The 72,089-nt window shown below is 41.0% G+C and overlaps 1 protein-coding gene across 1 annotated transcript; it reads right to left on the bottom strand.

Moving 5' to 3' along the window:
• Positions 1-44,802: 44,802 nt before the first annotated feature.
• Positions 44,803-53,633, bottom strand: LOC145445286 (carbonic anhydrase 2-like). The gene is made up of 8 exons (XM_080323467.1): positions 53,521-53,633; positions 52,763-52,816; positions 52,532-52,702; positions 50,885-51,042; positions 50,487-50,646; positions 50,065-50,222; positions 48,905-49,070; positions 44,803-45,024 (listed from the first exon to the last, which is right to left on the bottom strand). The coding sequence occupies exons 1-8, from the start codon at positions 53,561-53,563 to the stop codon at positions 44,867-44,869; spliced, it is 1,068 nt and encodes a 355-aa protein (XP_080179593.1). The 5' UTR covers positions 53,564-53,633; the 3' UTR covers positions 44,803-44,866.
• Between the last annotated feature and the right edge of the window lie 18,456 nt (positions 53,634-72,089).

The following is a 72,089-nucleotide window of genomic DNA, read 5'->3' as shown; positions in this document are numbered from 1 at the left end:
AGTGAAAAGTAGGTTGGTGTACAAACCGCAGTGGTTTCGAGCTTCTTCGTGGCAATATCAACTTTTTATTATTATGTTCCTAATGATGAATATTAGTATAAAAATATATATGGTTTTCCAATGAGGAGACTTTACGCAATGTACTCGAACATATGATATATTCATTGAATTTATATGACAAGATATATAGTTTGTTACAGTATATGGAGTACGCTGATTGGACTGGTTGGAGTTCCATAGAAGTCACTGACAAGTTGTTGTTGTTGTTGGTATATTCATGGCGTTTGCCGACTACTATGTTCATTTACGCTATGCAAATTTTTTTCATCGTTATTTTGTAGCTGCCAACTTTCAGCAAATCCCACTTCTATACTTTTATGTCGAGGAGGAGCATTCCCGCCTCAGTGACTAAATATCCTTCGATATCTTTTCTAGAAAACTATTTTCCTTCTTGGAATATGGCGACGAAGTCACAGATTTGGTAATATTAGTGTTAGAGCTCAATCGCAACTTTGAATTCAGACGGTTATAATGTGGCATAGTCGACAATCGCTAACTTGAGGGATTGTTTACGTTAAGGTATTTCTTAGACTTCATCGCCTCTCATTTGCGAAGTTCATAATGCTTCGCACTGGAAACTTTTTGATAACAAGGCAGGGACTGAAGTCCCATAGCATAAAGGATGATCAATAAATAGCCCATTAATATCACAGTCGTTCGCAACTTCGGCTAAACGCGAGAAGGAATCACGATGTTTTTTAGACAGCGATTTTTGTTAGTGTAATTATGAAGCGCCAGGTCTACCGTCGTTGCTAAATGACTTCCTACACCCAAAACAATAGTAAAAAGAAGCGACATGGGTGCAATAATGCCTCAAGATATTGCCGAGCACCTATAGAATTCGGTTAATAAAGTCTATCACCGTGCGTATGTACATCAGTGTAGAGACGGGTCCCGGGTGTTAACAAGTATGGATAAGTTTACTTCAATTCATTTCCGATTAAGATACTCTCTGGCTGCAAATACGTTGTCGTGTCGCCATTCAAATCATCTTTTTTACTTCTATAACAAATTATAAAAGGATTTATGATAACAAGGGCTATTGCCAGTTGCACGATTGAAGAAAAAAAATATTGTATTTTGTTTCTTATTAGAATCTACCGATACTCATGTTGATCATCTTGTGGCTTGCAATAGCTGCCAATGCAGTCATTATAGTTTCTTTTAATTCTTGATATTCGTTCTTTAACTCAGGTATATGATATTGTGATCGGTCCCAGAATATGCCTGGCGGTTGATGGATCACATTATTGTCCTGTATTGATCAAACGCCATCTGCAATAAATCTGCCGCACGCAACTTCAGCAGTTAATGAATTATTTGAGATTGGCCACATTAATTTATCATTTGTCCTATACGACCTATACGTACTCAAACTCGACGACGTTATTTACCAGCTGTTTTACCTGGGTCAACGTGTGATGCATTCAATACAGACACTATGCAAGCGGTTCGTAACAGGTGTTCCATGGAACACTTGGGGTTGCGCCAGCCAGTTTCAGCGGTTCTGTCAAGATCAGGAGTCACTCAACTAGATTTGTGATTAACTGATTATACGTCCGTCTTGTAGCTCGGGGGTTCCAGGTAATTGGGCCCGATTAGTAGTGGTTCAATTTTTGCTGTTGTCGAGGTACGTTGTGTGCAGTAGGGGTGTTCAAAAATGACCTTTTCTTTCAAATTGTACTGGCTAATTGATATAATTGTTAATCTACCTAAAAAACGCGGCACACCAATTTTGGCTTAATTCCAACCTATTGTGGCACTGCTATAAAAAAGTTCTTGATATATGTAATAAAAATAAATATAGTTTTTTTCAAATTTTACTGGCTACCCCATGAAATTGTTAGATTGCGTCAAAAACGATGCACAACGAATTTGACTCAACTCGAACTATTAGGAACTAAGTTATTGATGTTCAGAATTTGAGATTTTCAATCGTAGTATTTAAGTGGGCAGCCCAATAAAAAATACACCATGTAACAAAATTTTGCAAAAGCTTTAGCTGGCTAAAAATCTTTATGTTTTGTGTTTTAGTATTCAAACCTCATTACCAAAATACGAAAATTTTTCCTGAAGTGTCCCAAATTTTGCAGAAATGTCAATTTCTCGAATTTTTGATATTACGCATAATTGCTCCGTATTAATCACAATAATTCTTTATTGGAGGTATTAAAACGCCAGTGAAAATAATAATATGTACAAATATAGCTTACTCATGCACCAAGCAAGATTGCAAACACAACTGTTAGCGTGACTTGCGTTTGTGAAATGAGAGATCTTCCTTTACTGTGGACCACAGATAGTACAATGTAGCAAAATTTTGAAACCTTTTTAATTGTGTAGAAATTATTATGCGCTGTGTTTCGCTATTCCAAACCAATCACTAAAATACCAAAATATCTTTTGAAGTGTCCCTAGTCCATGAGAAATGTCACTTTTTCTGATTTCTCGTTTTACTCAAAATTACCCTGCAATAATTCGCTTAATTCCTTCTTGGACGCACAAACACCCTCACAAAAAGAAGGAATATGCACAAATGTTGGCTACCATAGATTATAAAAGGATGGAAACAATTCAAAAAATTTCAGAAGTGGTTTTCTTTGCATGATTTGTGTCTATAAACTGAGAAATCTGCTGATAGTATGAACCGCAAATAATCCCCCATCATGATGCAACTCCACCACCCTTAGTATCTTCTTTCCAAATCATACATATCCTGCTGAAACACGTCACTATATGTTCTTCGCTTACATCGTCCATATTTGAACTACCCGTAATTTTCCATGTATCATGCGCAAAATTTTCACGATTTTTTGCCCTAAAATCGGGGGGTGCGTATTATACATGGGAACAATGCGATTTTAAAAACCTCCCTCGATGAAAAACTTGAAATAACACCTTTCTTCATGTTTGTTTCCAATCGAGCCATCGTGCCCGTAATTCGTATTATAGAGTATAACGCGCTGCCAAATAGAGATGCGTGTTGCCAATTAACGGAAAGCGTGTTGCCAATTAACTAGAATCGTCTGCAAAGCACGCCATCTCTTGCTGAGTTAGTTCACCGTTTGCAGGGCCGTAATAGCACTTCGTCAGCCCCCCCAAAAAACGTTGGCCTTGGGCCGCCCATGGGGTTATAAACCTAATTTCTGGGGGCCTTCGCCCCCCAGACCCCCCTTTGCCTATCTGCTTTTTTACGCTATTTGACATCTCCACTGAGTGTCCGTTTGGTGAGACAGCTTTTTCCGCCTAGACGCGCGAAGCGCGAAAAATTTCAGTCATTCAAGAATGTAATCGGACAATATGATCGGGAATTACATAGATATTGCTATCAATTTTGATCCTCTCTCTGCTCATGTAATCGGATTTACCGGTAGAGCTGAGCGAGGTCTGTTTTAAAACGTAGGACCGCCCAATATTAATTAGACATCTTCGGGCGTATACCCGTTAGCAGGAACGAAACAGCACTTCGTCAGTACCGCCCCCCCCCACACACACAAAAACTTGGGTATTGGGTTCTCATCGGGTGATAAACAGACCCCTCATCACAGTGTTCGCTTTTGCCAAGAAATTGGCTGCACTGTTTAGTGAGCCAGCTCGAAGCGCGAAAATTGTCGATAATTCATTATACAATCGGCCAATAAGATCGGGAATTGCACATATATTGCTATCAATATCTTGTCTTCTCTGCTCACGTTATCAGATTCACCGGAAACTGTAGGGCCCGTAAATAATAATTAAACATCTTCGGGCGGCCGGACCCGTTGGTATGACTTCGTTACATGATTTTATTTCGTGACCTCCTGTCTGCTATATCAAAAATATAGAATCGCTCAAACGTACTAACTAAACTAAAAGACGCACACGATTTCAAATTGGTATTTCTTCACTGGCATATATTTTTTTCCTGCTGGATGGTATTTGTCTTCTGAGGTTCAGATTGCCAAAACAGGAACATATGGCGCCAGTCAGTTAGGCGCCTATGGACAATTAAACCTATTATTTTGCATATATAACGACGTTTTCGGTCTGCGTAAGGGCAGTCCGTTTCGGCCAAGCTTTTCGCGCTGCCGATCGTTCTGGCACACTTTTTGGAGTCGCGTGTAATAAGTCCTAAATCATTATATATCTTGGTGCGTAGTGGCGTGTTAATGGCCAACGCCGATATGTCCATGTCTCTAAATCTTGCGTTTTTTTCTTGTGGGAAGAGTACCAAATAATGAAGATATTTGGCAACTTTAAATCGCGCGCGGCGCGAAAAATTTTGGAAAAAATTGCATAAATTTTCAAAAAATACTCTATAATTTATGCTAATTCACGAAATAATTTGGGGCCCCCTTCGAGCTCGGGCCCCCCCAATGGGGGGGTGTGGGGTGCGGCAGTTACGGTGCTGGCCGTTTGTACGCGAGCGAAATTAGGTCGCTGATTGCTACAAGCATGCGCGGCAATCCTGGCTTTTTCATCGCGTCTACGACAAGTCGACAATCGCATACGCAAGAGGCCATGTGCACAAGATATAATCACTTGCGTAATCAGTCGCATCTCCAACAGCACTGGAGCGCCCGACATAACCGTTGGCTAGAGCAATCACATCTGTAATTGTAATAGGCCTCGTGCGCAAGATGTCGTGTGTCGCTAGCCTGAAAACTGTCGCGTCGCCAGCCTCGCAGGCTTTGGCTACTATCTACTCTCGTTCAGAGACAATACACTTATAGTATTATGATTAGCGATGGTTATGTCATGATTGTTGAACAGTGACATCGCAAAACAGACAACATCATATATTAAAACACAGCTATTCATGTAGCCTACTGCGAATGCAGGGTGCGTACTATACACGGGTACAGGCTTTTTTACAGAAATTACCTGCTATTTTAAGGGTGCGTATTATACATGGGGGCGTACTATACTTGGAAAATTACGGTAATAAAATCACGGTGAAAGTGCAGGTAATGCCCAACTTCATTTTTTCATATGTTTCGATCGTATTGTTTACCATAGGTTCACATTTATTGTTTCGTTTATTTCCAAGAAAATTTTCAACTACATCACGAAATGCCTTTAATGCTTCTGCTTCACTCGCAGTAATTTTATTGTCAAATGCTTTAAAAAGGATGGCCAACATTCCTACATTAGCAAGGATAACCTGTCACAGTTATTCTGAAACTTGGAATGTCACCCATACAGATATAACAGTCATCTATAAAGTTTCGAGTAGCAAATGACATTGAATGCCGATCTTCCCTTAGCCATCCATCCATATTTTATCGCCACGTTTCGCAGAATACATGAAATGCGCAGTTTTTATCTTAGTCTCCAATTTTCATGCCAAAGAAAAGTTAATTAGTATAAAAAACCTTACTTATTTCTATATTTTGCACTTAACTTGTTTCAAACTGATGTACAGACCACATATATAGCACAAACAGCTAGCAGGCAGATTACATTTGTGATGTTGACATTATTGATGAGATGATACTAACCAGATCCACAATCAATGCATTAACAGAACAAAGCAAAAATGAATTTGAGATTACTTGCTGTAGCTAATACTGACTAACTGAGACTGAGAAGATGATTGTTACTAATAACCAACTATTATGAATTGAATGATGGATCAATGTGACGTCACAGTCAATGGGAAATTCAATAAAGGGGCTTAAATACATGGTGCGGGAAGTTTAGAAAGCTCAAAATGACAATTTTAAACGACACTTGCAACAAAAATGCCGGAAACATGTTTTATCAATGAATATGGTATACGAAATATAAAACAATCGGCTCAATTAAATTTTTGTTACATGGTGTAATTAGGGAATTTGCCACAGTAAATACTATTTTATTCAAATCCAATTTTTTCAACTACAATAACTCCGCTTCCACAGGTTGGAATTGTGCCAAAATTTATGAGCATCGTTTCAATAGACAATCTAACCATTTCATCGGGTGAAGAGAACATTTTTAAATTTTTAAATTTTCAAATTTTTTATATTATAAATAAATCACTTTCATCTCTTGTAGCAATGCGACTTCTGGTTGGAATTCAGGCAAATTAGTTAACCTAACACTTTAATCAAGTAGCCAGTACAATTTGAGAAATTTGAAGAGCTTCTTGGAGGTACAGAACTTCAATATACAATTATATAGTATATTCATATTGAAATGAACCCGAATATTTTCGGCTGACAGTCGTCAGGGGTAATCGTCAGCAACTAGTAGAGAATTGGAAAGAACATTGTATATCAACAATCGTATCACAAAATATGACGTCACCAGCATGAAATTTCGAATGAGAGAACGTTCAATGTACTATTTTTAGGTGATACACGAACTCCTTTTGTTGACAGAGTTTTGGTTGGTGTATTTTGATAAAAGTTGATTCCAAGGCACACAAATGTAATTGTGAACGACCTCGACCTACGATTCGAAATCGGTCGTCTCGATAATTATTCGCACAAATCGGATTATCCAACAGATGTTTGCCGATGGCAGAATTAATGGCCTTTGTACATTGAACGTTCTCTCATTCGAAATTTCATGCTGGTGACGTCATATTTTGTGATACGATTGTTGATATACAATGTTCTTTCCAATTCTCTACTAGTTGCTGACGATTACCCCTGACGAGTGTCAGCCGAAAATATTCGGGTTCATTTCAATATGAATATACTATTTAATTTGAGAAATAAATTCTTTTTTGAACACCCCTTGCGTGTAGTGGCGTTCACAGAGGATGGTTACGGTACGAAATCGAAACCCAGTCCTTCTGAAATTACGATTCTATACCTAACACTTGTATGCAATTTGTAAGTGAGCATTTGGTATCACGATGTTGCGTTTCCAGCGAACAATACGAGGCCCTGCATTTTTGAACTAACATTGCACGTCGAATTGCCTACAAGCGGTAGGGTAGGAGATGGGCACTGGAATAATTCGAAGACATAATAGCATTGTTTACGTCAGTGGTTCTTAACGTTGCCTCGGGTTAACCTCGGTCCAAAGCCCGTAGGCGTCTCCGTACGCCCTGGAGTCGTGCCCTGTTAGACTCACGCAGTTTAAAAACTCGACTGTCAAGGTCTCCGACGCCTCTGGGACTCGGCAAGTTCTCCGGACGACCAGCGCCAACCTTCCACGCGCAACCGCCCGCACAGAGGGGTCAGTGGAATTGACCATCTTGACGGCCTGGGAAAGCCTCAACACGTCTGCTTCGCAGCAGAGGTTGGGGATTCCCAGACCACCACTCGTCAGCCCAGCGTGAAAGAAGGGCTGACACGCTCTGTTAGGGAGGCGGAATTCCGCCTTCACCAACGTGCGGATACGCGCATCCAGGCGACGCAGATCGCTACGGAAAAACTTGCGGATTCTCAACTGAAAAAGGATTCTTGGAATAACGAACCTCTTCTCTTCAGTGCGAGCAGCTTCTGAGAGGAGGTAAGATGTGACAGAAAAAGCCTGTCACAATAGGCCTCGAAAGTTTCAAGGGCCTTTCCACCTTTCTCGGTTGCCTGGTACCCCATGTTCTTGCCCAGGTATCGCCAGAAAGAGTCACGATCGAGGACCCGGACCTCGCCACCATCAAGGCGGAACGGGGCCGAGTCCACGATCGATCGGCTTCCCTTGAACCCCAAGGCAAGAACACGACACTTGGCGGGTTTGAACTTCATACCAGACCACCGAGAAAATTCATCGCACAGATCTAATTGTGCTTGAAGCTGGACGCGTGCAAATTAGTGTGTTCAATTCAGGCCGGTCGCCAACATAGTGTTGCATGGAATAATGGAATAGGACCTCAGTTGTATTTTGTTGGTTTACGGAAGCGACGTAATGATTGATACCTAAAAATGATTTACTTAACGACATCTCGACTCATGTGGATTAATAATTTTTTTAAATTAAAATATAGTGTATCGGAACTTGATGAATTTTTAGATTAGTTTTACTTTTCAACTAACTTGTTGCCTGTCGTTATATTCATTAGACTCGCTTTCATGCGGCTAATTTGTCACCATCGTTATAACGTTTGGGATCGCGTACTTGCAGCGAAAGTGTTTGTTCAATTATAGCGCCGAAAATCGCACGCCTGCGACTAGTCCGTTGGCATTTTAGTACTGATTTAATTACCCTTATACTCGACATGCAAAAATTATGCAGGCAGAATGAAGTCCCATTCAGTTGTACTGCGAGTTCGTAATAAGTCTTAAAATGTGGAGACCTCGGAAATCGAAACCGCGATCTGTCTGCATTCAAAATTGCATTTTATATTAATTAATTAGTGATGATATTGCTGCCCAATCACTGTGATATATCATCATAAAAACCGTGCCTACTTCAACGTTGATGAGTGTTATCTGAGAGCTCATATTATCTGCGAAGATACAAAGTCCTAAATACACATAATAAAAGAATATCTGGCAAATATAGTCTTGCATAGGCACCATAGTTTTCGAAATTTATGTATAATCTGAATGTTATTTATATCCAGAAAGCAAGTTATTATCAAGTTTCGAAAATTAATCATCTAACGTATATTGAATGTTATTTATTTCTCGTAAGCAAGCTATTTTCAATAGATAGTGCTAAATACACATGAAGAATCGGTATTGAAATTCACACAACAGCCTGGTATGTCAAGTTTTGCGCAATAGTTAGTTCATATCAAACAAAGGTTATGATAATTGGGAAGTTGCATTCGGAGAATTCCACAAAATCATTGTGACTACGTTACTACGGATTAATATTATCAAGTCGCATTAGTCCTAAATACACATAGTAGAATATCTGAGGAAAGCATCATCTTCGAAATTTATGAATAATCTGAATGTTATTTTTCTTTCGAAATAAAGTTATTATCAAAAGTCTCTGAATTCAATCGCTTATACAAAATGTACCCTTAGGCCTTAGGGCATGAAAATGAGCGTGGCGATTAGGATGACGCGGCGTTCTCTGATTGGCCGGTCTATAAAACTGGTGGTATCACTACTCCTGTGGACAGTTTTCGGTCTTACACGATAACGTGACCCGCGGCCACAGTCTGCGCAATCCCACATTAGTTGCGTGGCTTCATTGAATTACGGTGACTGAAGGCAAATACTTGGTTCTTTGTTTTCTAAGTGTTCTTTGATTCTTTGTTTTCGGTTTGGAGTCACTTGACAAGCATGTTATGGTCCGTGATAAAGGACTTTTCCATTTCCTTCAGTCTCGTGCCTTTTCACAAGCCGGAAAGCTAGCAAGTGATGAATAAGCTCATATACAACGTGTTGAGTCATACGACTACTTGGGGTCATGACAAGTATTTGAGCATAAGTCTAGTATATCCAAAAGAAGCTAGTGCGGGTTCGAGTCACATTCCATGTTCCAGAAAACTACTCGAGTCACGTGGTCGCGTCACGAAACAATTTCGTTCATGTAAGACTGATTCTGGATTGAGTCGGTGCAGGCCTGGAATTTACTGGAGTCGATTTCCCCTTAAATCATTTTATTGCATTTCAATAAGAACGGAAATTCCACAGTATCATACCGAGAAGTAGTTATCCGCCTTCTTCGAGCAATACGTCTCAACCCTGTAAACGCAGGATAATGAGATTACATTATTGAGCCGATAATATGGAACCATTTCATTCGAAGTTTTGAAAAATAACGCAAACTCAGTGAGTTACATATCAATTATTTGATGTTTCATCACGTGACTCATCCCCCCAATAAGAAAACTTGAAACCAGGGTCACGCAGAAAATTTTGCCAGGAACCCATTTTATTCTTCTAGATTACTGGAAGTTTACGCGATCCTTCTTGTATGATTGTATGAACTGTGGCAAATTAAAACGACGCAACAGACAGACTTATTGGTTTGAGAATCGTGCTTGCAGTAAATATATCATTCCTATTTTCCCCTCTATTTCTTGATACACTCGCGTTATGACAACGTACAATTGTAAATGTTCATACTTCAATCTGTCTCTATCAGGCCACTGCTTCAACATCATTTGCACTCGGCTAACGCTCGCTGTTTGCTTGTCTCGGTTATATCATTTCTCTCCAGCTACTAATGCATTCGATTAGAAACGTTGTTCTTAAACTTTGTTCCAGCGCCCCGCAGACGGCGTTGTGAATTGATAAGGTGGCGGGAACGGTCAGAGAGCGATATGGGGGAACTGGGCTCAGGGGGCCGTACGGGGTCCGTGAAGAAAAATGCATTCGTAGAAGAGGGCGTAATGGTGTAATGGAAAGTGTCTAAATCAAAAGTTCAATGGAACAACATCAGAATTTGCAGTGCCCGTCGTGTCAACTTCATATGGTCTCCACGTTTTTCGTGGTGTGAAAACAGGATTGTTGTGTCTATATTCTGTTTGTTCAGATTTTCCTTAGGCAACCATCCAGTAATCTTATCATTGGGGCGATTTTTTTGACATTTTAAAAAAAGTCAAAATTCGGTCAAAACTGTAGCGTTAGGTTAAAAAATATCAAAATTGTTTACAAAATTGAAACTTTTTTGCAACCTGCATTTCGTTGGTATCGTAGATTTTGCACTGTCGGTGAGCTTATCATTTCACATTTTCATCATGGGGCTACATTTTGTTAAAATAAAGTTTTCTCATGTAAAAATTTAACAGTTTTTGAGGCAATTTTTTTCAGAAAAAAACGCTTCGTAAGGACAGACAGTTCCAACCAAAAATGAAGATAAGTAGTACAATTCTAACATTATGTGGGAAAACACCTAATTTGCATAAGTTAGGTCAAATGTGGTAAAAAAATGTCAGAATTTTGATTTTTCAGGTAAAAATCTTCCGTTTTTAGGTCAAAAAATCGCTCTACTTATCATAGTTTCCGAAGTAAAAAAACGTATGTCTGTGAAGCCATTATTAAACATTCAATATACCTTACCCTAGGGGAGGTCAATACAAGGGCCACGGTCTGGATACGGCCCACGAAGGGATTTTAAACGGCCCGCAGAGAGTTTCCGGTCATACACAATAATGCGGCCTGAGATCGGAGAAAGGTGTCCATGAAACTATTTGATCTGTTCTGGTCCAAGCACATTGCGAGCAAACATTTGCGACTATGAAAATGAACAGGCAAAGCTGAGTTGCAATCTAACTGATGCTCACGTGCAGTCTTTATCAAGGGTTTCTACATCCAAAATGCCAGCAGAGTTCAGAGAACTTGTCTACAACGCTGATCGATTACAGATATCATTGACTTCAACAGCTATTGATGTATATAACGTTAATAAATTCACTGAATGCTGTTTTGGGCCTCTCTGCTTTCAACTTAAAATCCACATTTTATGTGATTTTATAGGTGTATAAAATATTGTATAGGTCTATGCTAAAACTTGTACAGATGAATAAATACACGATTACTGTATCGATTTAGGAATCTGGCCCGCCAAGTAGGCCTACCTCATTTTCCCATATCCGGTCCGCTTACAGGAGAAGTTGCTCGCCCCTGCTTTACCGGGATAATGTAGCGATATAATTGATTAGCATGTCGTACAATAAAATTACAAACGAAATAAACTGGTTATGAGCTATGGATTACTGACACCAAAATCGGAGTAAATGATACTCACAGATCGCATGAAATATGCGATGATTTGATTCGGTCCTTTTCGTGGGCGTGGGAGGTATAGGTTGTCCCCTAAACGTCAAAATATTATGACCATAAAGAGAAAATTCGAAGTCACAATTTGCTGATGAAATGAACCGTCATCAAATTTGGCTTTGTGGTAATTATTCATAACGCTACGAACTAATGCATGTTATTACCGCAATTCTTGTGGTATGGAACTGTATTGCCAATTAACCGGCTCAGGCTCAGTAAATTTATGTATAAATAAGCAATTAAGATTTGCCTGTTGTGAAATTAATCCTTCATTCTTTGATTTTGTCAATGCTGAATAGATTTTGACGATTTATAATGTAGAACTGTTTACTATAAAATCAATAATATATCTATAGCTGCCAAGACTCACATTCGTAAACTGCAGTCAATGCCGTGATCATTGAGATTGCAAGCATCTTTCCGAAACGGTGACTGGACAACTTTATTCGAACTGCAAATTTTCACAGATCGTCAACATATAATACATGGCACCCCATAAAAGATATACCATCCAGAAATTTCTAATTAAAACAATCGCATCATGCATTTACCAACTTCAAACCTTCAGAAGAACTGTTATTTGTAATTCCGCCGAATATCGCTTTGCCAACAGTGATTATATCCCCAATATGTGCACATCTGGCGCAATAGTAGAGCAATAACTTACTAGGCATGATTAATTCCCACGGAGCTATGTCTCTGGTTTGGCAGGCGGTAAGAGTGTATTTTTAATTCGACGCAGAGTAGTATTTATTGTCCAAGGTAGGAAACGATGGGATATAGTTCGACGTCCTAGAGGAAATGCATAAATTCATTGCGCAACGCTCATCACACACGCAGTACAGTATGGTGCCAACGCGAATGTTTATAGCAAGGGTCGGCAACCTACGGCCCGCCAAGCGAAATCGTCCGGCCCGCGACGAAATAATTAGTTACCACAAGAATACGGCCCGCCGTTTCGTAATGAGTTCCAATCTGCAGTGCAGCACTGTAACGAAAAATGTCAAAATTTATAACGTTTTCTTCCACTTACGGATGATGATTCCGGAACATGTAATTCACGCAACTACGGGGCTCGTTCACTTTCGGACCAAACTCAGTACAGCCTTACGGAGAAAGAGGGTTTTTGGTCCGAAAGTGAACGAGCCCCATGCTGGTCCGGGTTCGTCATATTCCGATTTTAGAATCAGGCTGCGTGAGTCGCAGGACACCACTTTTTAAATGTTAATCACCTTAATAGCTCTCAGAGAAATGCAGAGATACCTCAAATATGTTACTGGCGGCACTGAACTTGAATATTGCTCTCAGAACCACATTCACCGCAGCAGAATCCATCACCTCAAAGATCCCCCGTGTGCCCCCATCAAAGAGTTAACGACACAATAACAAGCACAAAGAGTATCTATGCAATCCTAAAATATTAAATAAAATACCGCTAATTGCCTGTGTTTTGTATGATTCGATTTTCTCTTGTCACTTTGTTATGACTACCGGAGTACCGGTACAGCTGTTAGCGTTCCTTTTGATTATTGCATTGTAACGTCAAATTTTGCCAATTTGGTTTTCGTTTGTCTATCTTTCAGTAAGCTCTTCTTGTGTCGCTAACTCCTGACAAGGCGCACACGAAAAGCCTTCGAGTCAATATGTTCCACTGTAATGAATGCAGACCCAAAAGCAATAGTAAAGATAGGCCTACCCCAATAAGCATTGCTTTGCCACGTATATTTCAAACACAGGAACAACGAAACAAAGAGCACTTCCACTACAAGAAGCTGTTCGGCATTCCAAGCAATATGCGTTCTTCTGAAGTTTTCTGTGTCTTGGGCAAACCCGTCGGTTGCTAGTTTCACTGGCAAAACGGGTACATGCTTTGCACATCTGTAGCATCTTCCTGGTTTGATCCCATGAACTGTGCGATTGAAATTGCTCGAAGTAGCAGCATCAATTAACACCCACTTTTCGGCAAGAAGTTTACTTTCTCCTGACAATTTTCTTCTGTTGACATACGGCTGGGCAAGTTGAAAGGTAGGTTGGGCCTCGATATCCGACCAACTGTTCATCGACAGTTAAGGATGTAGCCATTGCGAATATCATTGTTGGAAGCTTCCCATACCTATCGGATAACAGCTGCTTGCCTGCCATTTGTTGTCTTTCTGGTCGATTGCGATGGATTTTCAAACGCATGCATCGTAGCAGAAATTTGAATCGATTTAGTGGAATAGCCATTCCATAAATGGGCCCACCGTCATGTAAATCAGTGAAGTAATTTGTTCCCAAGCCAGCACGTTTCATGATTACAAGACTTGCCTAAACTTCTTCAATTGTGAAGTTTGTGTGTACCGAATTAGGCATCAGTTTACATTCGTGTCTGACGTTATTTGCTTTTCTGTTCGTTTCACGTACTATATCGGCAGGAAAATTTCAGGCCGGTAAAATATTTGAAAGCATCCTCTCCACCAAGTTCAGGAGCAGCATCAATTCGTGGCTGTTACGTCAATATATTTCCTCTTCTGAGCCTGCTGGAAACAGGATTTTTATAACGAGCTCAACAGCTTTGAAATATAATCTTAGGAGTCATATATATACTCTACTAATAATACAACTCCTGTTCAGACATTGATTCACTGAATGGACATGCAACTTTCTGTTTGGTCCTGGTCGTCACCTTGTGATCATGGCTTTTTACTCCGTAGTGACTTTAAAGTTCAAACTACCATCGTTTCTGACTGTTGACATTTTGTCAACTGTTGTGCCGATAATGGTAAAACGCAAATATCTCATTGTGGAATCAATTTACCATCTGGAAATTTCCACAGTAGACAGCTTCTCAAAAGTTCTCCATCGTCACTGAATATCGCTGAGTTAGTGCATAAGGTACGAAAGCCATGTCAAATAAACAATCGATTTTGTCTTGACAAAATGTCAACGCATGTGCTAATAAGGGTTACGTCGAGATGCTTGCACGAGTGTATGAACTGAGAAATTATTATTATTATTATTGATGAAAAGATGAGTGACGCGTGAACTGAGAAATGAAATAGCCACTTTCCAGCGACTTTCCTTGAAATTACAAACATCGCCTACTCATAATCTTGTCATCAAAATGGGTATGAACAATAGTTTTCAACAATGAAATTCACGAAGACCAAGCTAAAATCACGTATTCCAACGCCCATTCAGAATATGGTCTGATTCTAGCTTCATCTGACTTGTTACCAGAAGTTGAAAACCTTTCACTAAGCAAGCTGCGCCAAGTGTCACATTTATCCTACGTTGTTGAAGCGTAAATACATGTGTTTTGCTCTTTTTCTGATTTTTCTGATAGAGATTGCAGCTTTGTAGGGTAATATACCGACGTGACCGGTAAATATAGTATTAAGAAACATTCCGGCCCGCCAAAATGTTGTGCACCTGAAATTTGGCCCGTGACTAGCAAAAAAATTGCCGACCCCTGGTTTATAGTGTTATAGTGTGATTTGCTCAGAAATTGAAATACCAGCGATAAGTCAGCCGTGTATTAAAACTGATTGTATATCTGAGCCCTATATGGGCGGACCACGTCAATTCGAGCTAAATCAATAATTTTCTTTGCCAATTTCTGTTAACCGGGCTTACCATATTTTGAGCACCCCAAAATAGGTCATTTTGTGCCGCCTAGTAACAAGAAAGTATAATTGTTAGATTTGATTTTGATGATGTTTCGCATTGTTTTGGTCGTGTCAGGCAAACGTTACATGAACAATGTAGAGCGAAAATCCCTAAATCAGACACAAAAACCTGGATTCAAAGTTATTTTTCAGATTCAGTGCATGAATACTTTACGGTTACCTTGACTTTTACCTGTAATTAATGATAATTTTTAACGAGTTCGTGAAATTTTTTACACTACGTTTCATTGAAATTTTATACAACAATCAATATGATCGCAACTGATCTAACTAATACGTCTGTTAACTTGCTCCAGAGAAATTTTAGCATATCCTCACATGTCAAAAGGGCCAGGTGTTATAATGTCAAACATTGTTTGCAATAACTATCAGGAAGGAGGACTAGCAAGGCGATGTGATCCCAAACCTTTGAAAAACTAGCAATTCAGCATGTTCCATGACTAAAGTAATTGTTAAAAATAAATGCAACGTCTCGCCTAAAAGTCTTGTTCAAAGCAACTAATGCAGGTTCTCACGGTGGTCTTCTGCAGTGGTTCTCAACCTTTATGATTTCGCGTTTAACCACTGATGTTATGATACAATACCCTGACTGCACTACAGTTTCGATCTATTTAATGCAGCCGAGTTCAGTCGTAGAATAGTTCACATATTCAAGTGATACGGCTTGGAGGATACCGTTGAGCGCAGGTCGTTACTTAATCAATGGATGTCTGCTCTTCGTTTAATACTGAATGGAATGAAACTGGATTGGTGCGCATACGTTTCCAGTTCGTCTGGCAGCGATCAAGTCTAATAGAAAATAGATGGTTTCCGTTCAAACGGATCGAATGAATTCTGAATGTGTAAAACAGAAAATCAGGTGTTTCATTAATTTTTGACAAGTGGCATTGCATTTACAAAATCAAACGACGTGTATTGGACAGTGCGTTGCGTTAGTCAACTACACACCGAAAAGTAGCTTTTCGCTGCAATACGGCAGTACCTATGCATCAAATGTTCACGGGTTATTAAAAGATAGAAGATAGATGGTTACAAATAGTAATCGACAATGCGCGGATCGTCTCGTGCGGCAACAATTGGTTCAGTCGCTTGAGTCCGCGGGTCGCGGAAATGTTTAGCTAATTACTGCGGCATTTCCTGATTAACATCCGCAAAGCATTCTCGGTGGAACGCAATATTGGAGGTACGGTTACGGGCAGAAAATAATTCCAGTGCTCAGGCATACACAGAAATGATTGGCGTGTGTGACATTTAAAAGTTTGTTTTTGTATTATCCAGAAGTCAGCCCCCTAATATGAAACAATGGTAATCAAACATCTAATGTTATTCACCAAGTCCTGGTTTCATCTCTAGGATGCCTATTCAAGTGCAGTAGATCAGTGGTTCTCAAACAGGGGTCCGCAAAACATTTTCAGGGTGTCCACGAACCCTCTAAATTTTCAAAATAGTTGATAACCTAATTTGTATTTTCTAAATTAGGAAGATCACGAGGCAGTTTCGCTTCTGGATTAGTAACGTCAATCACGGTGACTTTTAAATTATCACTAAAATCCAATTTCCCCTGTTATATAGGCCTACATAACCATTTTTCTGTCATTAATTCTGCAATCGGCAAACATCTGTTAGATAATCCTATTTGTGCGAATAATTATCGGAACGACAGCTTTCGCGTCGCTGGGTTCACACTTTCATTTCTGTACCTTGGAGTCGACTTTTATCAAAATACACCAACCAAAACTCTGTCAACAACAGAGTTCGTGTCTCACCTAAAAATAGTACATTGAACGCTCTCTCGAATTCGAAATTTCATGCTGGTGACGTCATATTTTGTGATACGATTGTTCATATACAATGTTATTTTCAATTCTGTACTAGTTGCTGACGATTACCCCTGACGAGTGTCAGCCGAAAATATTCCGGTTCATTTCAATATGAATATACTATTCAATTGTATATTGAAGTTCTGTACGTTCAAGAAGCTCTTGAACTAATTTTACATAATAACTTCAAGGTGAGCTGCTAGATAGAAATGAACAGGCTTGACGTTATATTTTCAATAAAAATTTGTTTGTCAATTTTGGTCCCATGTTTGTTGCGATCATACCCAAATGTGTCTGTTTTTATAGAATAGTATATGGCACTTATCGCATATTTGGTCATGTGTGCCCCGAACATGAATGTTGTAAAGTTTGTTGGCCTTTTCTACTTTTGTACGCTTCGCGGACGACTTCCAGTCCCGCATGCATTCACCATCCTTCACTCTCTCTTCCGTGCGTCCATTTCAGTATCTGTTGCTGTCGATTATTCAAAGCCCAGATAAACCTCCGATACATAGAAACATGGCAGTCGTCGGAACCGTTATGCGTTATTGTTGCATTCGCCACCTTGTTCTTTGTTTAAATGGATTTTAGCACTCGTTCATATGAAATCGAAGGCGCAGAATTTCAAGATACGACCACGAAGTGCATTTGCAGAATTCGCTTTGAAATAATATAGCCACCTTGTTCTTTGTTTAAATGGATTTTAGCACTCGTTCATATGAAATCGAAGGCGCAGAATTTCAAGATACGACCACGAAGTGCATTTGCAGAATTCGCTTTGAAATAATATAGCCACCTTGTTCTTTGTTTAAATGGATTTTAGCACTCGTTCATATGAAATCGAAGGCGCGGAATTTCAAGATACGACCACTAAATGCATTTGCAGAATTCGCTTTGAAATAATACAAGGCAACACCATTTCTTCATAAATAGTATGATGTTATGTTAAAGAAAAGTCATTCTGTTGCTGTTTACCACTGGCCTACAGTAATCGTTTGCTTTAAGACAGATGATGATTGCACTATAATTGAGCTAAATTTGAACTAAAATTTCAGAGGGTCCGCGGAGGTATGTGACGGTACAAAAAGGGTCCGCGAAGACAAAAAAGTTGAGAACCACTACAGTAGACATTTATAGTCTGTTTAAAGCAGAGGTGTCAAACTCAACTTGCATCAAGGGCCGGATTCACACCTTCATTTGAATACTTCATTATCAAGCCAATACGATGACTGGGTTGTGCAATACAATTGTAAACGGCTAAAACGGAGGCCCTCACGATGAGATCAGTTGTCATATTTCTATGCCCCCTTTGTTTTATTCGTGTACTGGCGTCCGGCGTACTTTGTATCCACTTTTTGGCGTTATCGAAATGGTGTGTCAGCGTGAACGACTTGTTCCAAATGATGACTAAAGTGAAATCACATATCGGATATGGTTATGGCCTATGAACATACTCGCTGGAAGTATTTCTTGCTAAAAACCATAACATTTTCTGCTAGAAATATGCTCAATGACACACGTATTTTTCAATCTACTGAAAACTGCTTCGCGGGCCGGATAAAACCATTAGGCGGGTCGGATGCGGCTCGCGGGCCGGATGTTTGACACCGCTGGTTCAAACACTCGAATATCAAAAAGCGAGCAAAGTTTATTCATAACGTATAGTGGAAGGCAAGTCCAATGGCGTGTGAGATACAACTAACATTTATAAATGAGCTTTTTGGCTAATATATTCGCCAAATTGACAGCGTAGTGTCGTAAAATCAATTTCAAATGTAACTACACAGTACCCTTATTACTTCTACAGCAGGGTTCTCAAACTATAGTAATGTTGCTGAATGCTGTTGTTGGTATCACCAGATTTCGGGACTCCTCAAAGATGAAAAAGTCAACAATCTTGATTCTTCTAGTTTTAAAGACTATAATAAATCCTACCGAAACCATGAAATATCATGCATCGCATCTACCACTACATCTATGCCAATTGTTCTCAGCCTTTCTTTGGCCGTGGCCGATTTTCCGGTTTGAAAATATTCTGTTGCCCAGCTCTTATTAAAGTCGTAGTCCTGTTCAATGCGTGGTAATCGAATCAGCCGATATGCCCATCTTTTTAAAACATGCGCATTTTTCTGTTACTATTGACCATATTTAAATCCAGACCACTAGGGATGCGAAGCGCGACGAAAAATTTCAATTGAATAAATCTCCCCGTAGAAATGACCCACAAATGAGATTCAGGTCCATTCGGGCTCTCCCACTAGGGTGTTTTAGGGGCAGAAGTTCCGGCTCTGGTAGATCGTATAACTCTGCTGTACACGATGACCGTCCCCTGTTCCACTCAGGGCGCAAGACCCAATGAACTAATCCCCACATCCACTGAGTGATTGGGGATTCAATCCCACGATGGTGCGGAATAATATAACCATTCTAGGCCAGCTACAAACCATTCTTTGGTGAATGGGATACTACAGAGCAGTGTTGCAACCAAGTCACAAGGCTCCGAGCTACAAGTCAATCTCACTTTTAGAGTTTTGACTCGACTCATTTTGAAGTCAACACCGCGTCAAGTTGACATATTTTCTTCATACCAACGGCTGACAACTATCTAAAGTTCGTTCTCTGCGTGACTGCGTAATCGCATCGAGCAAGTGCGACGTTGAAGACATCGCGCCATGTAACGGGTTAAGAAAGGGCGAGCATCTGCGACAGCTGGATCGTGAAGGTCCTGTGGAAATTTCAATAAATTTGCAGCTTCATTACGGTGGCGTTCTGAAGGAAATGTTTGCGGGCAATTTTTTCTTCGTTTATCCCTTCAATTTGAGACCGCATCATTTTTAGAGCGCAGTGGCCCTTTATGAATCGAGGAGGCGAGAATATCAAAGGATGCGATAGGGGAGGGCGGGCGAAAATGTTAGAACGTCCAGTGTGATATATTTATTTTACATGTCCGAAAAATGCTCGGGAAGACGGCTTTATTCTGCATGTGACGCGAATGTAATAGGGATGGTGTGAACGTGAGATTCACGTTCGCGTTCGGTTTGTGATCTTTACAAATTTAGAGGTTCGCACTGTGAAAAGGTCCCGTGTATTGCAATTGTTCATGTCAATATAGCATATTTGGTTTAAATTATTTGCATTTCAACTTGGGACCACTTGGCGCTTATATAGAGTTGGCAGTAGGATAAGAAATTCAGCACGAAACGATCATGCACAATGCAAATTTCAAAAATTGTTTGCTCGAAATATTCGGTTTCCCGTTATTAATAGTTATAGTGACTCTCTGGTGTAAGCTTTGCCCGCAATCATATAATAGCAAGAATGAAATACACTGCATGTAGTTAGTCATCGATTCAACAAATCAATTATTTACATCAACGAAATTGATAAAAGAATTCATTAATATAATAATTCCATCAGGCATACGAGATCTATTTTGATTCGATATGTTTCTTGTATCATAAAATCCCAATCCGTCCAATTGGGTAGTTGGCTACTGTATAACTTGTTTTGAGGTAATATCCGTCGCAAGTAGGGGAACCGGTTTTTCACTCCGATCAATGATAATGTAGCAATAGTCTGACTACGCCTTAAACATTTTCCGGTTTAGCCTGGATCGTTAAGGCGTAAATGTACACCCCCTTGCAAGTACTCGTCTGAATTGTTGGCAAGGCGACGGAAGAAATTGGGTTTATAGAATTATTATAGCATTATATTATTCGAGTCACACATTTGATTACGTTGGAAACGTCAGCATGTACTTCATGATTGTTGCGTAATGCGGACAGGGTCGTCGCTAGGTATCGAGCACAGCAATAATAATCACAATATTAATACGGACATGTATGGTTGTAATTAGCAATATGACTTGACGTGATGTCATGGGTTCGTGTTCACGTTCGCGTTTATACGAGCCGGAACCTTCTAGCGGTTTTCACCATCCCTCGAAAGTAGTCCCCAAAGCCGGTGTTCCGAGTACCGTCTCGGAAATGACCTTTATTTCTATAGTCAATCTGTTTATATATACTCTTTCGGATCCGTAAATAAGGGGTGTCAAAATGTTTGTCGAGATTGATAAAGGCGTGATGAATCGACAAAGGTTGGGAACCACTGACTTTGACATTCAGAGCACTGGACAGGGTTTCCTCTTACCAACAACAACAGATAACCTTCACTCACCGGGACTCACTCCAGCGTCTCCCGGCTAAGTTGCGATGCCGAACTGCGCGCCGAAGCGCTAATATCCAGGTCTAGACTCGGGATAGATTTCCGTTACGGCTCGGCCTAGTCGAAGACGAGCAAATCCCCGATCTAAAACTGGCTTCGTATGTGCCTTAGGGTCTACTGACCCATGTTCAACTGCTGTTAATATGACAATCTTCTCCGCTTTGACTTTCTTTCAATCAAATATTTGCTACTGCGACCGAGGGCGAATCATTTGATTTTCGTCCACGAGTGCCGCGTTGATGACTCCCGGTTTAATTAGTCCTCGGCTCACCATTGAAAGTGTTACTTTATTACTCGGCCATGATCTATCTGATAAAGATGGGATTGAATGTTCCCATCATATCTTCTTCATAAACCGCGAACGTTAAATTATGACAATAACCGTAAACCGGACTAATTATAATCCTCTCGTTATAACTGGACTAGACAGACAACAATTGAATATTCTCCGACCTTGTCAGCTAATAATCGCAATAAAAATCTCATAGATCCTTCATACCACGGACTGGAACAAACAACAATTGATTCCATTCCGATCTTATCAGCTAAGATCATATTGAAAATTGAATATGCAATTAGCAATATCTCATTGAGCGCCAAATGAGAGAGAATTTCAAATTCAACAGAAAGTAGAGAAAGTCCGATGATGATTCCAGTGTCAATGTCTTGGAATGGTGTCGATGTGCTCGCATTTACCAAAAAGTTGTCGAGCTGAACGGAGCAAAACGTATACACAAGAGTCAGAATGGAAGGTGTCCTAGTCGCTGCTCATCGCCCACAAGCCTGAGGCACCGATTCACGAAGTGATTAAGCCAGTACTTCGCAAGTGGACAGAAGATAACCCGAAACTGAACGTGACAAGGAAAATGAAATTGTCACTTCTTCGAGTAAATATGGTAAAATGGGTTACTGAAAACGCCGAGGCACCGGCTAAGAAAAAAACGGAAAAGTCCAGCGTCTCTGGTAAGAAAATATCAGAACGCGAAAGGGTGGACGTTAAAAGCATATCAGAAGGGATACTAACAGTAACAGGAAGGCACAAGCCAGAAACGACGTCAAAGAAAGCACTGAACCTTACAAAGTGCGCCGAATCCAGTTGGGAAATATTGACATCTGGACCATCACATAATTCAGTATTGAGATGTGTTGCTCATTAGCCAAGAAAAAGCAAATATCGTCGCTATCTCGCTATGCTGCGTTCAAGCCTGTTGCCGTCAAAGACACGATGCCAGTCGACAAGAAAAGTCTGGCTAAGTCTAGCGGGCACTGTTTCGAAAAATGTATCCGAGAAACACAAAATATTCCGACCTAGGAAAGTACCAGAGGCAAGTATGAAAATCAGGCGGAACCCAATTCCGGCCCACGGATTTTAGTAAAGCTAAATAAACCTGCACCTGAGGAATTCCCGCAGCCTGGACATAGAGTTGAACAAGTCGGTACTACAAAGCTCTACTAAACGTCTCAACAGCGAATCGAAGCGCAAAGATCGTAGAACAAAAAACAATGAATTAGGACTGAAGAAGCCAAACTTTTCCAGTCCCGAAAACGAACCAGGAGAATAAACTTTCGCCGTCTAGTAATACTGCGTTGATGCCTGTAAACGCCATGGACACAGAACCAGTCGACAAGAAAAGATTGGCCAAGTCTAGCGGACATGGTTTCGAAAAATTTGTCCGTGGAACGCAAAGGATATTATTACCTCCACAAGTACGAGAAGCAGGAATGAAACGAAGGCGAAACTCGATTCGGGCACACGATTGCTTGAAACGCAGCACACACCCTCAACAGAGGAGTTCCGCTCCTTAGAAATGAAATCGCACAAGTCTGTTTTACAAAGATCTTAATTCGGGAAAAAAACATCAAGTCCGAGTCGAAAGATATGAAGATCGCTTATCATAGTGAAGAAAACTCTGAAGCAGACTCGAAGATACGCAAAGCAGCGCCGAACATGGACCAAGAAGAATGTGCATCGGAGGAAGTTGATGTCCTGCCCGCATCAGCACTGCCACGTGTTCCCTATGAGTTGTATTTCCGGTTTCGATGGTTGCAGGAAGGGTTGTCTCGGTTTAGCAGCCTCGACACGTGGTTGAAGATATCTAATATTGTGATGAAATCCACCAACAACGCGTTCTCACAATGCACCAATGACACGTTTTCAGGTGGTTTTTTTTATCTTTTGAACTAGATACTGCACCAATAAAACGCATCAAAGACGTGTTAAAATCGTAGAATCTTTCTGCTTAATTTCCGTCATGAAATCAACTCTACCATGTTTTGAAGCCAAATACGCATTTTTTATAATATACCGTCCACTGAATTATGTTAGTTCGAGATTCATAACATTACGACTATATACCCAATTTACAATTCAAATTAGTTAATATCCAATCCCGGCTGATCCACATCCAGTACCGAAAGTAAAGCATGAGTGTCGAACTTCCAACCCATTTTTCATTCTCTACTTTCAAGTTTTTGCAATTGCGGACCCGATACACCGGCGGGATATTCTATGAACCATGACACCTTTATATAATGTTCAAGCTGTTGTCTGCAATGGTGACTGGGTAGTGGGTATTATAGGCTGGGTTGCCATCGACATGGACCGAAAAATAAGGACAGTCGAAAAATGAGATCAGCATGAAAAAGCATTTTTGTACATAGGTTACTTTGTATTTATACGAACCGTGGCACATCACATTCCATAATTTTCACCAGAAACTCCATGTTTTTAGAAAGTGCTTCATGGATCTCACTACAGCTCAGGTCTAGGTTTACCTTTACTCAGGGCCGGAACAGCACTTCATCCCCCCAGGGTGATAAAAAAAACTTCTTCGCCTCGTCATCCTGGATGGGAAAGGCCGTACACCAAGTTTAGACAAAATCAGTTTTGAGCGTATGGAGAAAAAACTCAAGTCTTGGTCCTGTAGTCTTGGTCCTGGCTGAAGGAAAAACTTATTTGCAATGTTGGAATCGGGTAATATTGCTATGAACAATGGCGATGTGCAATCGTTGATGAGGAATGATTGCTGCTGTTTGACGGTATGGAATGCCCAGGTACCCGCTGCAGCAGCTGCCTAGTAGTCTGTGGTCGTTGGTGCTGATCGACTTGTGGAAAAATTATTCATCGACTGGCTCATCATGACACACTTTTGTTTTGGCAATGTGAGTTGAAATTGCGGTCTTTCCTATGGCCTCCAGGTTAATTTCACAATTGCAGATATTGCTATGTGCGAAACACTCGCCCTTCAAGCCTCGTTATAGATACCTTTGAATTCTCTCTCATAATCGTCAGTAAAAACGTTTTTACACCAGTTCATTTGAACTAATCGGATTTGATCTTATTTGAAGGTAAACTAAATGCGCAAGTGCAAGATAATTTAGAAAAAATTATAAATTATTTATAGCTTAACTACTTTTTAACCAATGTGTCGACTGCACTGCGCCTTTTTTCACTACGCAATAAATGCTGCCGTACCAACAGCTTGAGCTTATTCGGCCGTAGACCAAACAGCAGGAACCTGGTACTGCTGTTTACTGCTCTAATGACATGCGCTGCGGTAGCTTGGTACAGGCGAAACTGCTATACCACCACTCACTGCCCTAGCTATCTCCCCACTTAGAAGCCAAATCTCGTGGTGTGTACGTCACGAGACTTCCTTTCATTTATGATGTCATATAATATCGACGAAAAAGCATAATTTTATAATATTATGCAACACAGATACCAGAGGAATACGATCAAAGTTCTGTAGAGGTTGAAAATAAGATAAAATAAGGACGCAAGTCGAAATTAAGGACATTTCTTAGAAATAAGGACAGTTGAGTTTTCTAAGACGTGGCCCTTCAAAATAAGGACAAATCTTAGAAATAAGGACGGTGTGGCAACCCTGATTATAGGGTTGTGCAAAATACGGAAAATTTTACGAATACTCGTGCTTTGTATCTCATTCTATATATTATTGATAAAAAACAACAATAAGCCTGAAAGAAGCTCGCAGAAAAGACGTTAAGATTTCGGGCAATCCGTCTGAAAGTAGCTCCCCAAGAATGGGCGTGCCACCGACCATAGAACAGCGAGTAGACTAGTAATCAAATAACCACGGCTCTTGATTGGCTAATCGGCTATGCTACAATCATCAAGACAGGAGCAGCTTGCTTATTAGGTGGTATTAAAGGTGTCAGCTACCGGCGGGGATTCGGAAAGCGCATTGTTGGTAGGTTGGCAGGTGATTATTTAGGATTAATTCAGGATATGTTGAGGTACGAAATACATGATGAACAAACAACAGCTGCTTCACAAAAACTTTTACAGCATGACTGCTCTACTGTGAAGGAAGCGGCTGTAGCCTACATGCCGTGTTTTCATCGAGGGAAAGCAAAGACGCTTGCGCAAGTGGTTAACGAATTCTCCGTTTCAGAAAGGATACATCATCAGTGAATACAAATATAAAGCTTGACTATGACACTGTCCCGGGTACAACGCAATCAGTCCCTCACAGAAACTGACACAACTCGGCGGCGAGTTGGACTAGAGCAATCTTTGCGAGTAACGACAGACTGATTATAATTGCGAGTAACGACAGACTGATTATAATTAACTGCGAGTAACGACAGACTGATTATAATTAACTGACTGCATATATGTCCGGACACAATAATTCTCCTTTTGTGTGTATTGTAGAATGACGATCAAGAAACCCAAACTATAGCATATCGTTAAAAAATACGCTGGCAAATACTCCAAATGAGATATTACATTAATCAGAGTCAGATTCAGAGCGGCGTGGAGCCCTGTTCACAGCACGACCGCTTTCGGAAAGAATGGTTCGTGATCCAGTTTCTTCTCGCGTGCGACGAGGTGACCCGAGCGTGACCAACCATTGATACTGACAAAACCACCGTGACAGAGACTATACTTTGTGTGATCTTATTGGACCCAAGTTGTAGTATATAATTGAAGTTTTGAATGCTCTAGGGATCGACTGAATCAGCTGGTTCTGCTTGGCAGTTATACTTACACCAAATCAAATTCACTTGCCAGTGTTGTCAAAGTCATTAAAATGACAGGGCTTTGGAGCAGTCGTAAATTTGCATTGCTCCAGCTCCGGATCCGGATCTTTCTTCTCTCATACATTAGCTCCGGCTCCGGTTCTGAAATCTATCGAAGGTGTATGTCTATATCAGGGGTGGGCAACCCGCGGCCTGCGGGCCATATGTGGCCCGCGAGAAGGTTTTCAGTAGCCCGCAAGCTAATTTCCCATTATATTACCGAAATTGAATTGCTCAGATTGTGAACTTGCAAGGCCAACTAAAAATATAGTTAGTATGATCGCGACACTTGGAATGTTGGTGACTAAAATGTTAGTTCCGACGCATTGGCAGATTCAGGGTCCAGCAGTCACATTTTTAGTAAATCGTCGTACAGTACAATAAACCAAAAAAGTAGTAAAATTTTTCTATACGCTTCGCGTGTTCAATTGTCACGCGATTTCTTTCTCTGTAGCCTACTCCCGCCTGAAAATGAAAAAACGCATGATTTAGCCGATTGAGTCTAACTATATTAGCAATTACGAAAGCATGTATATTCGCGTTTGCGCTCGCAGAAAGATCGTCGACGATGAAATGTAGGCACAGAATGATTGTCGTATATTAGCGGAAATCTTCGATATCGATATGTCCAGATGTCGAATAGTCATGTCCTTGCAAATTGAGCCCAGCGGGCGGTATACAGTCAACCCGCAATATACCTAAGCAATATTAATATAAAACTTTGAAAATTTTACGCGCCTGGCGCGGCTAGTGGGCAACGCACTCGTACGTCAATTTCATGTGGCCCTATAGCCGAAAAGGTTGGCCACCTCTGGTCTATATACATTACTAATTTACACGTAGCTAGGTTAGTTATCTATAGTAATCTAGAGTCTGTCAGCCGTCAGTGACATCGGATACAGCAACGAAGACATACGTGCCGCCGTGCCGGCTTGTGACGACATAATGAGTACTTGTCAATTGTCGATAACATCATAGTTGCACTAGAACGCACTATTCTCCGTGCCATTGCTGTGTACAGCATTAAAATTCTGATGCGGCGTTTTAACACTGGCACTGTACTCGTTAACAGCCATACAGCTCAATTCAATCTTTAAATGTGCGATTATTATTCAACTGTAACTGTATTAAGAGCAATATGGGTGGATATAACGACGTGATCAATATAAATTCGATTTGTACCAAATGGCCAATGGTTTGACGTTCAATAGTGGTGCACTCGTTACCAGTCCATCCGGTGTCGATCAAGTTAATCGGAGTATAATATTTTCCCGTTGAAACGAATCGAATAATTGAATTAAGCACTGTGCCATGCACATAACGAATTAAACTATGCAGTATGCACATTGCACCAGTGACGTGCGGTCCAATGAGGCAGGTGAGGCAGTGCCTCACCTGTCGTCAGGGCGAGTACGTGAAAATTGTTAAAACCCTCCACGAGTCGATGAATATTGATATTTTACATCGATGCTCATAATTAACTAAATCTGAACATTTTTTCACACAGCATCATCAGTTTGCATAATTAATATTCAAAAATACAGTACGAAAGGAGAGTTGAGGCACAGGTGAGGCACGGGCGGGTCGTGCCTCACCTGCGACAAAGCATTCCATTACAAATAGCTCGGAATTCATAACAACCGGTATCAATCAAATGCTATCGTCACACTGATTCCAAAAATCCAAATATTACCAATGTCAGGCCACCCGAGCCCCTCAAAATCGCCAAGGAAGGTGACATTCGGCTTTATTACAGACAATGCCATCTCAGAGAAACAATGGTCAGGTGAGGCACAAACGAATCTCCCTCATGAACTATTCGCTAACTATTGGACAATCGCAGCACAGTGAAACGTGCTATCGATTTCGGAATACAACATTCTCGACTGTCTTGTAGGAAATATATGGTAGCGGCGGCCAATACGTAATGCGGAGCAACTACATTTATTTTCTGTTAAATTGTGGTATGTTATAGCTACTTGCATAGGCTGCATTGTCGTTGCTTTATGCTTCGAATAATTTATACCGGTACTTGAAGAGATAGTAATTATTATCCGTCTAAACTTGCCCATTTAGCACAATAGCGACCAGTCCTACATGTATTGTATAATGTGGAATAGCTTCAGCTATCAGTGTGCAAAGAAAATGCTCGCTATACCCGCTGCTGTTGTTATTCACATTTAACATCTCTTTATCAGCTAGGCTACCGTACTTTACGTGTGTGTGTGTGTAGGGGGCGTGCCTCACCAGCCATGAACCTCACCGAACGTCACTGCATTGCACATTTGCAAGTTCACGAAACAGATGATTACAAATTGGAAATCGCGTATCAAATCAGTAATTTGTCTCCAACATAAAATACCATGGGGTTTTGGGCTACTCTTCTGCCATCCCCTATTTACGCTCGAAAATCCGTACTAGAGTGAATGACGATGATGCGCAGTAATGAATTCCAATCAGCATGCATAATTGCATACTCAATAACACCGTCCAATTTCGCAGCCCAATTAAAGAACTATCACGAAAGAACGAGTATTTGCTCATCCGATTCATAGCAACAATGAGATGGAATTTCTCGGCTCGTGCTCGTCATATCGACATGTGCAACGAAATCACGTTTATATCGTATCTCCAATTTCGCGTAATACATGGTGATCAATATTTTCGAACCGTATACAATTAGTCAACAAGGTTGTGCTGATGATGAAATTGCGGGTATGCCGAATACCCACAATATTCACAGGCACATTTCGCATGCCGAGGTTCGGCACTAATGTATGAAAATTGAACATTGAACATACGACTGCTCTGCTGTTAAATCCCCAGGAATATGGTTAGTCGGAAAAGGTGGCGCCAAAATTGAAAATATTCTTAATTTCGCGAAGGCCTGCTGTTGAATTAAGTGAACTCAGCAGATATGGTTGTTGCATATATAATAGCATCTTGTGAAATGCGCCGGAGCCGGAGCTACCTCTCAAATAACTGGCTCCAGATCCGGCTCCGGCTGAATTTTATCTAGAGCTCCGGCTCCGGCTCCAGCTCCGGTAAAAATGCACGGCTCCGGCTCCGGCTTCGGCTCCAAAGCCCTGCTTAATGATGCTGCAGATAGGTGTAAAGTAAGCACAGCTCATGCTGGATATGATATCTAAACTATGCTGGATACTATGGAGCATAGTCTGTGCTTTTCTTTACACCTCTTTTCTGCGCGATCAAAAAGGACTTTGACATACCATATTCAGCATAGCCTGGGCGTACATCCACACCTCTTCGCTGCGTTATCATTAGGGACTTTGACAACACTTACAAGTCAATTCAATGTGATGTAAGCATCTGATAAGTACCAAGCGTAACCCGCTGATCCAGCCAATCCCAAGAGCATTCAAAACGTCACCTATATACAGCTTGAGCCCAATAAGAGATCACACTCGAGTTCGTGAACCCTGGTATATAAGGCAGGTACATTAAGGTAATTACTTGTCATGTCATTGCCAAAGTCTGTATGCGATAATTGTTATTTCTATTTTGATTTTTTCTAATCAGGTCATCGATTAAAGTCCCTGGAATAATTTTGAGTCCAACCTATATTGAGTCCAGCTTGTGCGATCAGTTGCGTCTGTCAGGGAAATCTGGACAGGGAGTCAGCGTTGCTCGACAAGAATAAGATGTAATGCCGTAAATTTATGTTCAAATCCACGTAGTGGAAGTAGTGATGTGAAGAGGGAAGTAGGCCTACTGATTATTGGTCCTGAAGTATTCGTGTAGATAGGAGATTTAAGGTTTCCAAAATTTTAATAGTTAATTAGAGGTGGATACTTTCTTAACTGCAGCGTGCATTTGCGACTATCGGAAAATGGTGCGTTATAGTGGTACTCTGGGTGCAAATTGCAAATATATATCCATATCATACGTTGGAGGGCTATTTTGCTCAATTCATGTCAAAATTTCACTCATAAAAATGATCCACACATATCACACATGTACTTTCTATTTTACCGAATGAAAATCTACGATGTTTGTCGCTCTGTCTCAAAAGTAGAAGTAGAGCTAAACTAAGAATACAAGCACTTGAGGAACTAAGTAAAAATTACTTTAGTACTTCGAATGAGTAAAAGTACTTCAACGATCAGTATTTACCATCTCTGGTCAGATTTCGAACTTGGTTAACCTCATTTACTGGCGGTCACTCATGAAGCGGGCCAGTCGAAAAGCTTCAAGTGGAATAAATTTGCAATATGAACGTATTGTTTGCTGCAATATTGAAGTTCTGTACTCCGAAATGTCTATTTGATGTAAGAGGATACACAGGAATATACACATGCGTATACGAATAGACCTCGAGAAACCTGTCAAAATTGACTGTATACCATTTCTGAACAACTGAGACGAAAGGAGTCACATTTAGATCACTAATAATACTTTTAACACATTTAGATCACTAATAATACTTTTAACTGAGTATACTCAATGCTCTCAATACCATGTGAACAATGTTCCCTCTAAGCTGCGCACGTGTGCAAATGCGCAATACTGTAACGGTCTCTGCGCACATAACCTAAGTTGCGCACAAAAAATCCGAAGTGATGACCTTTTTTTAGTCATTACGCGCTGTTGTCCAAGGGTTTGCGCAGTGAGTTGGTGAGTGTGCGCAGACTCGTCAAAAAATTAGAGGAAACATTGCATGTGAGTACAATTTAATGCAAGGTGGGTCAATTAACTGAAATGCTGCATTATAGCATTGAGTGGAATAAATTTGCATTATGAACGTATTGTTTGCTGCATCTTACATCAAGAGACAAAAATTATTATTTGGTATTCAGGCAAAATCAGACAAATAGAATTGACTCGACTGGACTTGTAGCATTCTGAAAATTTGATTGACTTCAGTCGTGATTGTGGCATACCTTGAAAATAGAGCGAAATACATTTGTCGTTAGAACTGCAGATTGTAGATGCGCATTAACATCATTTTGACATGTCTATTGAACCACTGGTTCGCGACCAATGTGACAAAACGAAATTTTGTGAAGTTAATACTTGTGTAAATATCTTGGTATATATATATGTAGGATCCATCGCTATTCTGCACACTGACACTATTAACGGGGCGCAATGAATCATATATTCTTCGCGAGTCGACTCGCTACTTGAAAGGTATGATTGAAATTTAGAATGTGGTTGAGTTGTATTAGAATGATTGAAATGATTAGGAATACCGAATTGTTTAGGAATAACGAATTGTTGAGGTACAACGTACATGCATCATGAAGTTGAAAACAAATTTACACTATATAGTTAATGCGCCCTCATTTTAATTCTCGACTGTCCATTGACAGGCTACCCTCAATTACTCGGCCATGATCTGATAAAGAGGTAATTGAATGTTCCAATCCTATCTTCTTGATAAACCGCGAACGTCAGATTATGACGATGACAGCACACCCAATTAGTCATAATTAGGGCAAGTTTTTGTTGCAGTTAAATCCGTGGAAAGTTGCATTTATTTTTGAAAAAAGTTGCAGAAGTTGCATTTTGACCACATTTTAATCGGTTGACTAAAAAACGGTCAATTTTCCGGCTCAGCTCCCGAAATACCAGTAAAGCGTTACTTCGGTGCTGATTTACGGTGTTTCAGTCGAATTTTGTCGTGTATTTCACCAACGAAAATACTTTCATGAAAAATCGAGAAAGTTGCAAAATGTGGCAAAAAGTTGCATGAAAATATGGACAAAAGTTGCAAATAGTTGCACTATAAGATTCCTTCAAACAGCTTAAAACTGCATTCTACATATCTTACGAGTATCTAGAAAGCTGCCGGTAGCTGTAAAAAGAAGTTGCAAAAACTTGCCCTAGTCATAATCTTTCGTTATAACTGGACTGGACTGACAACAATTGAAGATTTTCCGACCTTGTCAGATAATGACCGTTAATGACCGAAAAAGCTCATTATAACTTCTTTGTACCACGGACCGGACATACAACAATTGATTCTATTCCGATCGTATCAGCTGCGACCAGATTAATAATTGAACACGCAATTAGCAATATCTCAATGAGCGAGAAATGAAAGTGACGATCAAATCAAACAGATGTAAAGAAATTTCCGATGATAAATGAAGAGTCATCGTCTTGGAATGGTGACCATTTGCTCGCATTGTTGGACGTAGCAAAACGTACGCAAAAGAGTGAGAAAGGAAGCTATCGTCGTCGCTGCTCATCGGCCGAAAATTCGCATCGATAACAAGCCTAAGGGACCGATTCACGAAGTGATCAAGCCAAGAAAGACTTCGCAAGTGGAGAGAAGATAATCCGAAATGGAATGGGACAAGGAAAAGGAAATTATCACCAATTCGAGTGAACATGTTAAATTGGCTTACTCAAAACGCCGAGGCACCAGCTAAGAAGATGTAACTGGGAAGTCGATCGTCTCTGGTGGGAAAATATCAGAACGCAAAACGGTTGACTTTGGAAAGCACACTGAATGCGATATTAATGGGAAAGCACGGCCTGCAACGTGTTCAAAGAAAGATCTGAACCTTGCAAATCGCACCGAATCTAGTTTGGAAATATTGACATTCGAACCACCACATTATACCGTATTAAAATGCATTGGTAATCGACCAAGGAAGAGGAAATTTTTGACGTCTCGTGATATTGCGTTGAAGTCGGTAACCGCCAAGGGCGCGAACCCAGTCGACGAAAAAAGATTGGCCAAGTCCAGCGGGCACGGTTGCGAAACATGTGTCTGTGGAACACAAAGATCAGCGTCAATAAGTATGAAAAGCAGGATTGAAACGAAGACAAAACTAGATTCGGGCTCATGGGCGTTTGAAATGCAGCATACGCCCGCAACAGAGGGGTTCCGCAGCATACAAAGAAAATTGCATAAGTCAGGTATAGAAAGCAAGTCCAAGTCGGAAGATGTAAAGAGAGATCATCATAGAAGAGAAAACTCAAATTCAGATTCGACGATACGGAAAGCACCACCGAACCAGCACGAAGAATAAATATGTAGAAATATGTGTCCGTTGAACGCAAAACAAGTCAACCTCCTCAACTATGAAAACCGGGAATAAAAAGACGGCGAAAATTTATTTGGGTGCACCATTGTTCAAATCCCAGCATACACCCGCAACAGAGGAGTTCTGCTGCTTAACCGTAAAATTGCACAAGTCCGTTTATGCAGGGATCTGAATTCGGGACAAGCAGCAAGTCGAGTCGGGAGATGTAAAGATTGCTGATCATAGAAAAGAAAACTATGATTTAGATTGCAAGATACGCAGATTACCGTCGAACCAGGTCGAAGAAGAATGTGCATCGGTGGAAATCGAGGTCCTACCAGCGTCAGCGTTGCCACATGTTCCGCAGGAGTCGTATTTTCAGTTGTGATGGTTGCAGGAAAAGTTGTCTCTGGTTAGCAGCCTCGATACGCTGTTGACGATATCTAATATTGTCCACCAACAACACGTTCTCAAAATACACCAATAACACGTTTTCAGGTGGTGTATTTTATCTTTAGAACTTTGTGATCTGGATAATGCTACGATCGAATGTATCAAATACGTGCTAAAATCGGACAAACTTTCTGCATAATTTCCGTCACGAAGAAACTCTACCCTGTTAAGATTTATTGTAGTACAACGTCAACTGGGATTCGTGACCGTATGACTATCCAATTGGTGATTCATATTAGTTCCAATTCCGGGTGATCCGCATCCAACCGCAGACGCAAAGCATGCGTGTTGAACTTCCAACCGATTATTCATTTTATACGAAAGTATATTTTCTGTTGCTGACCCGATACGCTGGCGGAATATCAAAACCATTACAAGCATGTGTCTTGGTCCGGTTATATTGCAAATACTTGGCAATGGTGACTGGGTATTTTTTCAGTCCCTTATAACCAGGCCGTGTTATTTTTGGCATATGCCAAAACTGCCAAAAATAACTTATTTTTGGCATTTTTCGATTTTTTAATTTTGGCAGTTTTGGCATCGTCCTCTAAATAGATAGTTTCAGCCTCGAATTAGTCATAAAAACGCTTTATTTGGGCTAGTTTGTCAAAAGACACCACAAAATGTGCTGCATCCACGTATAATCAGTGCCAACAAACAATAAGAGAAGAAAAAACCTAACGATTTCATTGGTTAATTATATCAAACGAAACCATAAAATGTGCAGTAGCCTATCCATCGGAATCGGTGCCAATGAGCAAAAAAAAAGAAGCCCAACAAACACGCTCAACAGCTGATTGTCACAGCTGTTGAATAAACTTAAATCGTTTGAACAGTAGCAGTGCTTCCAAACTCAGGTCAGCTAAGTTACTCCTAAATTCATTTCTCGCCCAGCGAATCTGGGAAATATCGGCTCCAACAGTAGCCGCTGAGGGAAAGAATGTTGCCAGTCATCCACAAAAGGTTTTCAGAGCTTCAAAATCTTTGGAGGGCCGAACCGGCTTCGATGCATCGTGAAAAGAGATCACTTCGCCAGTGCCATCGATCTCATCGCGGAAATAATTTTCTTCCTGATCCTTTTCCAGGAGTTTCCTGTGTTGTATCTCAACACATTCTATTTAGTAGCCCGACTATCATTTCTCCTTCAGTCTACCGATATATTTTCTGAGGAAATTTTTTCTCTTCAGGTGGCTTTAATATTACCAACTCGCATGGAAGAGTCCTGGGAAGGTTTGCTTGTTAAGAACATTGACTCAACAAGACTGTCTGGCAAAACGAGACTATGCAGCTCAGATTTGTTGCGTCACAATGTTCAACTCGATCACAATGCAAAAATCGTGGTTGATTTTGGGAGTTCCAGTTCCATGAGCAGAATATAATTTATATTTTAATAATCAGTACTGCCGCAGCTTCTCATTGATACCCGTTTCATCAAATTTAGCACTCGACCAGCCATTCAAAAATGGTCGTAAAACTGCCTTTGGACAAATGGAAAGTATGACGTAAACCAAATGTAGTCAGCCATTCAATCTCGCTGTGCCCACACCATTTAGGACACCATGCTTTCATCCCTAATGGGTGGGCTGGACCCAGATTAAGAAACCTGCCTTTCACAAACGCTCTTCTCGCCTGTAACGCGGTCCTGTTAACACAACACCATGAACGAAATACACTATTTGGCAGTCCGTGTTATTTTTGGCGTATGCCAAAAATTGCTTATTTTTGTCATTTTCAAATTTTCATTTTTGGCAGTTTTGGCATCTGGCTCCTGAAATGCCAAAAATAACACGGCCTGCTTATAACTGTCTGATTTGTGTATTTGTGTTTTAACATACCTTTCCTCTTTTGTTGTATAATTACTGTGATACCATACCTTAACCCTGCTTCACGTATAGTTACTGTGATACCATACCTTTATCCTGCTTCACAAGAGCAACATCCCTATGCTAATTCTGCCGTTTCCGTGACATGTATTTTATAGTTCGATTACATATTGTGTCTTATTTATATTTCTTGATCTGTTATTATATTTCTTGATCTGTTATTGCCAAGACATCTGAATACAATTCTTTCTCATATAATTTTTCTCGATAGAGCTGCCTATTGAAGCTGTTCGCATAATTTTGAGTCTAGGTTATTTAGAGTTCAGCTTGTACGGTCAGTTGCGTCTGTCAGGGACAGATGTGGTCAAAGACAGTCATCGATGGTAATCCATAGAGTTCAGTTCGTCTTTATGCCGTAAACACTAGTTACAGAACTAGCGAAATTGAAGTGTATGTAGCCTACAACTTCAATGCCTGAAAATCACTGAAGCTAATATCCTTATTTTGACGGGTTGTAAACTTTTAGTAGTTAATCGTAGGTGGTTTCTTTAAATATCGCATTAATAGTATCTGCAGCAGCAACAATGGAGTCAGTTTGACAAGTTAGTCGACGACTCTCCAATATGCATGCACATCTGCATCTGCGTTTAGATTTACGCAACGCGAAATATGAATAATCGGTGACTTCAAATTGAGTCGAGATCGGAGTTGCTTATTGATTCGACTTGACTAGTGAGATGTTGAAGGTTACCTTTACATGACTCGTGACTTGCCTTGAAAAAGAGTTGGGGAAAATGGTAACTAGAGCAGATGCCTAAACCACATCGACATCAGGTTAGTGCCTTTCAATAACATCACCGTTTCGAATAACATCACCGTTTCCTGCCGAATACCAAGAACTACAGTGCAGGTATATTATAACTTAAAATATTCCAGTTTCTGTTCAATCGAGGGTAGCATCTCATATGATTTCAATCATCTTCTGTTTTGATAACCGTTGATTATTATAAGGGAATGACCAGATGGTATCTGCCAGCGAAGAACTTCTGGCAAAGAGGATTAGAAGCATGATCCGGACTGGTCAAAAATTGGCGCGCTGTTCAACAAATTTCACAGCTCACGTCGCCAAATATTAGCGGATACGCCCACACGAAGTGTTCGTGAAATACTGAAGAAATTTCCGTATCTTTTCTATATGAAGCTATAGTTGAGTATCTGGGTTCTTGGCAAGAATGTGCTCACATTCTCAATGATTGTGCTCACAAAAGAAATTTCCGTATCTCATTCTCAATGATTGTGCTCACAAAAGAAATTTCCGTATCTTTTCTATATGAAGCTATAGTTGAATATCTGGGTTCTTGGCAAGAATGTGCTCACATTCTCAATGATTGTGCTCACATTCTCAATGATTGTGAGTGATAACCTTAGTGATAAGATGCTAATGTTCTGCTTGAATGTTCAGATCCGAGAAGAATTTGAGCTTTCAACATCATGCTCGATATCGCAAATGATACAACAGTACCGTGTTATGCTCTCTACTGTGGATAAGATGATTGGTGCAATTTCTGAAGGAACGGTCAGTACTAAATTATATATTATTACACACCCATACTGAATACATCCTATAGCTGAACACGACAGAAATTAGTACGATAAGATCACTCTAGGGCAAGGGTGTCAAACTGAACTGGCATCGTGGGCCGGATTCAAACCTTCAGATCGCTCACGGGGGCTGTACCAAACAAATGATTCTTATACGTTGCCTCGAAATTCATGTGATTGTTTTCACGGCCAAATATACTAACTCGATGAAAATGATGTTTTCCAGGGAGAAGATGACAGCAAAGAGGTCAAAACTCTGCTATTTCTTCAGAAACATTTGACCGACGGGCGATTAAAATCAAAGTCCACGTTGCTCGCTATCGACGTAAAACAGGTAGTATAATTCTATATATAGGTCACAAGTATAATTCTATATACAGGTCCCAAGTGACCGAACAGTTACCCACTCTGCAGCAGCCACATATGGCCGGCTAGAAGGTTTTAAGGGAGAAGGTGATTATCGGAATTAGATATATTACCAATTTCCACGTTCGCCACCACTGTTCTACCTCGATACATTAAATTTCCACGTTGGCAACCCCTGTTCTACCTCGATACATTAAGCCAGGGGCGGATAAATCTGGCCTGCGAGAAGGTTCGCCACTCGTTTTGTCAGATTTATATCGTTAATGGCCTCGGGGCAGCTGGATTTCATGTCCCAAACTGTCTAGATTCAAACATGAATGATAGCAAGATAAAAATGCGGACGTTTTAGAGAAATATCGGCAGCGGCAATTACCATGCATTGAACAGGACTATGACTCTAGGATCAGAGGTTGGCCACAGAACATATTTAAACCGCAAATGTGACACGGCCAAAGAAGGGTTGTGAGCCGCCGATCTACGGTGTTTACCTCCTCTATGCCATTAGAAATGTCTTAAAAGTGCGCGTAGATGAGCGAATGAAATATAGGTGTATGATTCCATTCAATTATGCAGCTAGGATTGCATTCGGTACTGAAATGGACGTAGATGATGCGATGTAAGGTATGTTGAGCGATTTGATTAGAAATCAATTCAGCATCTGGTGCAGACAGGAGCAATCAATGGGATTTTGCCTCTGTCAATCTTGCGATAGGACGTTGTGACATCATATGTGGTGATCATGCCACAGTAACCCGTTGACGCAGGGGTGGCCAACCTTTTTGCCATTTCGACTATTCATGTAGCCAACGGCCGCATTCCAGGACATAGTCATAATGAAGTAGCTGGGCGCAAAATACCCATGTTCAAATGTATATGTCCATTTCCAGTAGAACTCCGGACTAATCTATTTAATCATATAGGGTTACTGTATGCCCCAAAATCGCGAGATGTCACTGGTCAAGTCATGGGCACGTTAACAGTCGCGCCAAGCGCGAAAAAAATTTTAGATTCGCTTAAATTTCGTCATTATAGTTTTACATATTACTATAAAACATTTATCCTTTCTCAACCCATGTGATCAGATTCACCGGTAGAGTTGATCAAGAGGGTGTTTTTGAGAATTTCGGGTCAAGTTATAAATGATGATGTATCTTCGGTGTTATTACTCACTTTGTTGCTTGCTGGCACTTTGTTGCTTGCTGGTATTTATTGACCTTCATTCAGGATTGTTGGTAAAGTGAGAACCACACGAATTCGAGTTGGTGTTTCTAGATGAGGCAAATCATTTTCCTTTGCTGTTCGCATCTGTAATATGGGGCTGTGATTGCAAATGGCGCTACTATATTAAACACGTAAAACGAAGTATCATTGAATCGCGCGCGGCACGAATAAAATTTCAAAATTAATTACAATATCTTCAAGAAATCGGGAGTCACTTCAATTCCTAAATTTAAAGGGCATTTTGACGGCCGCCAAGTCATACTAATTGAATTACGTGTCCACGGCCGCACAAATTTCATTCTACGGCCGCAGGCTGGCCACCCCCGAGTTAACGTAACCTCATTCCTGGCTTACTAGGGATGGTGTGAACGTGAGGTTCACGTTCGCGTTCTGTGCGTGAACCTCTGGAATTTAGAGGTTCACGTTCACGAACGAACCTTGGTAGGTTCTGTACTGTGAACCATTTTCATATATTGCAATTTTCACTTCATAATAACATCTTTGACACTTCATAATAACATCTCTGATTGAAATTTATTGCATTTCAACTGCGGACCACTATATGCATGGCACTGGCAGCATAACAAAATCAGCACTAAGTGAGCATTCACCTTGGCAATTTTAAAAAATTTCTTGCAAATTTCTTGCTTTGTTACAAAAGTTTGATCGAATATCTAGTGACCCGCAATCGCACAACAAGTTTGATCGAATATCTAGTGACCCGCAATCGCACAACATCAAGAGCGAAATACACTAAACATGTAGTGGGCGAATGATGCTTATTCAGCCACTCGATGAAGTTGATACCGTTGTCTGATGTAAGAAAATCTAGAAAATCTAGCAGGCGTACGGGGGTCAATCTTGATTTCATATGTTCATCGTATCATAAAAACCAAATCCGTGCGCTTGCAGGGTGTTGGCTACTGCTGTACAACTTGTTAATGGGGTAATATAGGTAGCAAGTAGAGAAACCCAATGGGGTAATATAGGTAGCAAGTAGAGAAACCCGTTTTACACTTTACTCAGTATCAAACGTAGCAATACTCTAACGCCGAATACATGGTCTGGCCTAGACCGATAAGGCATAAGCTTATATTCCCTGGCAAGTCCTCGTCGAAATTGTTGGCCACAGATTTTATTTTAAGGGATTATTATAACATTTGATTGCCCCAATTAATACATTTCGCGATGTTCAAAACGTCAATATGTACTGTGGCATTATGTGGCCCTAGACGTCGCTAGGTATCGCGCAGATTTATGTAGGCTATCACTGCACTGAAATGTGGGGTTGAAATAAACAATATGACGTCATGTGACGTCATGTGACGTCACGAGGTTCACATTAGCGTTCACACAGAACTTTTCAAAAAGGTTCGCGTTCACACGAACCTGAACCTTTCAGAGGTTCACACCATCCCTATGGCTTACCTAGTCCCTTTTCCCACGTTACTCATAATTTTAGCCATGTATTGTATCGTTAAATGCCGGTTTCTTTCTATATTGAAGCGCCTGAATTTTTCCACTCTCAAGCAGATTCATAAGTTAACTTAGGTTAATACAGGTAAAACAAGCCAACTTGGGTTAATACAGGTAAAACAAGCCGACATTATTCTATGCTTAATGCGACACTAAATAGTAGGCCTACTGCTATCGCGGCTCGCCAAGTACTAACTTCCGTTGTATTCCATAGGACTACATCATTCATTAATTATAAGTACATAGCTAGTAGGCTTACAAATGCTGCAAATTTGCGGTCGCAAATCCTTTCTATAAGGGAATCACCCACGTTACATCAAATCGCTTCAAATAAAAAGAATTCCTGGAGTCAACTATGTTTTGTGTGTAGCGATTTACGCTTTATACACAGTCTGACTACGATGATGTAAGTAAGCGTTATTTGGCACATTCATAATATGCGCCCGGTTTTCACGACAAATTCGTAGATTTCGGCATCTAGCAATGGTTCAGATAAAATGTCCTTTATAGTGAACGGAAGATGGATGCAGGCGGTCTTCTCCAGTAGTTCACGTCCGTAGTGTCCGTATTGGGGGGAGTGTAACAAGAAATGGGACGACAACGTTTCTTGGCAGCCACAGCTGTCGCATAGTCCCGTACTGCGTAGATGGAGACGATTAAGGTGTCCATTTAACCGGCAATGACCCGTTCTTAGGCGGAAAAGGAGTGTCGACCGCGCGTCTTTCTGACGGAAGATATCCGGTCGAGGCTACGAAGAGTGTTGTATTGCTGGGCAGAGTCAGAGGTGGCATAAATTTGTCTCTATTCTTCCATGTATGTCGCGGACAATGCGAACTTGTCACCGGTATCACCGAGTCGACTGTTGTCCTCTCTCATCTGCATGCCTAGCATGCTTGTCGGCACATTCGTTACCGGCTATTCCAACGTGGCTAGGAATCCACATGAATTTTATGGCAAGTCCCTGACTGGCTAGCGTGTTGAGCATGTGGTTAATTTTTAATGGTAGAAGGTCTTTATAGAGACTTGACGAGGAAATGCAACGCAATGCTGATAAGGAATGCCGAATGGCTTATGATCAAACATTTGTCTGGCCTACATAATGCTATCGGATAGAGTGCTCGAAGGATAGCATATAATTCTGCTGACATAACTGATATGTTGGTTATCCAAAAATCTTGAATTGCGTTCAATTCTGCTACATAGAAAGCCGATGCCGTCCCCGAATGGCTCTTTGAGCCGTCCGTATAAATCTTGTTGTATTCAAGATACGAGGTTGGTGAAGTTTCATTAGCCCTGGATACGATCAGCGCATGGGGGTGTCTTGTCCCGGTTAAACTCGATCATACGAGGGGCAATACGAGCCATGGTGGTGTTGGGAGTACGTTTGCGGTACCAATGTGAAAACTGTCGAAGAGTGGATTGCTTGTAAAGGAGTTGAAGGAAAGGAAACTCGAGCGACTTGGGACGACCTCCTGCCACGACCAGGTAATCGATTTCCGTCCCGGATGGGGATGCGGTGACGAAGGATACTGCATTTGTGTGACTCGCATACCTTCTTCCTTCTCATGAGTCGTTCCACCACGGGACTCTGACACCGGTATGAAGCCTCGTTTTGGGGATCGATATTGTGACCGCTGATGACAGACTCTCAGTAAGGTTGCGGATGGCAGATTCCGAGTTTCCACAACTCGTGAGGACGATGTTACGAATATTTCGCACCATTCTCTGGTCTTCCCAGTTGGCCTTTTCCATGTTCCATTTCGGGTAGAACGTTGAGAGTGGTGGGATACAGGTTTCAATGTGGTTGGAGATGATACAGTGATCGCTATCCAGGAGTTCTGACGTCTCGGCTACACTGCACAGTGTTGCAATGACGCTAGTTGCTAGCATAAGGTCCATCAGAGACCAGGAGTTGTTCTGTATGTGAAGCACGGTGGGCCGACCATTGTTGACCATTGTTAAGTGATGTTAAGTTACGACTTTGCATAATCTCAACCAGCAGGTTTCCAGTTGTGTTGGCAACCGCTGACCCAAGAAAGGAGTGATGGGCCTTGAAATTCCCTATAATAGCGAGCTTTCTCTTGGAAGTTTGGAAAGAAGGTCCTGTAACTGATTTGAATTCGCGTCGAGGCTACTAGGCGGTATCTAGGCCTATATGTTGATTGTGCGCCTATGTCCGCAACTTTGATACCAATACCTTCTATCGGGGTGTGGCTGTTAAAGGCTACTTCACCATAAAGGCTATTTCCCCGTATGGTGAAGTATTTTTTTTAATGAAGATGCATACTCGGCCACTGTGGATTTCCTTGTCCTTGCGAATCGGTGTAAATCCTCTTAATCGCGGGGTGTATTTGCTAGAGAGATGCGTCTCCTGAATGAAAAGGATATCGGGTATACCTGGTAAACTCCCTATATAGCGCTTCGCTTCGCTTCAATTCAGGTATTTTGCGGTATATGCCCCGGGAATTCCACTGCAGGATTGCAGGGGAGAGAGTTGTTGGGGACTGCCATCGGATTGACGGAATAGTTGATTTTTGAAGTCTACGCCAAATATTGTTTCCGCAGTGAATGCCAACACAGACGCGACATTAATCTGGTTACCTTCGGGCATTGCTTGAAGTGCGTTTTCGATAGATTTGGTAATCAAAGCAACCAACTGATCTGATTGTAAGCATATGGGAGGTGAAATAGACGGGGGAATAGGTCTTTGATGGTTCGGGGTCACTGGGCTATATAGGCTACAGTCCCTAGAGAAGTAGAAATAGTGTTCAATGGTGCAGTTGCGTTTGTTTGGTAGTGTTCAATGGTGCAGTTGCGTTTGTTTGTGACAGACATAATGTGCGTTTGATCGTCGAGGGTTCAAAGGAGGTACTGGGATCGTGTGGATCGGTATGGATATTTGAGACGGTTGGTTTGGTGTATTCGGGGATTGTCGAGTTCGCGAGATTGGCGTATTGGCGTAACATTGATGTATGTATGAGAAGGAGGATGGTCTGCCGCGTTCATCGGTGATTGGCTTGTTCTGTGTTACCGAGGACCTGGAATCGGTTCGGCCAGATTATAGGACTTCTGGCTTCGCTGTAGTTTAGTTTCTGCTTCGAGCTCAAAGCTTGTATGTTTGCCTCTTGTTTGTAACTCCTACATCCTGCATAGGCAGAGCTATGTGCCTCATCACAGTTAAAGCACCGTTTCTGGGTTTCCGTGCAATCTTTTATCTCATGGCCTTTACCACACCTAGGACAGCGTATAGAGCGCCTGCATGTTTTGGATATGTGTCCAAAATCATTGCAGTTGAAGCATCGTCGAGGGGGTTCTCGATATTCATACGTAGGGAAGTTGAGATAGGATAACCTCACTTCTTTTGGGGCGGTGTCTGTTTCGAAGCCTAGTAAGACTGTCTCGTACAGTTCATATTTTTCTGCAACCCTGCGTTTCAATCGTTTCTTGGTAATGACGCCGTATTTTTGAAAGAAAGTAGTAGAATGTCGTTGGTAACATCGAGAGGTACGCCACGGATGATAGCTTTCGATTTGCAATTGATTGCTGCATATAATGCTGATTTTAGCTCAACTGTTCTTGTGCTCGATGCAAAAGATATGCACGAAAGCAGTTTGGTAACTTGTTCTTTGTTTTTACAGGTACAGGACCTACTAATTACCTGTAAAAACATAGAACAAGTTACAAGAGGCAAGGGGTCGTAAATTGTCGTAGTTCCCGATCAATTGCTTTATGCAGTTTTCTATGAATAGTGGATTAAGGCTTCGAAGGCACTGCTTATTGCCCGAGAGGGCAACATTCAAGACAGGGGCGTTTGGTTCAGAATATGCTGTTTGTGAGCGCATCTTTTGTCTTGGCTCCACATCGGTGGACGAATCATCCGCGCCTCGACGTTTCAAGTTGCTGAGCGAACGGCCGACCTATATATTCTGACTCTTTTCGTCCATTCCAAGGAGTTAAAACTCTCGGTATGGGGGATGAACTTGGTGCTATTGTACGAACGATTGGTGTATGACTGTTAGCTGCAAGACCTGATTCTACTAAACAACTAGTGGCTGTCTCTGTGGCTTTGCCGTATGTCTCGTAAGACCGACACTATCTGTAGAGCTCGAACGACCTCCACTCGCGACGACTGCCTGACGAGAAAAACCCTACACAGATTAGTTGCTCCAGTCAATGACGATTTGTAATGGCAACGCAATCTGGTCATCGGTGCCGTAAAGATGGGGTCGCATTATTGCCTGGCGATTAGGGACAATTATTAGTATTTTGACTGCAGCGCTCTTTCTCGTCGCCTCGTCTGCAGATGACAATCGAACAGCTAAACGACCCTGATCTGTCCTTGTTTTATTCTTGGAACATTGAAGATATATCATTATATTAACTCACAAATAGCATTCCTCGCAACACTCCAAAACGGTCAAACGCCACATATAAACCTGCGATATTTAACTGAACGATAGTTCAATTCCAATCGTCGCAAGATCTACCACATTCGACTAACGGCAATGTTCATTGATCTTTTGATGCAAACATTCGACGCAAAAGTTTTAAAATACGATTAGCTTGTTTTTTGGCACATTGTGATATGCGTTCCACCGTCTTTTTGGATGAAGTCATCTTTGAACACAATGCATCGACGTCGTTTTCAATGTCTCTGATGTCGTCCTCTGCAACGTTATATCATGTGTTTAGTTTTCATGTAGATGGCAGAATAACATCAATGAATGTGACATGCTCTATCTTCAATCTTGCGCTTTTCAGTATTGTACATAACTCTCCGAAGTATCAACCGCGCCCACCCCCCCCCCAAAAAAAAACCGACAAAAAGTTACACCATACAGATTATTGTGGTAATAAATCTGATGAAAATTCAGGACAGACACACTTGAAGAATAAAATATTTAACCTAATTTCATTTTCCAAGCCTTCGTAATTCGCGGTGGCTCGATGAGCGCTTAGTACAGCGTGGATGGGTAGGTTAGTTTTAAGTGCTCATCGATGCACCGCGAATTCAGATGGCTTGTAAAATCACGCTGTACTGACCTAATTGGTGTTGATATAGCTTAATGATATGATGCACGGATGCAACATAAATTAGTTTCGGGTAAGAGTCCGACCGTGGTCTACTCCAGATTGCCTACCTACGTGTTGGAGTTTTATCTAGGCTCCTCCTCGCAACCAGATTCGCAGTGTCTTAAAATAGCCTAGATGTGGACCGTGACACAGATCGGCAGGGGATCGAAGTAAAGACAAATCGGCCGGGTGTAAATGTATATTGTAGTCAGGTCGACCCTAGAACTCCTACATAAGTGTTGGATGTTCATCTAGGCTACCCCGCGCCATCTCGTCCGTGTAAGCCAGTGGTTCTTAACCTTTTTTTCTCCAGCGCCCCCTTTCAAAAATTATCGGGCTTTAGCGCCCCCTCCCCCCATATTGTAAGGACTTGCGTAATAAAGACAATGGGTAAGAGGGAGGACCGTAACAGAAATTTATCGGCCCCCTAAAAACGATTGTCTTGCGCACCAATAGCGTGATAAACCTAACTTGGCGGATTCGCCCCAAGTACCCCGTCGCGTGACTTCGATGGTCAGCAAAGTTTGTGTGGCCTGGTCACCCCAGGCGTCAAAATTTTCTATAATGCATGAGTGAATAGGAGGTAATTACAAATAGAGATCGCTATAAACCTTTTATCCTCTCAGCCCACGTAATCAGATTTACCAGTAGCGCTGAGTGAGCTGTTGTTGTCTTGGAAAATGAAGACCACGTAATTAATAACTAAACATATTCGGGCTTGCCTGTTAGTACAATTACTTCGGTACATGTTGTTATTTGTTACCTCTTGTCCTCTATATAGTCGAAATATCATGAAACGCATAAACGCGGGCTATTAAACTAAAGTAAGCACACGATTCAAAATTAGTATTTCTTCACTGCCAAATGATTTTTCTCTGATGGATGTTATTTGTCCTGTGGGGTGCAGATTGCGGCGACATGATGATTCGGCACGAGCGATTTAAGCACCTATGGACAATTAGACCTATATGCATCGCAGTTTACGGTCAATATAAGGGCAATCCTCACTGTCTAAGGTTTTCTCGCTGATGGTCTTTTGGCACACCTCTCAGAGTCGCATATTGGCTGGAACTTCGTATGTCTTCGCGTATTGTGGTATGGTGATGGCCGACACTGATATGTCTATCTCCATTCTCTATAATTATAGTATTTTTTCGTGGAGAAGTCAACCCGATGTGTAATACATTTTCATGCACCGAAATAATTTAGGGCACCCTTCGAGATCGCCCCCCCCCCACCGATTGGAGTTTTGGGTTGCAGCAGTTTCGGTCCTAGGACCAGCTGGTCAGAAGTCAAAGTCCAGTCGGTCGTTTCGAGACTTTAGTACTGGAAATATTTCGTGCTTTAATTGCGCTCGAGGGCCACTCGACTATAATAAACCATCCTGACAATTGTATGTGGTATATTCAGGGTCAAATCAAGGTTGTTATAACAACAATCGGGTACGGTCCCATACTACGTGGTTCGAACCATCCCGAGTTCACATCTGCGATTGGCAATACGGGAAAATTAATGGTATTGGATTTTGTTTTAGTGCTTTGAGTGACTGAGTAAGTCACCTGAGAATGGGATGCATATATCTGCTCACATTGAATGTAGTACTGTACCCAGTTATTAAGTTTAACATGAATGTATTCCAAACAAAGCAACTCATATTATATAACGTTCATGTGAGGCTGTGGACCACTATATAGTATCATCCTTTACCATACGATGAAGAAATATTCTGACGATTTAATTTTGTAGCTCTCAAATACAAGTATATTAAGTTATTCATTTCGTGCATAATGTACAAGGAGCTCTCACTCTCAAAAGTGATATACAGTTCCCCATCTTCGATTTATACACGCTGTGCGCTGCAAGATATAATACCTAGATCGAAATATTTTGTTGAAAATAACCCTAGCAAGCGTGACGGCAGTGTTTCAACGGCTAAATTGGCTATCTAAAAGTACGCGCAATTCATTTTACATGAATTATAATAACCCACTACATTTATGAAAACATATGCAGCAAACATCGGCGCGTATAGCGCGACCAACAATTTCGGTATTTGACATGTTTTGTGGAATGTTAATTTGCTCTGAATTCTCGTTAAGGATATGTCCCACTACTACATCATCTACTGCGAAGCCATTTTTCTTCAGCGCCCCCCACATCGCCCCCTGAGCGTTTCCGACCCCTTCAAAATCGTCAGCGCCCCTGTGGGGGGGGGGGCGCTGGAGGCAAGGTTAAGAACCACTGGTATAAGCGGTGTCTTATAAAAGCCTAGATGTAGGCCGAGCTACAAGTCGGCAGCTGCGCAATAAAAATGAAGGATATTGGCCTTCTGTAAATTATCATAGTAGTCGACACACACCATGAATACCTCAAAACAAACAAACAAAATAACACCGTAAATAGATGGATATGTCGACAAACGTCACCATGATACAGGACATATTATGTGACCATTCCACTCATAACGTTGATGCAAATATTCCCTAAAATAATTGTCACTTCAAAATATAGAACGTGTGACAAGTAGTACCATGCAAACAGCTACGTGGAAGTCAAAGCAATCCCGAAAAATAATCACTTTAGGAAGGTGTTGAAGCAGGAAAAGTTAAAATTGAGTATTCCGAAAAAGTAAAAGTACTGTGCTGATGACCATCCCTGCAGAAGCCTACACTGTAAGTCAGCGGTGGGTAACTTCCCCTGTCGGGGGGGCCGGACATGGCAAATGGGAAAATTAAGTACTTGGCAGGCCGGATTCCTGAATCGATACATTACACACGTAATTATCCACATACTCAAGGAATAATCTTATTTAATGTAGACTTCAAGTTTGAAGCATAGAGACGAACACAATATTCCATGAATTTCCTACGTGATACTTCATTAGCTGTTGAACTCAATGAGATATCTGTGGTCGATCAAAAGTTGCGGACAGGTTCTTTGAACTCTGGCTGCATGCCGACACAAGGGAAACAAAGATCTAAAGATTGACTAATCACTATTATTTGTGTCCAAAAAAACCTTTACTTTCGCTATATTTGACGTATTAAGCAAGTAGGCCTAGTGGAGAATCCCGGCACGCTGTGACCGCGGATGTATTCTCATTCCACACCAAGTCTGCTGATCGTTCAAATCTCTTTGCCGCCGTATGTTTCTCGCTCCTAGTATATAATGTATTGTATATGAAGGAGGGGTTTGTATTTTGTTCAAATCTACCAGGATATCAATTAATTGCAGTTGAGTACAGGCATAAATGCCGGTCAGCCTTCTCGTGTTGGCGAACCTACGCGCAGTTCCACTCTCGCGCGTGAACGAATAACTTACAGCCATTATAATTTTAGGTAGTAAGCATGTAGTGGGGGATTGCGGCAGACTGTGGCCGAAGGCCACATCATCACGTTCGGCCATAAACTGCCAGCCAGTCGCTAAAAATCACGTCGCGGGCCGTATGTTGCCCTTATCTGCTATAAGTCTTACTCGTGTCGACGAACGACGTTACAACTCGACCGTTGTATGGTTGCGTCGGTCTGAAATTTCCTCCGATGATATTCTCATCAACCATTGTGTCCAAGCAACTTGCAGAATCGCTACATCCGCTGTCGTGTTTAGATTCAAACGATTTGATTTGTTGAAATGCGCGCAGCTGAAAAGGAGGGATATTATCACAATAGTGCAGTTTGGGAATGAAAAAATAAACAGAATATAGTTTTTGTGCGGTGCGGAGCATAGATTAGGTCTCATAAAGATGGTTTTAAATTACCGCCAAATGAAAGCCACTGCAGCAAGATCTATTCATCCATCAGTGCATGAGTATTAGAGCTCTTCAAAAATGACATTTTTTCTCAAATCGTACTGGCTACTTGATAAAATTGTTAGGTTATCTGATGTAAGCCTACACACCAAATTTGGTCCAATTCCAACCAGTAGCCGCATTGCTACAAAAGAAAGTTTCTATTTATTATATAAACATAAATAACAAAAAAAAATTGAAAATTTTCTGTTCACCCCATGAAAGTGTCAGGTTGTCTATAGAAACGATGCTCACAAAATTTGGTTCAATTCCAACCAGTGGAAGCGGAGTTATTGCGATCGAAAAATTTGGATTTAAAAAAATAGTATTTACGATAGGAAACTTTCTTCTCCTGTAGCATTGCGGCTACTGGTTGGAATTGAACCAGATTTGGTGTGTAGGCTTAAATGAGGTAAAACAACAATTTTATCAAGTAGCCAGTACGATTTGTGAAAAGAGTCATTTTTGAAGACCCCTAATGCGTATATCAACTGAACGCTACATAATAGCACGATGCGCATAAATTCTACATATACCAGCTTGAGTATTCGTCGATAGTGAGATGATCGATATCGAAATGCAATAACGAACAGAGTATATGGTGATCGAAAACAATAGATGTAGTCAAATATCAGACTAAAACATTATGTACAACGTAATCTTGGCAGTCAATGTCGGCTACAGTTCCTAATTCAATCACACAATTGCTATTTGATCCGTCAGTGTGCGACGAGATTGCACTGCGAGAAACTAAAAATGAAATGTTAGGTGGGCAAGGATCGAACTACCGCATCTGCAACCAGACGTGGGCCACATTTCTGTTTGCTATCCTTGGCTTTCTCAATACCTGATCTCGTGATATCAGAACCGGTTGCGCTAATATTGTCCACACCACAGTTTCGTAACAGGGCGGTGTTGTCAAAGATCCGAAATATCGATGGAATGTTCCCGAATCTGGCAGTAAATCGAGTAGCGAAGGTCCGTCGGCAATGGCAGTTGTGGAATCTACTTAGCGCGGAAAAGCAGGTTATCAAAATGTATTCGGCAATGAAAACACGATTTGATATCGATGCAACATTATAAATTCCGGTTACGAGGTGGTAGTGAACGGTCACAAACGGACCAGTGCGTTTCAAATGTTTGTAAGTTAGTTTATCAGAAGACACTGCCGTGTCTCGTGTGTTATATGCTCTACTAAGATAGGCCTACCAAATGAAATAAAATCGATTTGAGATACATGGATATACAATACAAATTGATATCATCGACCTGCTTTAGTCAGTTTTTCCGCGCAATCAAGTACTTTCTGAACTGCTGAATTCTTCGATTCCCCTATATCGAGAAACACGCCGAGTACTGCAAGGCCGTCGGTCATGTTCTTCACCTGCTCCACGGCATCGTATGGCTCTTTAATATGAACGATGTGCATCTGAAGAATTACACTGACTTTTAACGGCATTGTGACATAAAAACAGATAGGGCCTATAGCGGCCTACTTTGCTACATCAGTTATTACAATAAATGCCTTTCGGCCATTGCTCATAGTAATTCAGGGATTTGAGAATTAAGTCGTATTCTGCTAACACAAGTTTATAATTAGTAACTATATACACGCTGAAGCAATTCATACGCTCGTATTCGAAGTCACGGATGATGTAAACACATACCTCGATTGGGAGATGCTTTCCATTCATCGTATGCTCCGACCCTTCCACGGATCCCGGGAGGGGCCAGTGAAAATGCAATTGTAGCGCGCGGTATCGCTTGGATCCAAATCCCCCGCCGGACAGTATGTATCTTTTTCCAGGTGGGAAATTCACTTGAACTGAAGGGAGAAATATTAAATGCATTTCGATGAGCGAAATTTTATGGAAGAATTTGGTGTGCATATCGTCACTGTAAGATATGTTTGGTTCGTAGACTATTCTTGTACCATATATAGCCACACGCCGGATACGAGAATAATTTCAGGGATTGCCATGAGATCTCTGACATGTGGCCCATGACCTATAGCTATTTGGTGGGATGTGATATACTTTCCGAGACCACTATACACTTACACTCTGGTACAAACTACCAGCAGGAGAGATATGTGCTAATAAATATTTGTTTTTATTTCGTATTATATTACTACTATATAATCCTGCCCCCACGAAGCGATGCTGTGTAAATGAAAAAAATCTTAGATCTCCCGGCACTTTGTGAGTGGAGCAGAGAGTAACCCTGAAGTCTAGAGCTCTCAAGGTAAATTGGACCGAAAACCGTTGTACCCCAGTATACAGTTATCAAAGAATTAGGGATGGTGCGAACCCATGTTTGGTTCAGGTTCAAGTGAACGCGAACCTTTTTGAAAGGTTCTGCGTGAACGCGAACGTGAGACTATGACGTCACGTGACGTCATACTGCTAATTCCAACCCTACACTTCAGTGTACCGCGACACCTAGCGAAGACTCGGGCCACATTCTGCCACAATGCTGAAGTACATGCTGACTTTTAAACGTCATCAAATCTATCAACAGGAGCAAGCAAATGCTCTAATAACCCAATAAAATCAGTATCTTCCCCCGCTTTCCCAACAATTTCCACGAGGACTTCCAAAGAACTATAAGCGGTCCAGGCCAGTCCGGAGAACGTTTTCGGCATCGAGTTATTGCTACAAGGATATCAATCAGGGTGCAAAAAGTATTTCTATAATTGCCACCGATATTACCCTATAAATATGTCAGCCAACATCCCAATCGCATGGATTTAGTTTTTATGATACAATAAACATATCAAGTCAAGATGGATCTCGTACGCCTGCTAGATTTTTTACATTATCAGACAACGATGTATTCTTTATATCGATTTCCTTGATCGGTTGAATAAGGATCATTCGCGGACGACATACAAGTAGTGTATTTCGTTCTTGATGTTGTGTGATAGCGGGACAAGCTCACAACAGAGTGTCACTAAATATTCACAAACAGAAAGCTGAATACTTCGAGCAAACTTTTGTACCAAAGCGTCCTTTGGTGTTGATTTTGTTATGCTGTCAGCGCCATGCATAGATTGGTCGAAAGTTGAAATGCTAAGAATTTATACCAAAGATGTTATATTGTCGTGACAAATTGCAATATATGAAAAGGGTTCACAGTGCAGAACCTACAGAGGTTCATTTGTGAACGGGAACCTCTAAATTTATGAGGTTCACACAGAACGCGAACGTCTTCTTGTCTGTTACTGGGATTTGTTGGTTTGACACTTTACGATATGCAGTCTAGGGGTCAATTACATTAAAAATAAAAGGTGTAAGAGCACTGCTATCGGATACCTGAATGGCCGTTGTTGACTAATGATCCGCCAGTTAATGACTGTCCATAACCATTCAGACGCAACTTCGTAAGTGATGTATCGACCAGTACATCATTCGTTACAATATCAATAGGCGACTGATGGTGCCCGCCACATTGAGGATATTCTTGATACCAATCCGAAGGCGTTACTAAAATGCAGAACATTGGGTAAAGAATTTTGCAAGCATATATCGACTTTGTCGACTAACGCCTTTCGTCACGGTAGCCCCATTCGCTGCTGAACGCCAGTTGCAGGAAGACAACTGAAATAGAGACGCGCTCATAAATCATAATGAAGAATATAGACATGGTGGTAATGACTAAAGCAGTCGAAACACTATATGAACACTTGAAAAAGCACGGTAAGTCACTGCATTCTGGTACAGAGATGTCCATATAATGGCTTGAATTTTATATTTGTGTTGTGAAGATGCTGAATATAATCAGAATATGACTTCGTATTAAACAGCCAAAATAACATTCGAATTTTCCATTTGAAAGTACATTATATTTTAGGAACGAATTTAGGTCAAATATGTTCGCAGACTATTGCGAGAAGAACTAGAGTTGTGACCAATCCGCACTTCCACGCATCGGGAACGCTCACGCAGATTGAACTAGATCTTTCCCCATCAAGAATATCACGACACATTTTATCGACAGTGGTAATCACAAGCTTCAAGCATTCATATAGTCAGGGAATAATATCCGCAGAACGTCTCATGTTCGGGATTTTTTTTCTGTTTTTTTATTCAATTTATTTATCAGATCAAAGGGGTTAGGCACTGACCGGTAGATAGGACTATTTGCCGTGGCATTCACATGAGAAATATTTCTCGTTGTCGAAGAATAGTAATTAACTCCAGGGTTCAATTCGAATTGATGCTCAAAGCATATCCAAATAAGACTAACTTACGAATAAACAATATAGGGAAGAAATTGCGAAATAATATTAGTATATACTTGCCTTGCAACAAAATAGATCTCCAAACACCTTCATTAGCATACATTGTGGTTATCTGAGCTATGGGCGATAAACAACATAAACATTCAATACAAATTAATTAAATCTGCTGAATACGATTTGAGTCTCTGTCGTTGATATCATCAAGCAATCACTATACTTAGTAGTGGCAGTACTATGGTGTTGTAATAGTAGTATGGCGTAGCCAGCTCTGTCTGAAGTTATCTTATATTCGAAATATATATACTATTGGTAATCAAGCAGATATCGGAATACAAGATAACATCTCGTACATGCTTGCTTCGCAGATCTCCGTGAAGTAACGGAAATACACTTATTCCAACAGACGGATATTATCGGATACAGAGGAAATAAGCGAAGCCCTAGTGGAATAACGTGTCGGAAGCGAAGGTATCGTTTTACTCCGGATAACGCAATATTGACAAATCTTACGATCGATTACAACACTCAATATTCATACGCATACAATCAGTTGATGCAATTTTTCCTCATCAGGCTTTGACGGAGCTTTTCAGAGGTAACGTGCGAACGTTCTCAGACACATAGGACAAGTCCCACTGCATTTGCCAATATTGTTAGAAATAATTGTCCAGTCGAAATTTGATTGTGTCATGCGTAATAAAAATCTTTGCATTTTCAGCGTGATGTAATGATGCGCGCAAAGCAGCATGCAAAATTTGCATTGCATTTTGCATTTGCAAATAATTGCAAACGTAGCCTTTATTTCACAAAGCGCGAAAGTCCTCTCATTCGTCCCTCGGGTTGAAAGGCGGAAGTGTTAATTAAACCTGCTGTTGGTTGCAAAAATTATAGACTATAATGATGTAGTATGTTTAAATTTTCCGTCATGATTCAAAGCAAGAGAACCTTATCCTAATTTATTTTTGGTTTGCTAAACAGTGGCGCAGAGAGGATATGATGCGGAACATACCCAGTGTGATACATTAACCCAGACGTGGTGGCAGCGATTGTAAATAAAAACAACGTCACGAACTTCCCACGTCAGTAAATATGTAATTCCGCTACAACGATTAATGCCAATGTTGCGGAAGTTCAGCTGCATAAGACACTACTTACCGATCTTTTGTGTAAGTTGCAGAACACATTTCGAGACTAGTTTCCTGAACAAAGGCCATATCTAACTGGGGTACGACAGCCATTTGCAGGTGATGTAAAGTATTCATAGGTGGATTGCGAAGCGACTACCGCGCGCAGCTGTTAAAACGCTGATGCCACGATACCAATGGCAGTGGTTTCGAATCCCGTTTCAAAACCGTCTTCCGCCTGCGCGAGGTGTCTCTGGGCTCCTCCTGTCCTACTTCACTGGTACTGCAGTGAATTGAAATATCCAGAATAAAAGGCACTGAGTTGTGGAAAGACTAAGAAAAAGAGTGAAAGTCCTCCATAAGAATAAGAAAGTCAAAAGGCAGTATACACACTACGAAATTATTGTCTTTTTGAATAAGGAATGAAAAATCGCCACTGTTTAGTGCCAATTTAAAATAAAAATGATCCTTACGTGGCTGACGCTATGTTTCAAGAAAGCGATGTGTCTAAAGACAACTTCAAATATATATATTAGTATGATGCGGATTGAATCTTTTGTGGTCTGTCATGCTTCAACACGGGTCTATCTTGTTAATGTTTGAACAAGCAACAAAACATTTAGTCTTTCGGTAAGAACGTCTGTGAGTATTGCAGTCAATGTGACGAAGCAATACCATCTTCCCCTTCCTCTCTCCATTTATGTAAGTCGTGCATATGGACAACCCGATTCCGCTCCGCCGCTCCGACAGGAATACAACTACCAGGATACTGCCTATCTGTGATTAAACAATATAATCTCAGTACCTGTATCTTCTCACATCGCTTATGTTAGTTGTATAATGATCGAAATCATCATGAGGAGTCGTTATATACATCAAAGCAAGAGGAAATTGTCGCAGCACGACCTAAATATCGTTCCTCTGGCGCAGGAAACATCTTACTGCGGATAAAATAACACTAATAATATCGCAAAATCGATTATTGTTAGCAAGCGAATTGGAAGGCAGATCGTAACTGTAGCAAATCATGAGTGTTGCGGGGTGATCGCCTGCAGACAGAGCGATGCTTTAATTACGACACCGACCCCGTTAGCTTGAACAATGGGACCCTTCTGCACAGCAGCACAAGTGGTGACGGAAAAATGTTCAGCAAAGTACAAACAGGAATGTTATAGCAGTGATTCGCTGACTTTGTTGCTGGCAATATCGCTCTTTCCGAAATTTCAACTTGGCTGCGTCGAAGCAGAATACTCTTGTGGCCCTCACTCACACTTACCAACGTTATACTATCATAACGTGAAGAATACGGATACTATCATAACGAGAAGAATACGGAGACAGACGTCATCATGTTTCGATATGAAAATGCGACTGTCTTGTAGTATGTAGGCTTGTATTGAAAATAAATGGTTGCTTTAAACCAGAGGTCTCAAACACGCGGCCCGCGGGCCGCATGCGGCCCGCCAGAGCACTTTGTGCGGCCCGCGACGACATTTTAGATTTTTAATAATTTGACAATATATAAGTGTCACATATATCTTTTCAGGTTATAAAGTCAAAATTACCTCTTAAATTGCTCCGAAAGCCTGAAATTATTCATCAAACTTCACTATCACATCGATTGCAAACGCTATACCATGCAGGGGAAGATTCACTATTTCGCCACATTTCTAATTCATGATGACAAAACCTGACCCTTAGAGTTAGACGATTCGCGACTGAAATTTGTGAGTTGGAACTGGACGCGACTTTTCTTAGAATTAGTCAGACTCGGGCTAACTCGATAGCAAAAGGAAAATGACTCGAGTTGACTCGGAATGCAGTGAATTTGTTAGAACCATGGACGCAACAAACTAATCGCGTATCAGTGGAGTAGTAATAGATCAGAAGGTCGCAACTTGGTATTTCGCTAACTAAGCAAGTAGTTATGGCAACCATGGGCAATCTGTTAATAACATGGTTTAGTGACCAAAGATGTAACTAAGGCCACTTCAAGGTACCGAGTACCGTAGTGGTACGCTCCAACGATGTAACAACAATGGGCCGTTCGGCGTTTCGACATTTCAATCAGTAAGACACATTCATTAATATATTTATATTTTATTCTGCTCCTGTATTTGAGGATATTTGGCCATGAGATTAATAGCCTACATATCAGAAGTACACCCGAATCCTGGATTGGAATTACATTATTCTCAACCTAAAAATGTTTTCATATCAGATCAGTCTCTATTATCAATCTGTTAAATTCAAAACATTCATAGTAGCTGCAAAATTATAACCCGATAGCTTTTATGATGGCATCATACATTTGTCCGCCCATATGGTGTCTATATCTTATAATTATTATAAATCAAGTACAACAACAATTCTATTCAAATAGTTATAAATGTGATGATTCTTTTCGTGCCAGGCCTAAATTGATACAAGAGTAAATCACATTTTGACGATGTGTGTTTACTGTCAGTCTGCCGGATCGGCTCACTTTCAATAGGACAATTCATTCCCGCCAAATAAGGCCTACTTGGAGAGACATAAAACATCCCTATAAGTGCTGCGGCCCGCGGCGTCGTCAAAACGGGAAAACCGGCCCGCGAGCGCATTTGAGTTTGAGACCTCTGCTTTAAACAGTGTTTTAAACAAAGGCCATTAAAAAAATTGTGTTTTATTCAAGTTGCAATATTATGCCATAGTTGTGTAAATACTTTTCAAAATACATGCTGTATGATCCTACAGACAATTACCATCCTACCTAGCAGACACATATGATATGGGATATGGTTGGAAACCTCAAAATAGTTGGTTCAACGTAGATATACTTCGTAAAAAGAGCTACATTTACCCTGTATTTCAATTGTCAAAGTCAATGCACTATGACGTCATAATTTATTATTCGTGGCGTCATGTCTTAAAAACAATAACAAATATGTTTTAAACAAAGGTCTTGCTATAAAGATAGTTGGTTTAAATATATTTTTGTTTTAAAGGGAAACCTAGCAGTATAAAGGGTAGATGGTGATTGACCCAATCAGGTCCTGTTCGAACGTGTGCACCCGCTCTGTATTACACTAGTCCAGTGTTTCTCAACCTTTTTGACCTCGCGGCATATAACGCAGAGCGAATGTTTGTAGATGTTATAGTTGTATAATCTGACTCCAGAATGTTGCGTTTACGATTCGCTGAGTGTTCCCTTGCGTTCAACGGACCGGCAATCCACGCCGTGGATTGGCTCGTTGGCTGACGTACCACGAAGCCTGTCTATTGCAAACGTATTCGATAATCACACGGAAGAATGTTTTGTTTCCGTCTCCACGACTTGCAACTTTATTGAATCAACGTACGACGACGTAATATCATTCCGATCACCAATTGAATTGAATGTGTATAATTTCTTATATATATCATAGCCACGAGAGATTACATGCACCAAACATCGTACGATTTATATCTCTTATCTATAATTCGCACGACAAATAGACGACTCACGAAGGTCTTATCGGGTTTTCACTTCAGGAAATAAGTAAGGTTCACAACACTCCCTATTGATCACCATTACAATGGCGTCAACAATATATTTCGTTAAACGGCACCCTTTGAAAATGAAGAATTGTTCGCGGCACACTCGGTTCTTTTTTTGGCTTGCGGCACCTGAAAACTACCATAATACTTTATAGCGACACCCACAGTCGTACAGACCGAGTCTCTGACGAAGTACTTCTACCTTTTCGGAGCACTCAAGTAGGATTTAATCAGTAGGGCGGAGCATGGAACAGAGCCGAATTGGATTTCCGACCGGATTTTCTCATTTAAGGCCGGAGCCGGATCAGTACTTTTTCTGATACGGCCGGAGTCGGATCAGTACTTTTTACTATGAATATGTCACCCCCGAATCAATAAGTAAAGTGAAATGTGCATGGACAGATACCACATGCTAAGTCCAAGGGGGCATAAGTAGGCCTTCTTCCGATAATAAGGGTTGGGTTTGATATTTGAGTTTGCATTGTTTCAATGAGGGCCGTTGCTGCACTCCACCGCACCCCCCAATTGGGGGGGGGCGAACTTGAAGGGGGCCCAATATTATTTCGTGAATTAGCATAAATTATAGAGTATTTTTGAAAAGATGCAAATTTTTCAAACAGTTTTCGAGCTAGGTGCGATTTCAGGCTCCCAAATATCTTGATTATTGGGTACTCTTCCCCCAAGAAAAAGTACGCAAGATTTATAGAAATTGGCATATCGGCGTTGGCCATTACCGCGCCACGACGTACCAAGACATTTAAAGTTTAGGGCCATGTAACATGCGACTCCAAGAAGTGTGCCAGAACGATCGGCGGCGAGTTAAATTTGGCCGAAAAGGACTGCCCCCTTATGCTGACCGAAAACTTCGTTATATATACAAAATACATATAGGTTCAATTGTCCATTGGCACCTAAATGACTGGCTCCGAATGTTCCTGTCAAGGCAATCTGACTCTCACGAGACAAATACAATCCCACAGGGACAATTTATATGCCAGTGAAGAAATACCAATTTGAAATCGTTTGATCTTTTAGTTTAGTACGTTTGCGCGATTCTATATTTTTTAATATAGCAGACAGGAGTTCACTAAATCGCATCACGTAACGCAGTCATACCAACGGGTCCGCCGGCCCAAAGATGTTTAATTATTATTATTTGGGGACTCTACAGTTTCAAAGACTCCTCACTCAGCTCTGCCGGAAAATCTGATTACGTGAGCAGAGAGGACAAGAAACTGATAACAATATATATGCAATTCCCGATCGACAACTTTCGCGCTTCGCGCTGGATCGCTAAACAATAAAACTATGTTTTCGTGGCAAAAGCGAACAACGTGATGGGCGGCCGGTTTATCACGCTATAGGATCCCAAGTTTTTTTGGGGTCTGACAAAGTGCTGTTTCGTTCCCTGCCAACGGGTATACACCTGGAGATGTTTAATTATTATTGAGGGGTCCTACCTTTTCAAACACCGGTAAATCAGATTACGCGAGCAGAGAGAGGATAAAAATAAACAGCAATATATATGCATTTCCCGATCATATAGCCCGATTCAGTCATATACCAGAGGCGGTCACGATCCGGTTCAGAAGTATGTGGCTGTGAGTTGTGAAACCGGGACCGAAAACACATTTTGAAGCCCCTTCCCGCCGAAATAAACAATGGCATTTGGCCCCCATAGGGTCATTGATGGAAGTTCTGGAGGGGGGCTTGCTATATGCATCTGGTCGTTACATTATTTGAAGAATTCTGTCAATAAGATTGTTTCTTCCATATATTACTACATAGTTTGATCCTCTCTCCGCCCACATGACGAGAGTTAGCGGTAGAGCTGGTGGAGGATGATGACTTCGAAAATACATCGGAGCGTAATTGTACATCGTTAACCCATGTTCATTGTTCATGTCACACCGATAAGATTGTTATTAGCCGTATGCCGTCACGCACCACGGAGCTTTATAAACACTCCTCTTACAGTGGCTTCCAACCAATTATGGTCGTGACTCCGTCTCCAATTTGAAAATGTTCCGTGGCCCAGATGAAAATTTGACGAGGTGATTACTGAAAGAAGTCAGCACCTTTGCCCGGACTTACTCACGGGCTATTTCTGAAGCTGATTACGTTTACCATCTTCACGAACCCCAGAATAAAGAGAAACGACCCACACGTTGGAACCACTATCTTTGAATCAAGCATTAAAACGGCCTTAACCATTTCTAGGAATATACCATTCTCCTATAATTGCGATCACAAATAGGCTTATTTCAGTAAATGAAGGTTATTGTTTATTTATATATTATTGTAGCTTTTGCGAGGGTGCCATAGATCCCCATATAAAAATCAATGAAGGTGATAGTAAATCGCGCGTAGCGCGAAGAAAAATTACATGTAGCCTGAAAATTCCCCAAAATAATGTTATTATGTTGATTTACTTACAAATTACGAGCCTACGTCAAGCCTTCAAAATTCCGGACATTCAGACATATTTTAGAAATTCCTCCCGGAACAAGCTTGAACAGTGAAATTACGGACATGTCCGGGAAATTACGGACGTATGGCAACCCTAGCCTACGGGTAATATTGCAAGGTTAATGTCGTTGTTACCATTAATATATGTCGTTTAACAACCTTATTGAACAATTCGGGTGTTTTTACCCAGTTTGGCATTTTTGGCCCCTTTTCCGATAATGTTTGACCCATATTCTTAAAAGCTGTCTGGACACCCTGCTTGGAAGCGGTAATACAAGCTTTCAAGCGTCATGATGAGGAATCATTATCGGCCCATAACGAATGTGAAATTCTATGACAACACTGCCTACAACATCCAAATAATACTTTTCGTTCTCTATGTCTGAAAGACATTCATTTATATAGCTAGTATGAGAGTGTGTGCCAACCGCTTCCAGAAAGGGACAAATATAGAAAACAAAGGGCCAAACAATTTTCTGCGGACCAACTGCCTCTAAAATAAGTCAATCTCGCCACTCTGGTACCACGAAGTCGCAACGCACGAGAACAGCAGCGAAGAGATATGCCCAACGAGTGTTGTGTGTTATGTTTAGGGGTAGGCCAGCTGATGTGGCGGGCCTGGTTCTACTGTACGTACACCTTATTATTTATGTTAGCGCCTAGCTGTGGTCATGCCCTATGTTGGACGTCGTGCTGGTCAGCAGTTTTACGTTGTGGTGTCGATACGTTGAAGTTTGCATGTGACGCTCCGCAATAAAGCATTTCCATTCCCAAGACCGGGCCGTTACACTACTGAATTTCTGATTTGCTTCTCACGTTTACATCGATTGCAACGGTAGAGGAGCCAAAATGATATACCCAAGTTTACCGTCTACCTGAACTATCTACCCTATACTCTTACGGGGAAAATCGGCGAATACTCGATTTGTGATTACGCATTGACTATAGCACACTAGTGTTCTATTTGCGGTAGCACCACGTCATTGTTTCAACACCAACTTCGACGTGCGGGGTAAAGCAGATGCCTGAACGAGATTGCGGATGCAGGCCCGTATGCTACGCGATTGGTCGGTAATAGGTCTGGCTATCCCGCTACTGATCACATGCTATTATACCAGCAATGCTCAGATTGCTCACCTTTTCATTCACTCAAATCCAATAAATGAGTGGTAGCGCGAACCACGCAAACAAATTAGAGCTAGCATCTACCTAGCATGCATACGTGATGGTCATTCCCAATCCCATGAATCCATATAATTACGTAATCTTTCCCACCACTATATACTACGGTGCTGCTCCCTCGCCAGTGCCTAACGTCCGGAACTGCCATATCTACACTCAAACAACTGTGAGTCGGCGGGCATTTGCTGGTGCTTGTTGATTACGGGATGAGCCATTATTAGCTATCAATGTCTACATCTGCTGGTCGCGTCTCTTTGGCATACCATTGTTGCTGTTACTGGTCTGACTTTGCTATGTCGTTCGAGATGTATGCCGACTAGCCCCATATAGCGTTTGCATTAAATCGAGTACGGCATGGAATCTGAGGCCAGTGCTCTAGTACAGTGGTCGGGAACCTTTGTTGTCCGAAGAGCCATATTGGCCCTATTTTTCCATCTTAACTTCCAAACAGCCATACATGCCAATCAACCGTTACGTCACAATTGAAAATTCGTGACGTCATGATAGCACTAATTCGAACTCACTACATGGGATTCCTCGTGTGCGCCATATTTTTATGTAAAAACTGGTATTTATTGTACGAAAATAGAGCTCGCAACGAGAGGTAACGCATAAAACGGGCCAAGCCTCACCATTGATAACGTAATTCATCGTAAGTAGCGTGGAATTTATTATAACTGATATTAATCGAACGTGACTGTCACACTGATTCTGAAAATCTAATAATCGACTTCTCAATTTTCAAAATATTCGGCGGTTACATAACGTTGCGCTACACACCTACATTTTATCGCCGGTACTACACGTTACTACACAGAGCTATACTTACCAATCCAGAACGTGAATAGCTATGACGCTGTTTGTAATTGTGACATCCGCAGCAGTTCATTTCGCGCCGTAGATCAGGAAGACGATGCGTATTTGAAAACTGCGTTTTGAAATGGCCGTCGCCATGTATGCTATGCTCTTTGATTAATGGACGTGTCGCATAACTCAAGATCTCGAGTCGGGTACATAGAAATCGCGAGTGATATTGGCCGTCGGCGTGACAGTAACTTAAATTTGATGATTTTGAAAAGAGGGGGTTCGAGTCCCTAAACCTGAAGACGACACTGTACTTACACTTACCTCTCAAAGATATGTTTATATTGCCACGAGAATAATTATACTCGCCACGATGAAAATTTACCAACAAATCGCTGCAATATTGATCAATTCAGTACACAAATAAATATTTGTCAAAGAGCCATATCTTATACCGAAACGAGCCATATATGGCTCGCGAGCCATAGGTTTCCGACCACTGCTCTAGTATAAGGACCTAATTATATCAAATAAACCTTTTCTGCGGTTGAATTGATTGCTATATTTCTATAGTTATGGAAAATGCTTCAAACCTTTGGAGCATCTGCAGGAACTACGTTATTCGAGCGATCATGCGCTGCAGCTTGTAAAGTTCACCGCAACATACTGGGCCACATGCATACCTCGTGACCTCGGCTCCATAATGTATTTCTTTTTCAGCACTGGAATTTTGAATTACGGCATATAGCTTGGGGCAGTGGTTCTCAACCGGGGATCCGCGGAACCGTATTTTTATTTACTTTACAAAATAGGGAAATTAGGAGGCAGTTTCGCTTCATTACTGCTACAACTTCATGGCTCACATCAACATAATGACCGTCTGAGATGAAATATCCTACTGTGGAAACTCATTTTAATTGTCAAATTGCCAACAGCCTACCGATACAAACAAATTGATGTTAAGAGATGTTTTGTTGGGGTTTGTGAACTAATAAAAAAAGTAGGAATGGTAAAGTCAATCAACGTGACTTCAGATGTTTGCAAAGAACCATATTTTTCTGCGATATACAAAACGACTATTCCTGAACAACTTCGAGATGAGCTTCTACATAGAAATGATTAGGATGGACCTTCTACGTTCAATAATAAATCTGTTTCTTAATTTTGGCGGCATATATGTTGCGATTATACACAAAGGGGTCGTCGTCGGAAGCATTGTCCGTTATTATACCATTCGCCAGACACAACCACGTATTGCATATGCATAGAAATGCATATGCAGAATTCGCTACCGTCTACCCATTCCACGTAAAGAGTGTGAAGTTATTTTCAAGAATAATCATTTTGTTGGTGTTTGTGACTATAGTCCACCGTAAATATTCGCCAAACACGGGTGACGGTTACACTATATTTGAACTAAATCTTGGACGGTCCGCGGGGGTCCTTGACAGTCCAAAATGGGTCCGCGAAGACAAAAAGTTTGAGAACCACTGGTTTTGAGTTACCATAAAAGTTTCCTCAGTCTAAGACAGTGGTCCTCAAACTGGGGGTCGTGAAAGTATCTGAAGGGGACGAGAAGCTGCGGTTAACGGACTAAATTTATCGCGCTTTGGGCGATTTACCTCCAATGCAGGGTTTTTGCTCTGTTCAAAGTTTGAATTTCATATTGTAAAATGCTCACATCAAGAGTCATAACCTTCCATGCCTTCAAACTATCCGTTGGGATTGCTAGCACTCTGGTTGCACTTGGTGATATGACGATAAGGTGGGCGAGAAATATTTCACTGTCATAAAGGTGGGCGTGTCTAAAAACGTTTGAGAGTCACTGAAGCGGTGCGCTGTATCATTCCAACTGCCATATATTCAAAATAAGAGATGAGCGAGGTGTGTATTGAAGAAGCGACTGGACTGGTTGAGTAGGACAGGATTGAGGCAGTGGCGCTGATTGCTCGATTAAAATGAATCAGGTCTCGACACTTAGGAGCAAGCAAAATCATATTAAAATTGTTACGATTATGCGGCATCGTCGTAGAATCAATAATCGTCCTTTAACTACAGTTCAGCAGCCTCGATATGGCAAACACTAAACAGTTACTACGAATTCGACACATGTGGATTGTGGTACAATTATATCCCAATCGAAAAATGTCAAAAGTCCGATTTTAGGAACGAAGTACGGTAATACCAGATTACTTTAGTTGTCGTGTTAATATACTTATCACTGCGGCAAAGTTTATATCTAGGGTTGCAATTAAAGCAGAAATAAATTTAAAAAATTCCTTTGGTAAAACACGTCTTTTACAGTTTTTTGTTTTGTTTTCATTTAGCAATGACGCGTGACGGATAATCAGTTGTGACGTCACAGTGGATCGATGTTGGCAATCGAAAATATAGGGTTGATATGGCTCTTTGTCGAAAAGGACTTCCGACCGCTGTCATAAACATACCAAAAATATCTTCAACACGGACTATATACATCGCTATGCAGCATTTTTACGGTCGGCGGTCAGCATCATCAGAACAGTCATTCCGTACCAATGATCTGTATCTACTTTCTAGAACTGTTGCATCGACGACGATTTCGAGAGTTCCAGCCACCCCACATCGTATACGTCGACTATATTGGGTGAAAATCGTCCGTAGGCTCATATCACATGTTTTTAGAAAGTTATGGCATAACTATACAACGTTTGCAAAAAAACACAAATATGGTTTTAAAAATGCAATTGTTTAAAACACTATTTAAACATGTTTTGAAGTAAGTGTTCCAAAACACCGTTCGTTTTGAATGTAACCCTACTTTTATCACAGGTAGTCAGTAAATAGTTTTTTTTTGGCGAAATAGCGTAGTGGTATCTTTCACAGCCGCAACACTAATGGGTTGAGGGTTCGAGTCTGACCGAGGTGGACCCCAGAATTCCTACCTAAGTACGGATGTGTATATAAGCTCCTCCTCACCATAGCATCCGTGTAAGCGGTGTCTAATAAGGCTTAGAAGTGGGCTACAAGATGGCAGCTACGGAATAAAAATGAGTAAAATTGGATTGGTGTAAATTACCATCGTAGTCGAAAAACACCACGAATATCACAAACAAACGACCAGTAACTTCCATTGTTTTTCGAAATACTCAAGTCGCTTTGTTACAGACCATCCACTTTTACTGGTAAAACTATATACTTTCTAATTTGGATTTTGAAAATTTCGGGATCAGTTTTTACCACTATTATGACCGACATTGTTGCAAGATCCGCGTGAAATCGCCACCGTATCACTCTAACCCAGGGGTTCTTAAACTTTTTTAGACGCGTCCCCGTTTATATAAGTGAAATATTTCACGTCCTCCTTATCTTCATATCACGAAATGCACCAAAATGCTAGCAATCCGAAGCGATAGTTTGATGGTAAGGAAGGGTTATGACTGTTGATGAGAGAATTTACAAATATGAAATCTGGACTACACACAGAGCTATGTTTTTTTTATATTCATGGTGTTTCGGCTACAATGGTCATTATACACCAGGCTGATATTCTTTATTTGATTCCGTATTTACCGACTTTTAGCACGGCTCAATTCTAGATTTTTACAAGACACCGCTTACTCGGATCACGTGGCGAGGAACAGTCTAGATCAGGGGGGCAAACTTTTGAGCTTGCGGGCCGCATTCAACATCTAAATCCATTCGCGGGCCGCATTATATAAAATTGAGATTATATGGTGAGGACATGGAGATTATATAAGTTCCTATTTAAAACAAAACAAACATTGCTTTGATGATATCGTACACACGTCAGAAACATAGAGGCGAGATTTCATAGGCTGGTCGACCTCAATACCCAATTTGTCAAAATTATAGAGATGAAAGTCGTTTGTCCCGATTCTTAGAGCAGGATTGCAATTTAAATCTATGAGCAGCGATCTGTTCATAGATTTACTAATTCGACTTTTGGCTCAGTTCCAGGACACAATACTGACCGCATCATAACCATGTTAGCTTCAAACACGAATCTACGATGTATGGATAAAATATAAATACCCCAATTCTACGCATACAGAGAACGAATCTACCTAAGACACGCGCAAATCGTTTCTATAAGCACATCACTGAAAGAATTAATACTGCAATGAAGTGGCCAATATGAAATCGAACTCGTGATCCGAATTATGTCAATCTCGTTTAGGATTTCTGTGATGTTTAGTAGTTGAAACCTTTCAAACTGCGTGCGCCTTGAGATCGGGCTGTCGCGCCAGAAATGAATCATAAAATAAGGAAGTATTTACCTCAGAACAGTGGCTATAAAATTTTTTGAGACACGCCCCCCCCCCTTGTGATGGTGAAAAATTTCGCGCCACCCTCATCGTCATATCACAAAACGCAACTAGGGTGCTAGCAACCTAACAGATAGTTGGATGGCACGGAGGGTTACGAATGTGGATCAGGAATTTTTAAATATGAAATTGAGACTAAATACAGAGCAATCGAAAAAAATTTTCATTGGAGGGGGGGCGTACCCCAGTTTTAGAACCACTGTCTTCGAATTATCATGGTGAAATATACTAAGAAAAAGTTTAATGAAGTCCCTATGCATTAATTCGATTTTTAGTACGGATTTTATCAATATTTTAAAAAAGTTTCTTTAGACTTTCCCGGGCCGCACAGAACGGTGTGGCGGGCCGTAGTTTGCCCACCCCTGGTCTAGATAAACCTTCAACACTTTGGCAGAAATTCCGGAGTCGACCTCGGACGGGCTCGAACCCGCAACCCATTGATGGTGCAGTTGTGGATCATACCGCTACGCAATCTCGCCAGATCAGTGCAGTTTTCAGTTTACCGCAGCTTCCCCCCCCCCCCCCCCCCCCCACACACACAGTTTGAGAACCACTTCTGTAACCGAATATACGTTGAAAGGTTGTACCTATTTGTAGTGTCATTGGTCACTTCTCGTTCGTTCGATCCGACGAACCGCTAACAGTAGGCTATGCGACCCTTCGTCCTAATGGACCTTCTCAAGCTCTAGAGTACTTTTCGGATCTTCATTTGCAACGTCAAGCTGATCTATGTTCGACTGTCGTGGAAATCGCGGTTTCTACTTGTAATTGAATTGAAAATGACGGCTTAATTTCTCTTCGAGTACGATATAATGACTTCTCTGACCACCTTTACGCAGTTTCTAAATAAGTGACGAGTGGAGCATGTGGCACCGTCGAGGGAGGGAAACTTACTGTGACATTAAGCACAGTATCGCCATATTCATCGGACATGTGTTAGGCGTATCATATACACGATTTAAAACAATTCACGTATAATCATGGAGCACCCTAGACGTAATAAAGGTTCCTTTGTTTATTGCTAATCCCGCGATACAGACCTTGCCAAGTCTAAATTTATTTGAAATTTTGAATTACATTCCTAGATCGCCCCATGTTGGTCTTATCCACCAACTTGCTTGACAGAACCTTTTTCATGAGGTAACGATGCTAGAGGATGAACATTAAAAAATATTCAATATTAATTTCATTTTATTAACTAGCCTTGCACGAATAATAGCGAAAAAAATTACCACGTATAGACGGAGTTTTATATGATTTTTCTACAGCGAAGACACGACATGATCACGCTGTAAAGTACCGAGCACGACGACATCGTACTCCGTGGATAGAAACTGCCACCAACAAATGAGTAATACCGACGAAATTAAGCAGCTGAATTTTCTCATTGCCGATAAAGCATTCGGGAATATATTCGAAATACGCGTCATCCCATAATATGACCGAGAGGAAGGCTTGCAGGAGCTGATCTACCGCGAAATAGCACACCTTGAAAATGGAAGATGCAGTACCATCGTACGGCAACAACGGAGTAAAAATATAGTACCAGGCTAACAGTCTGATGCTTGAACAATTTTGAAACCACCGCGCGAAGGAGTCGCGACTATCGTTTTCTTTATAACAGACAAGTGTCAGCAAACGCACAAACCAATGTCCCGCTATAAAGGCAAAAGTCCAGCATCCCATAACATACGTTACTTGCATTAGGAACGCCATTTTCGCAGCGAACAACGCCGCCCTGCACGAGCAGGAGAAGAAAAATTCTCGGAATGAACTAGGGATGTCTCTGTACTTTAGGTATACTACATGCGGCAGATGCAACCCGATCATTATTGACATGCTGAATACTAGAATAGGTAGGTAAAATTCAAATTTGTGTACGTCAACCTGCTCGGTATTGGGTATTTGTATATACAGATGAAGACAAAGTTGGGGAATTGACTGAAAAATAGTTTGCAGCAGTTTTGCGACCATATAATTTTCGGCTACCTCCTCCCTCCAATGCGCGACATCTTTCGTGCAATACCGCACCGCAAAAGAATACAGTGACAGCCACATAGTCACAACATAACCGAATAGCATGCTAAGCATAGTGAGAAGAGGAATCAAAGATCCCTCCGACAAGTTAGCGTCCTGCCAGTAGACTAGAGTCGTATACGCTGATGTCACAGCGTTCATCAGCATCAAGACGTTGATCGCTCTATAGTCCATTCGATTCCAGCAGTAACCACAGATTGTGGAGCATATCCTCGCGAACATCATGCCGATCGATTGAGCTGTCTTTACGAACGGGTCTGAGATTATAGTAAATATTCAAAATTAAAAGCTATATATATGGGGTTCTGTCAAAGTGCACAGCTGCGTTGTAAGATGAATTGAAACGAACTAGAAGTTATCAATTTTATCTGCACAATATCCATAAATTTGAGAGAATACAGTTTTCAGGCAACATAACATGATGATACATTTTTTTTATTTCGCGAGCTATGGAGCTTCATTGTATACTGTGACGGTGGATGTTATTATTATTATTGGTAAATTCAATTCTTTAAAATGACCCGTTGGATGATGGAGTGATGAAGTTTTCCGTTTGTCACCCACAACCTTACCAACAATTTTGTTTTATGTCAATGCGAAATACGCGGAATTTATACTGTTTCATGTTGCCCCCAAACTTTCATTCACGGATATTAAATCGCCAGGAATGCGGAAATTAAACACAAAATTATAGGTATATCAATGAAACCTAGCCTACAGTGCTGAAAACGCAATCTCGGTTTGAAATGCACGTTCAAAACATAATTGACCGTAATGGCATTGGGGATCGGATGTTGAGTATAACATATCTGAATGTGCGATAAACTAATAATTTCTCGTCTTATTTGAATTAGAGTGACTGGACCACTAACTATGTCGACATGCATGAAAATATGCGAGTGAAAAGGCAATTCAAAAAACGATTTGATTTTCTATAGGTGTAAAACATAGCAACAATACAAATCCAACTTTAGAATTGGGAAATAGTAATAAGTGCGGTACATTGGCTGAAATGTGCATAACGCGTTCGAATACTGTACGGTAAAACTACGTTCTGTACGTCACTTGTGACGAACCACAAATCTACTATATCAGTGGTCCGGAACTTTTTTCGTCCTAAGAGCCATATTGACCGTATATTTTCCATTTTACCTCCCAAAGAGCCATACATGTCAAACAACCACTACGTCACAAATGACAAATCGTAACGTCATAGTTGCGCAAATTCGACATCACTACACGGGATTCGTAGTTTGCACAGTATTTTCTCAGTGAAAACTCGTACTAATCATGCTGGCCGCCTTATTTGAATAAAGAGTATGCAAAACTTGAGCTACATAGATTTTTTTGCAAGTAATATATTTCTAATTGTATCGCACTGAGAGACATATGATATTTTACGAAGCTCAAGACCCATAACATTTAGATTTCCAAGCGACAGAGACAACAATAAGTGTATGAATTTACTTTAAAAACGCTTTTACAGTTATTGCGTCTTTTGGTGTTGCATTGTATTCCTGATTGCTTTTTAGTATAGTTGATAAATCGTTAAGGTTAAGCCTCATACTAAATTTGAGACTTTCGTCAGTTATACGAGATCGTTCGTCTTGTAACTACCCATGATGGCATACGCAGGTGGAGCCTAATATGATCTCTGTACATTAGTATACATACCCATTTGTGATTTGTTAGTTACATGGGGTTAGGGGAGGCAAGTGAGGCAGTGCCTCACCTGTCTACTAGATTCTGAACATTTTTACTAGCAAAATCACGCAACTTACAGCCTATTTATTGTTAGAAAATAAAGTTCGGAACAGAGGCTAAGGCATTGTGATAGCGCAATTCATCGTAAATATAGAATGTATAATAACTGATATTATTCCAATGTAATTGTCGCACTGATTCGCATTCGGCTTCTCAATTCTCAAAGTATTCGGTGGTAACATTTGCGCAACACGCCTAGATTCTAACGGCGACTACAAAGCTACTTCATCAATCAAGAAAGTATATATAGCTATGGCGTTGTTTGTAATTTGAATTTGTAATTGTGAATGTCACTTCCACGGCAGTTTATTTCCGCCGGAGATCAGGAAGACAATGTATATCTGAAAACTGCATTGTGACACAGGCGCTGCCCTGTCTCCTAGTCTCTTTGAACAATGAATGCATCGTGAAATTCAAGATTTCGTACCGAGTACATCGAATTTGCGAGTGATATTGGTCGCGGCGCGACATCAACTTCAATTTCAGGATTTTGAAAGGGGGGTCAGAACCTGAATACGTCACTGCTGTATTATTACCCTCTGAAAAGCATTTTTATACTGCCACAAGGATAATTGTACTGCTCGTGCTGGAGATTTAATAACAAGTTGCTGCAGTATTCATAAATTAAGCACAAAAATAAAAATTTCGCAAAGAGCCATATCTTATGCCCAAAAGAGCCATATATGGCTTCCGACCACTGTCCTATATCATAGCAATAGCACGACCCAGTGACCTGCGGTCGGGGAGGCAAGTGAGGCACTGACCCACCTGGAGCGAGGGTGAGTAACTAAAATTGTGAATACTTTCAATAATTACCGATATTTACCGTCAATGTCCATGAATAACTAAATTTGAATATATCTTCATCCAACATCACTAATTTTCATAATTATTGTTCAGAAATGCAGCGCGAAAGAAGAGGTGAGGCACAGGTGAGACACGGGCTGGTCGTGGCTCATCTGCGACAGTTCAACTCCTCATAAACATCACAGAATTCGTAATAACTGGTATTCATCAAATACTATTGTAACACCAATTCCGAAAATCCGAATATTAACCATCTTAGGGCACTGGAACCCCCCGTGGAACGTGAAAAGTGGCTTTATTACGCGAAATGGCTGCGCAAAGAAACAATAGTCAGGTGAGGCAGAATCAAATCTGCCTCAATCACTATTCGCTAACAATCGGACAATCATAGAACAGTGAAAGTCACTATCAATTTCGGAAATGAACAGTGCTGTATGAACTGTATAGTAGCGATGGCCAATACGTAATGGGCAGCAAATATATTCCCGTGCTGATGTACCTGCTGTATGTATCTCCATCCATCGCTACGTTAAATTGTGATATGTGATAGCTTCTCACATAGCGGGACTGGCGGGTAGTACGGGAGATGAACGCA

Source organism: Botryllus schlosseri, chromosome 1, assembly GCF_051294905.1.
Source record: "Botryllus schlosseri isolate E-star chromosome 1, Bs_hap1, whole genome shotgun sequence".
NCBI classification, from domain to species: Eukaryota; Metazoa; Chordata; class Ascidiacea; order Stolidobranchia; family Styelidae; genus Botryllus; species Botryllus schlosseri.
This window is presented reverse-complemented; position numbering and strand designations above follow the sequence as displayed.

What these genes read in the sequence shown, in the direction of transcription:
- LOC145445286 (XM_080323467.1), bottom strand. Translation starts at nt 53,563, where the DNA reads ATGTATGCTAATGAAGGTGTTTGGAGATCTATTTTGTTGCAAG. An exon ending in GAGATCTATTTTGTTGCAAG is followed by an intron (nt 52,817 to 53,520) that starts GCAAGTATATAC and finishes TCTCTATTTCAG; the next exon opens with TTGTCTTCCTGCAACTGGCG. An exon ending in TTCTGATATCACGAGATCAG is followed by an intron (nt 49,071 to 50,064) that starts GTATTGAGAAAG and finishes CCTCCTTTTCAG; the next exon opens with CTGCGCGCATTTCAACAAAT.